The following is a 72,089-nucleotide window of genomic DNA, read 5'->3' on the forward strand; positions in this document are numbered from 1 at the left end:
TGGAGGCCTCTCAGTATCAGGAAGCCTCGTTTGCTCACCATCATGGGCTGGTCCAGACCCACAGGCGATCCTGAACCAATATTTGTTGAGTGAACAAGTGATTCACTGGTTCTAATCATTAAATTCCTTCTTAACCACTGGGTCCAGGGAACACTGCAGATAGTTTTGTAGAGCAGGTTTCCTTTAGTATCTTTGTCTCCTGTCTGTTCAATGTTTTGTTCTTCTACTGCCTTTGCAGTGAAAGGAAACTCCTCCTTTCTTGACATGGGAAAGGCAAACAGTCAGGCAAACCTGGAAGATAGCTGAGTCTATACCGGTAATAAAGGAGGCAGGCCAGTTAGCTATTAACCAGCAGACAAGATAATTCAGCTCCTTATCAAGCTCTAGGCACCTCCCTTTGGAGGCAGTTTCCTGACTTTTTCCAGCCCCAGGTGGAAAAGCAGATTAGGGCCTTGGGCAATCACAGTGTCCATTTGCTCTCCCACCTCTCCCCCAGCTACATCCAGGTGACAGCAGGTCAGAATAAACAGCAGGTAGCTTGAGGTGGATGGAGGACGGCACAGATTGGCAGGAAGTCTGTGGGCTGAAGGGTGAGTGAAGCTGGAAAGGGGCAGACAGACTCAGGAGTTGATGATGGGGATGGGCTTTTTATATTTTCCCGGAACTTCGAATTTACTTTGGCACCATTTAAGTCTTATTCCCCACTGGTGGCCCCTCAAGGCATTGGAATCCTTATATTTTATGATTAAAGCAGAGGTACAAAATGGTGGAAAATGTTAAGCTATGTTTGAGAAAGAAGTAGTGTAAGGATGTATATAGGATAAACTAATATCACAGAAGACTTCAGAGATAAGTATTAGTAGCCATTAAAATAAAATGTTTTCCACCTTATCTCACAAAGTTAATATCATTGTATAAAGTCACAGTTTTAACCTCTTTTTTAAAACTTAGTATCTCACAAGCATTTATCCTATGGTGATGGAGCATTTTTGAACATGAAGACACATGAGTCTGTGAACCAGGAAGTGGCACCTCATCAAATACTGAATCTGCTAGTGCCTTGATCTCTGACTTCCCAGCCTCCCGAATTGTGAGAAGTAAATTTCTCTTGTTTATAAGCCACGCTGTCTATGGTATTCTTTTATAGCAGCCTGAATGGACTAAGACACCACCCTACTCCAGTCAAACACCATGGAAAAAACATGACCCCAGCCCCACGCCTGTCAACACAGGTCAAGTGGGTAGCCTAAACTTCCATCCTTGCTCAAGGTGCCCCCTATCCTCAAAGAAGACCTGTGGGGAGTTGGCACTTCCATCCCTACTCATAAATAATAAAGCTCTCCCGCAAGGGTATCAGTGGAGGCCACGTGGGATGCTGAACTTCCACCCCCACCCAGCAGTAATGAGGCACCCTTCCTCCTTTCTTCCTGGGTGGTGTCAGAGTTGGCCAAATGGGAAGCAGAACTTTCACCATCATTCAATATAACAAGGCATCCTCCACCTCCTGAATGATCATTGCATTTCCTATAAATCTATCATTCTTAAAAAAAAAACCCAAAACTAAAAACTTTGTTTTCTTTCTCATCTTCTCATGGTTATGCTAGGTGATTATATATATTCTAAACATGGGGGGCAGGGTGGAGGGGGCGGATAAAAACAGAGAGAACCACCCAACATGACTGAGCTCATTTCTAATTGTTTCCCAATTGGTAAATAGTGTGAAACACTGTCTCTTTGCAACATTCTGTTATTCTGTCAATACCTGCTGGCAGGGCTGGCATGTATGTAACAGGCATTCAGAGGATAAGCAATTGTGAACTCCTAAGTACTACTGGCCAAAAGCAGGGAGTCGCCAAATGCCAGGGCTACATGAGGATCAGCTGCGGAGCTTTTTAAAAATACAAATTCCTGAGATGCTTCCCTTGGGAGGTTCTGATTGCTTAGATCCTGCAGAAGCATCACTGAGCCAATGCTGCAGTGGTTCCTACTGGCTCCAACTGTTGCTCTGACTCAGCGCTGAGCCTAGGTGTTAAGGGATGTGGGTGATAATCTTTGATCTGTTTCATTCTAAATATATGACCTAGGGCGTGTCATTTTTCTTTTCTCTCATTAGTATATTGGTTTTGATGACAGAGGGGTTTTGCTTCCCCTGTTTTGGGATTAATTATCGGAGTAAAATAAAATGCAAGAAAAACCTGCAGTTAAATAAAACGTGCTGCCCTCACTGCCATCTCCCACTTGTGTGACACCTGGGTTTTTAACTGCCTCCTTCTGGGGGCCTGAGTCCTGCTGGCAGGAAAGCAAGCCAGGGAGGCTTGGAAAGTCTCCCAGGCCCCTCTACAGAAATTGTGCTCAGAACACTATGATTGCCTCTGACAATGAGAACAAACTGATTGCAAAACCTGGAGTGTCATTCAGAGCCACGTCTGCCGGGCCCTGATAAGTGAGGTTCAAGTCTGCCTCAAGGAGCTATCTCCTGAATAGTGGTAGTGGTGAAAACAGAGCTGTGAATCTGGGGTTGCTGCCTCTCATGAGTGAGATGGTGAGTACTGGGCTTGACAGAGCCCAGGTTGATTTACAGGTCTGGGAAAACAACCTGCTCTCAACTCCTCACTTGAGGTGATGCTATTCAGTACCTTGATACATTAAGTGTCTGTCTGGTTCTATTTCACTTTCAGGAAGATCCAAAACTTTTGGCCATCTATTTTACCCGAAGGCATTCCTTAAATGTCGGTTCCAATACCAACAGGTGAACTAACATTGACCAAGGACCTTCCACGTGCCAGGAAGTGTGCAAAGTACTTTTTGTGTGCGTTGTTCTTTCTATTCCTTATAATAACCCTGTGAGGTAGGTGTTATGATCCATATTTTATATATAGTTATAAAAAGTATATGGTTCGTGAAAGCCATACAAGAGGGATACTCTCTGGAGATTAAATCTGTGAAGGTGTATGTGTCTGTGTGTTGGAGGGAGGTTCCCTCTTCTTTAGGAAAAGAAATTGTCACCTATGTCACAGCACAGGAAATCCCCTGGGATCCTTTGAAAACAGCTGGGACAGAGATCTGAGCTCCAGGTGAGACAGTCTGGGACCTGGGACCTGGGACCCTTTGCTACAGTGTTTGCACCTGGACAAATGTATCTGCAAGCAACAAAATACAAAGAAACTATAAGGGACTAAAAATAACTGTGTGCATACGCAGTTGGGGCAAATATGGACAATAAGATACAAAAAGACCAAAAAAAAACCCCAACTGACACTTCTGAAGAGCTGGGAGCAAAAGCAGGGTACTGTGTATGTTCCCTGCACACACACCATCAAAGGGGTGGGCAAATCACCTAAGCCACCCCTCCGGCCTGACCCCTGGACCTGCCCCTACCCTCACCCATATAAGGAACCAGCTCTCCCTTCCTCAGTGAGCCAGAAAGCAAGCGAACATGTTATTTGTTCTCACTACCCCCTGTTGTAGGAGGGGCCCCAATAAAGACTTGCCTGAATTTCTGGTCTGGCCTCTGATAAATTTCTATTGATTAAGGAGGCCAAGAACCCTGTTTGGTAACATGGGTTTTCTGATGGTGAAGTCCATGTATATTCTGTTCCATATATTTGTGAGCTGTGTCCCTTTCACCAGCACTGGGTGGACAAGCAGAGGATATTTTCATTTGTTTTTCAATTTAAATATTGTCTCTTTCCTATTTACCATTTCGTCCTGTGTCTCTTAGGGCTAAATTCATAGGGAATCATTTTTAAGGAAAGATACCATGTTAATTGTTACTAATTAAGCATTTGAAAGTCATAGGTTAAAATTACAAAGTAGGCGTAAGCAGAGATATTGGGGTTGGTGCATGACTTTAGGGCCTTGAGCCATGATAGCAGGACACAGATTCCAGGGCACAGAGTCACTTCTGTGGCCTTGCCTCTGCCAGGGATGCTTGCTGCCCACCTCTGCCCACCCCACTGATACCTGCCCCTACAAGTGCATGCGTCTTTCCAATCAGTTAGTCCCAATGCGCTTGCTAGAGGAACCAAGATGGAAGCATTCTCTCAGTGAAGGATTTTATTGGAGTTGTGAGGAGGTAAGTTTGGAGTGAGACAAGTCCTCATGACTTATTTGAGTTATGCCTGAAGGATATGCCCTGGATTTTTCAGTTAAATGAGCCTGTGATAATAATGGGTAACATTTACTGAGTGTTTACTGTCTACTATTCTCTTTTCTTAGTGTTTTACATGGAATATCTCATTTCATCCACACGACAACCCTACTTATAAGTGAGGAAACTGAGGCACAGATACTTCCAAGTGACATATAAAACTGGGGATTATCCAGCAGGGCAATAAAACTTGAGGGGGAGGGGGTTCAAAACTTTGGAGTTACTTTTTCTGCTGGGTAGAAACAATTTGCATCTCCGCCAGACAAAAATCTATAAGCTAACATAGAGTGTCACAGAGTCTGGGTCCTAACCACATCATTTCATCCATAAAAACCTAAACTATTGATTATTCTTTCTGGTTAGAAAAGTAATGTGTTAACCTTGGAAGGTATTTGGAAGATATTGAAAAGAATAAATCCCAAAGTAGAAATTATCTGTGAAAGGTAATATAATGAACAAGTATATTACCTTTGTATGAAACATGAAGCAAAGCTAAATATAGGTTCATCCTTCTAGAGAATGAAGTAACAATCTGGTGGGCATGTTAGACAATGTTCCAGAATGGAATTGGAAGGGTGTGCATCCTCTTGGGTACATGCAGAGCCTTTCAACTTCTGTCAGGTGATATCATTCTTCAAAGCCCAACACTCTCATTCATTTCACAGATATATAAAGCCTGAGTGAAAAGGCCATTTTCAGAGACTTGGGCTATGAAAATGCTGCATACAGATGAGTGATGAGCCTGAGCCAGAGCCTCCATGACCTGGTAGCCTTTGGAGTCGTTTTCTGTGGAATCCTTTGTCTTCCAAGAATATGGGTAATTCTCCTCCAGGTTGGGGTCCTCTCTCAGGCTATAACCAGCTTCCCAAGAGCTCTCTTCTTTCCTCTGCAAGGCCTCAGGGCCTTGCTTTTCTCTCCTTTTAGTACTAATTCTTGCAGGCTCTTCTTGCCCCTCCACTAGGCTGCAGAGTAGGGCACAATGTTACGTCTTGAGCTACATCCTAGATTCTCAAGGAAACTTGCTCTTTCTTTGTGTCTTGGATTTTCATCTACTACAAAAAAAATAATAAATAAGAAAGTAAACACAGACACACATGTACAGACATACACACACACATATATATATATATACACATATATATGCATACACACATACACATACATATGGAGAAAGAGACAGAGAGAAAACTTTTAAAGATGTTTTCTTGATGAAGACAGAAAGTTATCCTAGAAGAATCAGAGAGTTGTGAGAAAACAGCTTTCCCAGCTATAATTCCAGAAATTCTCAACATGAATCACTCATTTGTGTGAAGACATTGGCGATCTTTGTTAAAATGCAAACGTATAATTTGGGAGGGACTATCTATTAAACTAGGCCATAGTCCTAGAGTATCTAATCCCTAGGAGACAGCATTGCTCCGCTTCTCAAGGCGATGAGAAACTTTGTGATGGAAAGGCTGGCCCAGTGCTGGATAGTATAGGAGAGTGCTGGTTATCTTGGGAAGAGGAAAGGAGTCCCCCTTCAGTAGGAGATGGTCACAGAGTGGGCAAAGGAGTGACACCCAAACCAAGCTGTCTTCTTTATGGTTTTGCTGAGGATCCTTGCTTTTACACTGGGCTTTCTCCTGGAAGGGACATCTGGGCGATGATGGGCCACCCAGATGCCCCTTCAGTGGAGGACGTGCTGACCCCCTCCTACTGGGAGTGCTGTCGGTAGAGAGACTTCAGCTGTCTCCCCGGCCACCATGGCCCTTTTGAGAATTTCCTGGATCCACGATCATGCCCCTCCCAGGGCTGCTCACACGTGGTGATGATGCATGTGGTGGGTATAGAGGCCTGACCATCTTGCCCAGTTCAGGGCAGTTCTGAAGTGCACTGGCCAAGACTGGCATTGGGCCTGCACTGCAGCTGGACCTCTCCCTCTCTGCCCAGTCTTTCTCTCTTCTCTTCCCTTCCATAAGACATGGTCCCCAGGATACTCTTGCACAGGGTATTCAGAGTCTCCTTCCTAGGGGACCAAATTTGCAACAGGGCTCAAGCACGGGGAAAAGAAATTATATTTGGAAACCATTTCTTCTAAAGAAGAGGTCAAAGCTCTTGACATTTCTGTAAGTGTACAATGCAGATGAAACCTCCCCTTCAGAGGTGCTATAACCCTTCAAGGAACTATAACAGGCTTTGAGGAGGGTCCTGTGAGTGCATGTCAGAAAGTTCTTTGTCCTCATTCTTAGGCAAAGGCAGCTGAGCTAGCTGTACCAGTCCCTGCAAGGAGAGAGGGGAAAGGGCCTGCCTTTGCTCACATCAGCCAGTGATGTTAGCTGGTTATTTCTTAAAATTGTGCTGTGTGATTATGTCCCTTTTTGAAGCTGTACTTGAGAGAAAAATAATCCCCAGCCCTTCTCCCAATTTTCCAAAAGCTGAAGCTTTCTCTGAGGCTAAGGGTTTCTGATTTGTGTCTCCCATAAACAAGACCAGGGATACAAGCTCCCTATTCTCAACATTGTTTTATGAAAGGATTAGTGATACTTACAATGGGACCTGAGGGTTTAGGCTGGCTCATCAGCCCCAGAGGCACTAGCTTCTCTTGGCTACAATACAGTTCTAAGTGTACATTTATCACTAGAGATAAAGCAGTCATTTTTCCCTTTAGAGGGTAGTTTTCTTTCCAGGAAGAAGTTGGCAGAATTGGGACTAGATGCAATGTTTTGAATGTCTGGGTCTCCCCAAAATTCATATGTTGAAACCTTAAACTCCAGTGTGATGGTATTAGGAGGTGGGGGCCTTTGGGAAGTGATTAGGTCACAAGGATGATACTCTCATGAATGGGATTAGTGCCCTCATAGAGGGGACTCCAGAGAGCTCTCTCATCCTCTTACTGCCATGTGAGGCTATAAGAACTGGGTGGTGGGGAGACAAGTGGAAGGAAGATTTATTACTATATAAATTTTTGTACCTTTTGAATTTTGATCCATGGGGATAAATAACCTATTTTAAAAATGAATAATGATAAGTCCCATTCAATCCAATTTTAAACTTCAATAGTATACCTAATTCAAAGCTCCTTCCCCCCTTACAGGTCTGGCATGATCTATGGCTCCCCAATCTGCAGCTAAAAGGAGTAAGTTCTCTTTTCTTCTCTTTTTACTCCTCCTCCCCTTTACTCCCTTGCTCTTGGCCTGCAGGGGTGGGGTGATGTTTGGATAAAATCTCTTTGATGGCACTATTTGTGGTTCTATCCTGAGGGTCCACATGCTCTAGGTTTCTGGCTTTTTGTGGATTTTTCAATAGCTCCTCTCCTCCTTCCCTGACTAGGGAACTCCATCTGCATAGTATCCTGATGTGAGTTGTGTGCTCTTTGGCTGACCTCTTGTAACTCCCTCTGTGCCCTCCTGCTCCAGGTGGTGAGGGTCTTCCATGGTCTTTTATTCTAGAGTTCATTGTCTCAGCAGATGATCCTCTTAGGGGGAAGCTCAGCTTTCTTTCCTAACATCCATTTCAGCCACAGGAATATTACACACCTTGCCACACCAAATACTGCCCTGCCTGTCAATGAAGGCTGCTCCACCAGCCTCCTGCCTAGAGTTCTCCAGGCAGGAAGCAGACAATAATCTCTGGGTTAGGTCGGCCATCCAAACTCAAGTTTTTTGAGCATTCTTTGACCTGATCTACTCTAGGGCACAATGGTGGGCTCATAAATTTCTTCAAGGAGTTAGCCTGGGATTTAATGTCTGTTATTTTTGGTTGTTGTGGTTGTTAGGAGCCCTTTCCCACCAACTTGCCTGGAAGTGGGAAAAAAGAATATTAAACTGACAACTCATGACTCAGAAGAACTCCCTTTCGATAACTACCTTAAATGTAAATGGATTAAATGCTCCAACAAAAAGACAGACTATCTGAATGGATAAAAAAACAAGACGTATATATATGCTGTCTACAAGAGACCCACTTCAGACCTAGGGACACGTACAGACTGACAGGGGATGGAAAAACATATTCCATGCAAATGCAAAACATATTCCATGCAAATGCAAATGGAAATCAAAAGAAAGCTGGGGTAGCAATTCTCATATCAGACAAAATAGACTTTAAAACAAAGACTATTACAAGAGACAAAGAAGAACACTATATAATGATCAAGGGATCAATCCAAGAAGAAGATATAAAAATTGTAAATATTTATGCACCCAACATAGGAGCACCTCAATACATAAGGCAACTGCTAACAGCCAAAAAAGAGGAAATCGACAGTAACACAATAATAGTGGGGGGGCTTCCCTGGTGGCACAGTGGTTGAGAGTCCGCCTGCCGATGCAGGGGACATGGGTTCATGCCCCGGTCCGGGAAGATCCCACAGCCATAAAAGGAAAAATCGGCAGTAACACAGTCATAGTAGGGGACTTTAACACCGCACTTTCACCAATGGACAGATCATTCAAAATGAAAATAAATAAGGAAACACAAGCTTTAAATGATACATTAAACAAGATAGACTTAATTGATATTTATAAGACATCCTATGCAAAAACAAACTCATTCTTGAGTACATTCTTCTCAAGTACTCATGGAACATTCTCCAGGATAGATCATATCTTGGGTCACAAATCAAGACTTGGTAAACTTAAGAAAATTGAAATCATACGAAGTATCTTTTCTGACCACAACGTTATGAGACTAGATATCAATTACAGGACAAAATCTGTAAGAAATACAAACACATGGAGGCTAAACAACACACTACTTAATAACCTAGAGATCACTGAAGAAATCAAAGAGGAAATCAAAAAATACCTAGAAACAAATGACAATGAAAACACGACTACCCAAAATCTATGGGATGCAGCAAAAGCCGTTCTAAGAGGGAAGTTTATAGCAATACAATCCTACCTTAAAGAACAAGAAACATCTCAAATAAACAACCTAACCTTACACTTAAAGCAATTAGAGAAAGAAGAACAAAAATACCCCAAAGTTAGCAGAAGGAAAGAAATGATAAAGATCAGATCAGAAATAAATGAAAAAGAAATGAAGGCAATGATAGCAAAGATCAATAAAACTAAAAGCTGGTTCTTTGAGAAGATAAACAAAATTGATAAACCATTAGCCAGAATTATCAAGAAAAAAAGGGAGAAGACTCAAATCAATAGAATTAGAAATGAAAAAGGAGAAGTAACAACGGACACAGCAGAAATACAAAGGATCATGAAAATTTACTACAAGCAACTATATGCCACTAAAATGGACAACCTGGAAGAAATGGACAAATTCTTAGAAATGCACAACCTTCCAAGACTGAACCAGGATGAAATAGAAAATATGAACAAACCAATCACAAACACTGAAATTGAAACTGTGATTAAAAATCTTCCAACAAACAAAAGCCCAGGAACAGATGGCTTCACAGGCGAATTCTATCAAACATTTACAGAAGAGCTAACACCTATCCTTCTCAAACTCTTCCAAAATATAGCAGAGGGAGGAACACTCCCAAACTCATTCTATGAGGCCACCATCACTTTGTGACACAAAGGTATCACAAAGAAAGAAAACTACAGGCCAATAACACTGATGAACATAGATGCAAAAATCCTCAACAAAATACGAGCAAAAAGAATCCAACAGCACATTAAAACGGATCATACACTATGATCAAGTGGGGTTTATGCCAGGAATGCAAGGATTCTTCAATATATGCAAATCAATCAACGTGATACACCATATCAACAGACTGAAGAATAAAAAGCACATGATGATCTCAATAGATGCAGAAAAAGCTTTTGACAACATTTAAGACCCATTTATGAAAAAAACTCTCCAGAAGTGGGCATAGAGGGAACCACCTCAATATATACAACATTTGGCCATATATGACAAACCCACAGCAAACATCATTCTCAATGGTGAAAAACTAAAAGCATTTCCTCTAAGATCAGGAACAAGACAAGGGTGTCCACTGTTGCCATTATTATTCAACATAGTTTTGGAAGTCCTAGCCAAAGCAATCAGAGAAGAAAAAGAAATAAAAGGAATCCAATAGGAAAAAAAGAACTAAAGCAGTCACTGTTTGCAGATGACATGATACTATACGTAGAGAATCCTAAAGATGCTACCAGAAAACTACTAGAGCTAATCAATGAATTTGGTAAAGTAGCAGGATACAAAATTAATGCACAGAAATCTCTGGCATTCCTATACACTAATGCTGAAAAATCTGAAAGTGAAATTAAGAAAACACTCCCATTTACCATTGCAACAAAAAGATTAAAATATCTAGGAATAAACCTACCTAAGAAGACAAAAGACCTCTATACAGAAAATTATAAGACACTGATGAAAGAAATTAAAGATGACACAAATAGATGGAGAGATATACCATGTTCTTGGACTGGAAGAATCAACATTGTGAAAATGACTCTACTACCCAAAGCAATCTACAGATTCAATGCAATCCCTATCAAACTACCACTGAAATTTGTCACAGAACTAGAACAAAAAATTTCACAATTTGTATGGAAACACAAAGGATCCCAAATAGCCAAAGCAATCTTGAGAAAGAAAAACGGAGCTAGAGGAATCAGGCTCCCTGACTTCAGACTATACTACAAAGCTACAATAATCAAGACAGTATGGTACTGGCACAAAAACAGAAAGATAGATCAATGGAACAGGATAGAAAGCCCAGAGATAAACCCACACACATATGGTCGCCTTATCTTTGATAAAGGAGGCAAAAATATACAGTGGAGAAAAGACAGCCTCTTCAATAAGTGGTGCTGGAAAAACTGGACAGCTACACGTAAAAGTATGAAATTAGAACACTCCCTAACACCATACTAAAAAATAAACTCAAAATGGGTTAAAGACCTAAATGTAAGGTCAGACACCATCAAACTCTTAGAGGAAAACATAGGCAGAACACTGTATGACATAAATCACAGCAAGATCCTTTTTGACCCACCTCCTGGAGAAATGGAAATAAAAACAAAAATAAACAAATGGGACCAAATGAAACATAAAAGCTTTTGCACAGCAAAGGAAACCATATAAACAAGATGAAAAGACAACACTCAGAATGGGAGAAAATATTGGCAAATGAAACAAATAACAAAGGATTAATCTCCAAAACATACAAGCAACTCATGCAGCTCAATATCACAAAAACAAACAACCCAATCCAAAAATGGGCAGAAGACCTAAATAGACATCTCTCCAAGGAAGATATACAGATTGCCAACAAACACATGAAAGAATGCTCAACATCATTAGAGAAATGCAAATCAAAACTACAATGAGATATCATCTCACACCGGTTAGAATGGCCATCATCAAAAAATCTACAAACAATAAATGCTGGAGAGGGTGTGAAGAAAAGGGAACCCTCTTGCAATGTTGGTGGGAATGTAAATTGATACAGCCACTATGGAGAACAGTATGGAGGTTCCTTAAAAAACTAAAAATAGAACTACAATATGACCCAGCAATCCCACTACAGGGCATATACCCTGAGAAAGCCATAATTCAAAAAGAGTCATGTACCAAAATATTCATTGCAGCTCTATTTACAATAGCCAGGACATGGAAGCAACCTAGGTGTCCATCAACAGATGAATGGATAAAGAAAATGTGGCACATATATACAATGGAATATTACTCAGCCATAAAAGGAACAAAACTGAGTTATTTGTAGTGAGGTGGATGGACCTAGAGGTTGTCATACAGAGTGAAGTAAGTCAGAAAGGGAAAAACAAATACCGTATGCTAACATATATATGGAATCTAAAAGAAAAAAAAAAAGAAAAAAAAATGTCAGAAGAACCTAGGGGCAAGAGGGGAATAAAGATGCAGACCTACTAGAGAATGGACTTGAGGATATGGGGAGGGGGAAGTGTAAGCTGGGAGAAAGTGGAGCGTGGCATGGACATATATGCAGTACCAAACATAAAATAGATAGCTAGTGGGAAGCAGCCGCATAGCACAGGGAGATCAGCTCGGTGCTTTGTGACCACCTAGAGTGGTGGGATAGGGAGGGTGGGAGGGGGATGCAAGAGGGAGGAGATATGGGGATATATGTATATGTATAGCTGATTCACTTCATTATAAAGCAGAAATTAAGACACCATTGTAAAGCAATTATACTCCAATAAAGATGTTAAAAAAAAAAAAAGAAGTCTCTTATTCAATGAATTCCAGTCTTTTTCTTATTAGAGGTGCCAAGGAGTGAGAATGAGAACCCAAAGAGAAGTCTGGGCACCTCTTAAGGAAATTTGGAGAGAGGTAGCTTCTAGGCTCCTTTTCATAGGATGTGGAGGTAATTATGGCTTGCTGCCAAATGGAAATATCGTATTCCACATCTGGTTACTGACATCAGTAAAAACTTCAAAATATCATCCTGTCATGTGAAGAAGAAAGTTCTTATCTTTAATAGCTACTATTTATTGAATGCTTACAAGGTACTAAAAACTTTACATATTAATGCATTAACTGGTCATGATCCTATTATGAGTTAGAGAGTTTCATCCCTATCTCAGTGAGAAAACCTGAGACCCAGAGGTCACATAGCCAGTGGCAGAGCTGGAATTTGAATCCAGACCTGTCTGACTCCAAAATCAATCTGCATATAAAGATAAATGGTATAGTTAGTGTCTCGTGCAATAGCCTCCCACCAATGAGCTATGGAATTGGGGTGGAGGTGTAGTTATTACAAGGGGTTGAAATATCCTTAGGTCCATCAAACATTGTGTGTAGATTCTATACATAATGTATATGGTATTTCTTTTATATGTCAATTCAGTTCAATTCAATAAATACTGAGTTCTCTCTTTGTACCAGGCATCGTTCTAGGTGCTGATGATACCGTCAGTGTACAAAACAAACTAAAATCCTGGTCCTTGCGGAAGTAAAAATTCATTAAAATCATGCCAAAATTATATATTTTTTGTCATCATGCATTTAATTAATGAAATGAAATAAAAAATATAACTATTATCATGTGAAACTCAGAAGAACACTGCTATTTAAAACAATTCTTCATACTGGACATATCTGGAAACCACTGAGAGTATTTAAATGATAGCAAGGACATGATCCCTTAGATGAGGGAGGGATTTTGTGCGCAGTCAAGTCCAAGCAGGGATGGCAGTATCTGGGTCATAGAGGAAATACTGGGCAATCTCCCTGAGTAATCCCACTCCTACACCACGTATCTCCGTGTAAATTATCATGACTAAAGTGAGTTAGAATCATAACTTCATTGATGATAACGATGAGGACTCTCAGAAGCATGGCTGGAGGCAGGGAGTTAGATTACTTTATCTCTTGTTAACCCTTTGACTCTAGCACTCTCGGAGGCTCCTTCTAAAGCTCTTAGAGAGGAGTGAACGTTTTGTTCAAACAAGGAGCGGTCACGCTTGACCTGTAACTTCAGTCCTCCAGGATCTCCAGGGAAGAGGCACTCACTCACTTAGTGCTAGCCGAAGGCTGCATGATAGCTTGTTTAACCAAAAGATCCATATTCCAAGAAGTTAGGTGCCAGGAAAGTAGCTTTTGGTCTTTCTCTTCACATCCTCATCTTCACTGCGCGAGTTCAGAGTCACTGTTCCCTTTGGTAATTCTTCCCGGTCCTCGCAAGGGTAGGGGGTGAGGAGTATGATCCTCTCTATATGGTAGACGGGGAAATGAAGAAAGGTCGGCACCTTGGCTTTGGAAGGGCCTTGGAAAGTTCTGCATTGCTCTTTGCACCTCGCCTCACTGTTTCCTCACTCCTTTTGACACCGCATCCCCTGGGTTTGACTCTCCCTTTTCTCCTTCTTTTCCCTTCCCGCAGGCCCCCGTTTAAACTACTAACAAATTGAGGCCATCGAACTACATTTCCCACAATACCCCGCGCCGGCCGGCCTCAGTGGGGTTTCCCTTGAGCTGCCGTTGTTATTAATGTTGAATCAAACCCACGTTTCCGGGGAAGAGACGAGCTATTGTCTACTTCTTCGTTAAGATGCCCTTTTTCTCCTCCACCTGCGAGAACCAGTGTTGGGTGAAGACATCTCTGCGGAGGGACATTCATTCCGGCGAACGCTCTGGCTACCCACTTCCTCCTCGCGCCTCGGCTCCTGTCGGGTTTCCAGGGGGCCTGGGAGTGTCATTGGTGGATGACCGCAGCCCTAGCTGCTGCCCCTGCTGCTGCGACCATGACTTCTGGCAGCAGCGGCCTCGCCGCCGCCCGCTTCCTGTCCCGCGCTTTCCTCCGTGAGTCCGGCCGGGGCTCTCTCCTCCAAGCCTCCGCGAGTTCCCGGCCCCCCGGGCCCGGCGTCCTAGTCTAGGACGCGGCTGGGCCCTCCGGGGCCGGACCTCGGCGGGGGTCCCAAGTCGGGGACCCTCTGGGATGGAGGGAGCTTTGCTGGATATGTGGGGCGGGGGCCTGGCTTAGGCAGCTGGCGGGCAGGGACCTTGAGTGGTTGAACCAGGATTCGGGTCTGGAGTCCTGCAGATCCGGGGGCACACCTTTGATCCCACGGTGATGAGTGGCGGCGGGATGGGGGCGGCATCTAGACAGGCTCTTTTGGGGCGTGAGAGGTGAGGTGGTCCAGGATGAACTAAGCTGGGAGGGTGAGTGGGTTGAGAGGTAGGGGGAGGTTATCAGTAGGAAATTGGAGGATGAGGCTGAGCCTTGAACAGGACTGTCGTACACTTTTAATTGTCTTTTCCGTAGACTGTAGGGTGAATCTCCAGAAGGGTGCACAGCCCAGAAAACTCCTAGAAGCTTAGGGTTGGCTGGGACCTTAACCAACTTATTTGTAATGTCTCCATCAGGCGGTGTGAATTCTTCAGTTCCTGAAAACTTAACACCCAAGGTTGCTAGTAACGCTGACTGCTGAAAATTCTTGCTGTGTTCAAAGTCTCTGTGTTTGTTAGGTAGGTTGTGTAGGAAAAGACTTTGGAACCAGCCACATCAGGGTTTGAAGTCTGGCTAGTCCTGTACAGTCTATGTAATAACTCTGGGGGATGTTTCTAAATCTATTTCTCAATTTCTGTTTCACGTACCTTGAAAACATTACCATATTTTAATGAATCTGAGACACCATCACTTGTAAGATGCACTGCTGTTTGGTCTACCACTAAAAGTGGGAAATGATTGCTAATTAAAATTGTGACACACCATTGGTTATCAGTTGCATCCAGATTTAAGAAATGTTTAAAAAAATGAAACAAATGTGCATCCTAGAAATGATGAAGTACAGGATGATCTGGGTTCACCATGCAGAATAAGTGAAACAATTTATATAAAGCACCTGGAATGCGATAGACACTCAACTGAAGTTAGTTTTCTTCTCTCTCCCTTTCTTCTGCTTTGCTTCTAATTCTACTGCTGCTACTGAATATTGGATGAGACTTAGTTCATTTCTTGAGAAGATTACATTTTAAAAGTGTACAATGATGACTGTACACTCTGTAGCTACACTTAGTTACCAGATCACTTGAGGACAAACCTTAGCAAGTAGGAAGAAGTTGGGTTTATTTGGGAAAGTTTTCTGGAGATTTTTATTATATAATTTAAAGGATAATTTAGTATGTTGTAGGCAGAAGGAGAAAAGGGATTTGTTATACCCGTGTCTTTTTCTTCTGGGGTCTTGCTTGTCTGAATTTCTGAAAAATCCTTTGCTGTCTTAGGAGCAGAGTCTAGAGAAGAAAGAGTGTTTAAAAGATCAGGATCTTGAATCCACCCTTAGCGATACTTAACAGTCCTGTTCTCACATAGCTGGAACTTCTTTATTCCTAGACTCTCAGGATCCTGAGGGCTTAAGAGGTTATCTAGTTTAGCTTCTCTTGCTGGAGTGGCCTTGAATTATCCTAGTCACGTGATTACTCCGTCACTAATGGTTTGAGAGGTCTGAGATCTAAACCAAGGTATCTCTTATATTAGAGAGGTTACAAACTCTAGGGTTAATGTTTAAAAACCTTTAATCTCCCAAATCTTTTTCCCTTGCCACATTTCTAAGCCCATTTCCACTCACACTAGAAAAACCGCAGCCACAACAGTATCACATTGCAAACTTCTTTTAAAGGCAGTCACAAATTATTTAGGCTCTGAGGTTAGTAATAGAACTAGAGTTGCTAGGGAGTTTTGTCCCCTTTATTCTCTTAAGTTTTAATTGTTGGTACATTTTGTGCTGAAGGTCTTGAGTGTTGCAATGTTGATTTGAGTTAGGAAAAAACCCCAAACACTTGTAGATGCCTTCCAGAGACCTGTTGGGGGCAGCTTAGAATATTTATCAATAGAAATTACTGAGCCAAAAAAAAAAACAGTTCTTAGGAAAAAAGAGAAAGAACCCAGTTGAAGTGGGGAGAGAAAAAAAAATGAAAAATAAAGATTTCTTCCATGAGAAAGCTTAAGGATTTTATAAGCACCTTTGAAACTGAAATAGTGAAACTTTTCAAGAAGTATGAGGTAGTGCAAGGTTGCTTTAAACATAAGCCAGTAGTTCCTGTAAGTTGGATCTTTGAGAATAAATAGGGAACAAGAGCTAGTATTTTTTTATTTTTATTGAGGTATAATTGATGTAAAACATTATATTAGTTTTAGGTGTACAACCTAATATTTTGATATTTGTATATATTTTAATATCTCTCTGTCTATTGTGATATCTATCACCATACATAATTACACATTTTTATTTCTTGTGATGAGAACTTTTAAGATCTCTCTTTTAGCTACTTTCAAATGTGCAATATAGTATTATTAACTATAGTCACCATGCTGTACATTACATCCTTATGACTTATTTTATAAGTGGAAGTTTGTACCTTTTGACCTCCTTTAGCCACTTGTCCCCTCCCCCTCAACTCTGGCACCACCAATCTGTTTTCTTTACATGTGAGCTCAGGTTTCTGTTTTTCTTTCTTTCTTTTTTTTTTTTTTTTTTTTTTAGATTCCACATATAAGTGAGATCATACAGTATTTGTCTTTCTCTGCCTGACTTATTTTACTTTGGGTAATGCCCCCAAGGTCCATGCGTGTTGTCACAAATGGCAAGATTTTCTCTTTTTATGGCTGAATAATGTTCCATATTGTGTGTCTGTGTGTGCATATTAATAAATATACCACGTTTTCTTTATCCATTCTATTGATGGACACTTAGGTTGTTTCCATATCTTGGCTATTGTAAATAGTGCTGCAATGAACGTGGGGCTTCTTTTCAAGTTAGGGTTTTCATTTCCTTCAGATAAATACTTGGAAGTGGAATTGCTGGATCGTATGACAGTTTTATTTTTAGTATTTTGAGGAACCTCAGTACTGTTTTCCATAGTGACTGCACCAATAACATTCCTACTAAAGGCGTACAGGGGTTTCCTTTCTCCATATCCTCACCAACACTTATTATTTCTTGTCTTTTTGATAATAGCCATTCTAACAGGTGTGAAGTGAAATCTCAGTGTGGTTTTGATTTGTGTTTCCCTGATGATTAGTGATGTTGAGCACCTCTTCATGTACCTGTTGGCCATCTGTATGTATTCTTTGGAAAAATGTCTATTCAAGAGCCAGTATTTTTTTTTTTTTTTTTTTGCGGTACGCGGGCCTCTCACTGTTGTGGACTCTCCCGTTGCGGAGCACAGGCTCCGGACGCGCAGGCTCAGCGGCCATGGCTCACGGGCCTAGCCGCTCTGCGGCATGTGGGATCTTCCCGAACCGGGGCACGAACCCATGTCCCCTGCATCGGCAGGCAGACTCTCAACCACTGCGCCACCAGGGAAGCCCAAGAGCCAGTATTTTTGAACTTCAGAATTACGGTGTTTTGATGCCAAAAAGTGAACCTTGCATGCCAATTGGTCCCATACCTTTGTTTGGCAAAAGTGGCAAAAGGTCCCATACCTTTGTTTGGCAAAAATAAGCCCCAAAAGTTTCCTAGGCAATATCAGAATGGGTACTAGAGCTCAGGTCTTCTGACTCTGTAGTGTCCTTTCTACTAAATACATGCTGGGTGATACTCTGAGCCTTCTTTTTTTTTTTTTTTTTTTTTTTTGCGGTACACGGGCCTCCCACTGTTGTGGCCTCTCCCGTTGCAGAGCACAGGCTCCAGACGCTCAGGCTCAGCGGCCATGGCTCACAGGCCCAGCCGCTCCACGGCATGTGAGATCCTCCCGGACCGGGGCACGAACCCGTGTCCCCTGCGTTGGCAGGCGGACTCTCAACCACTGCGCCACCAGGGAAGCCCTGAGCCTTCTTTTTTTGAAGCTCTGATTTTTCTTTTTCTTTGGCAATCTCACTGGTTCGTTGAGAAGGTTACTACTCCGCTCAAAGGTGTCACCTGCCTTTTCCATGTGTTTGCCAAGTTGTGTAAGACTGTTTTGGGAATCCGGAAGACATTTAGAAGTGTAGCTTGGAAAAGGGGACCCTCAATAGTGATGTTTCTGATACCTAGTGTCTCTTGTCATTGCATCCAAGAACCAAATCTTTATTCCAGAAGTACAAAATGGCCTTGATCTAAATGTATCAATGTAGCCATGAGAAAGTGACTTGATTTTCTGACCTCAAACTTGTTTTTCCATAAAAGCTTAATTGAGGATGTTAAAAATAATTTCTCTAAGTATAGGGGAAGAATCTCATTTCACCAAAGGACAGGCATTTTGTTGCCGTAGACCCACATTTTTGTACATTGTAACATTTCTAAAATTGGGATATATCTTATAATTGATGGTATCTTACAGTAAATTGGCAGCATTTTTTTCATACTGGTGCTTAATAGTGCTTCTTAAAATCAGTGGTGTTTTAGATTTGATGAAATATGGTACTTAGAGCCAGTTACACTTCATTTGTAAGTAAATACTGAATGAATATATAATTTCGCATCTGAACGGTGGATTGTTTGGGGTTTGGAAGTAAGTGGCTGCTGAGCTACTCTGCTATACTTTAAGGTCCTGTAGGTAGGGACCCCAATAGCCTGCAGATTATATATGCATAACACATATGATTAATAAGTATACATTTGTTAAAATCAGGAACACATGCAGGAATAAATGAGTAACAAGGACATAGTTTGAGAGGGGAGTTGGAGGATTATTTTCATCAACAGTCTCGGGTTACTGGTTAGGAGCACAGTACTGGTCACAGAATGCCATCTGCGGTTTGAGTCCCATCTGGGCAGGTGCTTTTTGGTCACAGCTTGCATCCACCCTGCAGCCATCTTGTAAATGATGTGGTTGCTCTCTGCAGGGGAGAGGACTCTGCATGTGGCTGACTGATACAAATTTCTCTCTCAGATTACTCAGCCCCTTTACTTCACAGCCTTTATTACAGTGGGCACTTTTGTGGTTTTGTGTTTCTTTGTTTAATGTTTAGTTGTCTTACAGGGCAGGAAGCTTCACATGGTCCTCAGTCCATCTTATTTACCCCTGAACCCCTTGTGTCTGGCAGACATCCTGGCACAGTGAACATCTCAAAGCAGTTTGGTCTTTTCATTCTATGTCAGTAATAAATAGCTAATAGTGAAATAGCTAATTATTATTCTGCATGCTCTATATATTATTAACTCATCTAATTCTCATATTGCCTGTGAGGTACACAATATTATTATCCCCGTTTTTACAATGAGGATGCACCTTTAAAAATGTTTTAGATGGTAAAAATTTACTAATATATGTGTACCTACTATATGTTATATGTAGACATGGATTAGTATATTTATATATAAACATGTATAGGATATGCATGAGACATAAAACACTTCTGATTGGACTTATGTGATTTTAAAATATGAATTATATATTCTCTCTTTTTAGGAAATGATTGACTTTTGTGCTTAGGTAGGATGTGAACCCAGTTTAGGGAGTGTACCAGACCCTTTGTTACCCAATTGACAGGTGTCATCTCATATCAACATCACAGCCTCCTCGTGAGCAGCTGTTATTCCACTTACTGAAGGGAAGACTAAGGCCAAGGGAGATCACAAGACCTGCCCTGTAAACTCAAGCCCAGGCCTATCTGGTTCCTGGGCTATGCTTTCAGCTGCTTGGGATGCAGTCCCGAGGTTAGGCTAGCTTATTTCTAAGAACCTGAAGAGAAAGCGACTCTACCCACATTCTCTGGAGATGACCCAAGGCCTTCACCACTGGGAAATTCTGCCTGGTGGCCGACTTCAGGCCTCTCTGCTGCCCTAATATTTAATTAACAATACTCATTTTCTTAATATTAGTGAAGTCAGATATCACATCATATGTTGATTTACCATTTATCTGTCACCAATTGTGTTTCTTGTTTATGGCCTTTGTCCATTTTCCTGTTCGGCTTTGGTCCCCTCCATCCTTTTGGCCCCTGGTGTTGCTCAGGTTGCTAAGGTTGTCCTCCTTGCCTGTTACGTGTTGTGAAACCACTCTCCTGGTCTGTCACTGCCTTTACCTGTGACTATATGCTGTGTTTTGCTTTAGGTTCTTTTCTTCTATAGTGAAATAGTCCATTCGTATTACATTACTGCTTCCTAGATTTCATTTGTTAAAAAAAAAAAAAAAAGCTTAGCATGGAATTTGTACTACATTGATACAGCTTTGAGGATTGCTAGTAGCATTTAGGGCTGGACTCTTTGTATGAATTTTTGGGAAACCAATAATCTCTGCATGTACAAAAATAGACGTAGGTTTTGTTCCCCTCTTTCCTGGTAATGGGAGTTCAGGATGGACATTTTTCCAGTTCACACAGAAAGAGATGGAACTTCTGATATTTATATGTGTTTCTTCTCATAGATCCTATCTCGTGTCCTGAAATTCAGTCAAACATTTCCTGTGCACGTACTCCGTAAGGCACTGTACCGTATGCCATGGGGGGCACCAAGGTGTACAAGACATGGTCCTTACACTCATGGAATTTACAGTTAGAAGTTCTGAAAGTATTTAAATGAGACTTAAAATAATCTTGAAAGAAAACTTAGCCTGAAATAATTTTACTTAGAAATAACGCAGTAAAGAGTGTAACAGAATGTGTGCACTCTTCGGTGGGCAGGTGTGGTGCTTGTGATTAGATACCGCATGAAAGTGTTCACAGTTTCCATTCTTCTTAATCTCAGATCCCCTACAAACCCCCCATTATATTCACAAGTCATGAATGTGATGTGAGGATTTAAAGATTCCTCACTGTGCAATGTTTTATTTAAATGTGAACTTATATGAATTAATGCAAGAGAAATTCTCAGGAGATTGAGTACATTGACTCTGATTGAAAGGTGAGAAATATTTATAAGATGGTTTGGCCACTAACGTATGTCCTGTGTTCAAGGCTTTTTTTTAGGAAATAGCTTACTGTAGTTACTTGGTGGTTTTGTCATAGAGATCAGGTTTGTGTTTAAAACCAAAATATGATTGGACTTCTTTAAGCAGTGGACGGACAATTGAAGATTTGTACTTAAACCTCTTTACATTCTTCAGCAGAGGTAGAATAGGCTTTTTGTTCTTTTTGTTTTTTTAAATTAAGGCATTTGATTGATAATTTGGATGGAGAAGAAATCAAACAGGGAAAGAAAATGACCAGACTGACAGATTTAATATTTATAGCAGCTGGTAGTTTGCTAGGTTAGAGAGTGGTGGGATTGTGGGAGGGAAGGTGAAGCGGTGCAGAGGTGGAGATGAGGAGAGGCTGCTTTCGCTGGGGAGCCTCCAACCTGTGATTCTGGGCTTGGATTGTCTGTGGTGGGGAAGAATAAGGAAAATGACATAAGTGACTTAAAATTTGGTGAGTTTTACTTGGAGTATAAACATATTTTGCATTATTTCTGTCTGAATGGAAACAAATGGCAAAAGAGAAAGAATTTCCTTGATTCTCTGATGTCACCAATGGTAAGACTTATCATTGATTTGATAACAGTATTACCTTAAATAGGGCCACCAGTTGTTACCTGTGTCATGGTGGCATGGAGTGGCAGGTGTCTGGGGTCGTCCTCACAGCCATGGCAACTGGGAGAGTGTGCATGGGGTAAAGGGCCATAGATCGGGCAGATTCGTCTTCCAGTGTCTGGAATTAAAAAGGCATTTATGGTGATTAGGGAGCACCATGGCTTGCTGGGTGCCTCAGGTTTTTCTCTGGGTTTCGTAAGTGCTTGACTCTAGCATCCCCTCATTTCAGTACCAGTGTTACCTTGTCTGGCATTGTACAGGTTTCTTATTGGGGCAGAATGTGGTCAGGAATTTCATTTCCTTATCTTTGAACATGTATTTTGGGGTTGGCTCAAAGGTGATGGTAGTCTATTAGTTCTAGCTTACCTGAAGCCTAGGTATGGGCTCATACAGTAGATGGGAAGAGCACATGCACACACATATGCATGATAAATCTCCCAAGATCCATTTCACTAGATGCTGTAGAATGGCAGGGTCATTGCACAAGTTGACAAAAGGCCACAAGGCTGTCTGGTAGGTGAGCTGCTCTTCATCATACTTGGTGGATGTAGTTTTTATGAGCACCAGAGTTCTGGTGCTGTGAAGTCTTGAGCTCCATAGAGTTGATCCAGGACGTCTGGAGTAGGGGAGGGAATAGGAGAAGGTAGTGATAGGAGTTGTTCGGGTATTGAGACCATGCTTTATGAATGTAGACAGACCTGTGCTTTCTCAGGGTGACAGGGCCACTTCTGCCCCATGGAAGGAGACTTGAACTGTCTGATGTCTCCTTTGTTAAGGTAGAGTGTAAGAGTACTTGTGGAGGACTAAACTTTACCTTCAAAAAGCAAGTATTTCCTTTTATCAAGTATGGGCTCCAGATGTCCTGATCTTATTTGCTCTTGTAATCATATCTTGTACCTTTCCTGTCTGGAAACTCCTGATAGATGGACTATTTATTGAATATTCCAGGAGTGGGAGGGACTGTTGGGCAAGTCCTGCCAAGAATAGCAGAGGGGAGTAAAGCTCTTCCATAGGTATCGTGGTTCTGTGTCTCCAGCTGGGAGAACTGGGAACCAAGGGCAAGCCCTGGCTAGGGTGGGCTCTCAGGCCACAATTCCTGTCGTAGTGTTCACTGGCCCAGGTTAAGGTGCTTAGCTACGCACAGTAGGCCGGGACCTGACCCTCAGTGCCCCCTCAGGGCCCCTTGTTCAGCATAGTCTAGGCCAAGAATGCATCTGATCTGTGTACACACAGAATACTTCTCTCCTGGTTGGTCAGGGCAGATCCCGGGCCTGTCTCTTCCTTAGAGGTACAGGGGACTACAGAATTCAAAGTTGTTGGAAGCTGAGGTCAGTACATGAGTTGAAGATGAATCAAGGGATGTTCAAAGGGCCAGAAGCAGATCAGTTACAGAATCTGAGATCTGAGGATTTAGGAGGATATGAGCAGTGATTCAGGAGAAAAAGCATTGAGTGGACCCTGGACAAATTTATGATGAGGTATTCTTTTCTGGGCCTAGGTTTCATGGGCTACCTTAGTGATAGATGCTGGCACTTTGAAAGGGCCAGGAATGGACCACAGAGACAGCAGGTTGGGGTTCTAATGGGGGTTTAGAAGGTAGCCCACGTAAATCATCTGTGCTCTACTTTCTACTGATGTTTGAAATATGGGGAGCTGGCTTTAGGAGCTACTTAAGATTTCTCAGTTTCCACTGAGGTAGTTTGCTGACAGTAACTTAGATATTTTTTACATGTTTCTCCCTCATCTACTTTTCCTATTTATTTTATTTTCCCTACTTCCTTTATATGTGAGGTCTTGAGACCTACATCAGAAGAGACCAAATTAAGTAATTTTGGATTATACTTTAGATAAGTTTTATTCTATGACTTAACATTTAATGTTAATATTATTACTGGGGAATGAGTTGCAAAGTAGTTCTTAGTAATTCTGACAAAGTTTGCCTCTTAGCTCGTCTTTTGCTTATTGATGTTGGGCTTAAAAATGTTGGGTCAAATGGGGAAAGCATGTGGCTGTTTAGTAAACATTATTAGTAAGAGTGATACCTAGTTTTTAGTTCCTGGATTTAATTTGAGCTGTTTACGTGAGCCCCTGGTTTCTTTCTGAGGAATAAAAATTATAAACGTAACCTTTTCTTTCTCAGTTCAGAAAAAGCAACAAAATTGTGGTTCTCAGTAAAGAGGGGATTCTGGAGAATAGTAGTGTCTTTTCTTGTTTGTTTCTTTAATCAGTTTTTGTATTTAATACATCTTATTTAAAAAATGACATTTAAAGTTGCCATTATCACAAGATAGCTCCTGAATTAGAGGATTTTTTTTTTTTTTTCCGGTACGTGGGCCTCTCACTGCTGTGGCCTCTCCCGCTGTGGAGCACAGGCTCCGGACGCGCAGGCTCAGCGGCCATGGCTCACAGGCCCAGCCGCTCTGCGGCATGTGGGATCTTCCCGGACCGGGGCACGAACCCTTGTTCCCTGCATCGGCAGGCGGACTCTCGACCACTGCGCCACCAGGGAAGCCCGTTTTTTTGTTTTTTTGTTTTTTTTGTCACCAAGTTAAATTCATAGTCCAAAAGTTTGGAAAAATTATAATGTGTCATATTTTCTTTACTTTTCAGTGCAACAGAATGGAATTCGGCATTGCTCCTATACAGCTTCCAGGAAGCATCTCTATGTTGATAAAGATACGAAGGTTATTTGCCAGGGTTTCACTGGTAAGCAGGTATGTGTTTCAAGACTTTTTAAAAGATGTATATTAGAGATACAAAAACATTGAATTATTTTCTATTGTTTTAAAGTCACAAAAGTTATAATACAGTTTGTAGCACAAGAGTATACAGTACAGCAGTGGAGTTGTATCTCAGGAGGGGGTTAGGTGCTATAGTCAGCCTCTAAGATGAAAACTGTATTTAATGTTACCTTGAAAATTCCTCCCTAGGAGTACAGTATTATGTTGGAAACCCACATATTTTCTTTCAGCAAGTATAACACAACTGGCTTTTCTCCAACATTGGAACAGATCACTGTTTCTTTAATTAAGCACTAGGTAAGGCAGATGGCTTGTGTTTAGGCCTTGTACAAAAAAAATTCTCAGCTAAGCACAGATCAGTGTGGGGAAATGCTCAAACCCAGAGAGGCTCATGGGAACTGTGATGGGCAGAGGAAGTAGTACATTGATTTTTCCCGTCTTGTACTCTCTGGGCAAATGGTCTTCAGGGGAATAGTGGGCAAAATAGCCTGAAGTATTTCGTTTATATTCGTTCTCTCTCCCTATCCTCTGCCTACATCATAGAACTTATGTAAGTTTAAATATAGCTGTGACGTGATTCCACAAAAAAATGCAACATAAGAATCTCCTTTCCTTCCTGCCTACCATTCTGCTGCTCTGGAATTCCTTCTGATAACAAGTTGACATGTATCCTTCCAGATATTTTTCTTGCTCATACAAACATATGTACACTTATATAATGGGCATTCTACAGAGTTTGTTCTACAGAACACTCTCTCTTTCATTCTCTCTGTGTGTGTTTGTGTGTGTGTGTGTATATACACACACACACACACACACACATATAAACAAATTATACAGTATATAATATATATCATACATATATGTCGTTAAATTGATTCCTGAAAGTAAAAATGGGTGTCAAAGGCTCTGTGTATTTAAAATTTTAACAGCTATTGCTAAGTTGCCCTTTAAAACATTTGTACACATTTATGGTTTCACCATAGTAGATGCACAGATTTTTTTGTTTTAAACGAGGGAATACTACCAAATCAATTAGAAGATAGCCATCAGCCTTAACCCCAAGTATCCCTTCCTTCCTTATTAAAGGAGATATGGCAAAATAAAAGCGATTAATGATTTTTGTGTAATTTAAAAGTTAATGATTTTTCTATGATTAAAAGAATTATCACGTCCATTCTGCAGGATTTTGGTGATCTGGAGCAAGAGTTGGCAAGCATATTCTGTAAAGACAAGATTGTAAGCATTTTAGGCTTAATAGGCCATGCAGTCTCTGTTACAGCTACTTGGTAGTATTGGAACAGCAAAAGCAGCCATAGGTAATATGTCAGTGAATGGGTATGCCAGTAAAACTTAATTCACGAAACCAGTGGCAAGTCAAGTCCTTCAGGCCATACTTTACTAACCCCTGATCTAGAGGATGGTACCTAAATATCCAGAATTCTATAACTTTTGTTTTTAAAGTACTTAGGAATTGCTTTAAAATTTTGTAGTTCTTTTTTTAAAAATGAATTAGATTAGAAGGTTGTTCATGTGAAGTGTCCTTTTGCTTTCTGACTTTTTTTTTGAAATAACTGGGCACAAAAATGTGAATTGCAGTGGACCTTTCTTCTTTTTCTCCCATTCCTCTACTGTCTTAAAAAAAACAACCCACTGTCAACGAAAAAAGAAACACCCCAAACGTTGAAATTTTGTTCATAGGTAAAATTGGTTTACTTATTCTGATAGCCGTATGTTTTATGAATATCATTTCCACATATATACATTCTAAAGAAAGTTGATGCTCATCTAAGATTATGAAGTACATTTTATCATTCCTCTGCCAATTAAAATCATATTTAGTCCCTTTTTGGATAGATGTTAATTTTATTAGCATATAATCAAATGTTTGATTAACCCAAATTCTCCACATAAGTTTACTATGTATGATTTTGTTTTTCTGTTTACTAAGCTTTATACAATCCTACAACATTTTAACCTCTGACCTTTTTTTTAAGAACTATTGTCCATGCTATAAGCACTATTTGGAACTGTCTCTGATTCATAAATTAGATGATGATTTGCCTAAATATTGAAATCCAAGGTTGGTTTCAGAGTCTCTGGGTTACTGGCAAATACACTGTTTCTTATTCACTTTTTTTTTAGAGTAATTGGGAGCCTTAAGATTTGTTGGTTTTAAGTTTCTATTTATAGAGGTAACGATGAGGTCTGAAATTTAGAGGTTATCTCTGTAGAGAATCTGCGTTTTGTCTCATTATTTCTTTTTTCAGTGTACACATTGTTCCACATTGTCCACGTATGAGTGAGGAATATTTGTATTTCAGAGCAAATCCCCAAAGTGCAGATTTCCAGTGGGTGGTATTTCTTGAACTGGCTGTTATGAGCTGCTAAAAACTATTACTATTCTTAACTCTGCACTGGATGGTGATAATGGGAAAATTACGGGAAAGAAGCTTATTAACGGGAAATGTTATCCCTGTTTAGCACTACATTAGGACTAAAAATTTGTCCATTGGAATTTGTGTAACAGTGTGATAGTCTGGGGTAGTGCTTCTCTGACTATCTGGAATGAAAGACCGGTTTGGGCGTGTCTTTGTTTTATCACCAATCTAATGCAGATGAATATTTTTTACAAAATACTGTAAAAGTCATGGCAGTATTGTATTGCTATAAAAGTCTGCAAACATTCTCACTTATTTTTGTTTTCTTTATTAGATTTTTCTTTGTCATTTTTGTCATTCTTTTTTCGTTTTGTGTTTATCTCACTGTAGACCGTTAGCATATACAGATGACACTTTGAATGGCATTTCTCTAAAGAGAGAGCACTGGTCTGAGGTCCTTTCCAAAACTCCATCACTGATTTAAGTCAGTTAACACGCTCGGGACTAAGTTTCCTGTTTTGAAAAATGAAGACGTTGAATTAAGAAATAGAACTTGAGTAGTTGAGTCATCATTTTCTGGTCCCTGTAGAATGACCGCATAGATCCACTCAGTTTTCAACAACTACTTACTGAGTGCCTACTGTATGGAATGTGTTGCTTTAGGTTCCATCTCTCAGTGAACAAAGTAGATAGAAATCATTGCCTTCATGGAGTGGCGGGGGAGAGAAACAAAATCAATGAGTAAATTATGTGGTACGTTAGAAAGTATAAGTGCCGTGGAAAAACTAAACCAGAGAAAGGAGGTGTCTGTATGTGTGTGGGGTTGTGGTGGCAGTTGTGGTGGGTGCTCAGGGGAAGCCTGACCTCTGAGTCAAGTTCTAAAGCAGCTTTGGGGGTGAGTCAAGTGGATGTCTAGGGGAAGGGTGTTCCAGCCAGAGGGGACAGTGAGGCCAGGAGGGGGGAACGTGCCTGCTGTGTGTGGCAGCCCCAAGGCCGGCATGACTGGAGTAGAATGAGTGATGGGAGAACAGTGGGTGAAGCGAGGTCGGGCAGTTGAGGGGTTCTGATGTGAGGAGGCAGCTTGAATACTGACTTGGTGGCCAGTGTGATGCTTTTGCTTTGGCTTTTGCTGTGAATGAGGTGGAAAACTATTGCAGAGTTTGATCAGAGAAGTGACATGTAACAGGATCAGTCTGGCTGCCGTGTTGAGAATAGGTTGAAAGGGAGCAAGGGCAGTACTGTCAAGAGTTGATGGTGACTTAGACCAAGACGGTAGCAGTAGAAGGGGTGAGATGTTGTCAGTTACATTCTGAAGGCAGGGCAGTAAGATTTACTAATGTATCCTGATTTGAGATATAAGAGAAAGAGAGAAATCAAGAATGACTTCAGTAGTTTTGGTCTGAACATCTGTTAGGAGTGGAGTTCTCATTAATTGTGATGGGGTAAACCATGGAGGGGAGTGATCAGGAACTCGGTTTTGGGCACATTAAGTTTGGGATGCCTACTGGTTCTCCAAGTGGAGATGTCAGGTAGGCAGTTGGCAGTGTGAGCATGGAGTTCAAGGCAAAGGTCTCGGCTAGGTATGTGGGAGGTGTGTGTGTCTGTGTGTTTGGGAGAGGTCACCATATGGATGATATTTATTGCCATGGTAAGGGGTGAACTCACCAAGGGCACACATTTAAATGAAAAAGAGAAGTCTAGGAAGGGGAAGAAAGAGAAGAGGAAAAACAGGGAGGCGGAGCGCCAGAAGCTTAGTGAAAAAGAATCTTTCAATCCCTGGAGGTGTTTTTGGTCATCACAGCTGATGGGGGTAGGGAGGAGGGCATTGTACTGGCATCTACTGAGTAGAGGTAAACATTGTACAAATCACAGGACAGCCTCTCATAACAGGGAATCAGTGTGTCCAGAGTATCAGTAGTGCCGAGGTGGAGGTGGGAGAGTAAATGGATAGGGACATCCAGGATGCTGGCTGGGCAGCGTTAAAGGCTCACTTAAGGTTTGGGATCATTAATTTAAAGTGAGACTAGTTAGCATGGTTTTATTTTATTTTTCCTCCAGCTACTGTTCAGTGGCACATGTGCAGTCTCAGAGTAGGTGGAGAATTGGATTTAACCAAGATTGTGATTTTGCCAGATGTGTAAATTGAAGTGAGAGAGAGCCAAGGTGGTGTGTGACTGTAGTGACTGGCCATGGATTTTACACTGAGTAGAAGAGGGATGTGAGGACACCAGGAGTCGAGGAACAGTGAAAAAGAGGTGTTCTTTTCAGGTAAACACCATCAGCCAAATTTGAAAACAGAGGGAAAAGAGACCGCCCCCCGCCTTAAAAAAAACAGTTATTTTGGCCCCGCAGAGGCCCGCTTTGCTTCAAGGGTGAAAGCTGTGTTCAGTAAGGTGATGAGAATGCTTGGATATGTGTTACAGCTGTTTGCTGGGAAATACTTAACCTATTTGTTTTTCTTTTCCAAGTTGCTGAAGATTGCCTTTAGGCTCCCCAGCCTGCCTTTTCTCATTAGTCTTTCACGTTTTCCCCTCAGGGCACCTTTCATAGTCAGCAGGCACTGGAATACGGCACCAAATTAGTTGGAGGAACCACTCCAGGAAAAGGAGGCGAGACGCATCTGGGCTTACCGGTCTTCAGTACTGTGAAGGAGGTAACTAATGGCACCTGAGTTTGGCAAGAAAAGAAAAGCAGGGGAAGAGCTAGTACACCTTGGTTTAAGATCTTAATTGTGCCCCTTTGGGGAGAGTCAGTTGCTTTTTAAAATTCCAGTAACCTAGAGAAATTTGAATTGCGGTAAAAACCAGTGTGTTCACTTTAGTCAGGTAGGCTCAGGATGTTTTCTCCGCAGCCTGGGTCATTTTTATTTATTTATTTATTTTTGCGGTGCGCGGGCCTCTCACCATTGTGGCCTCTCCCGCCGTGGAGCACAGGCTCCGGACGCACAGGCTCAGCGGCCATGGCTCACAGGCCCAGCCGCTCCGCGGCATGTGGGATCTTCCCGGACCGGGGCACGAACCCGCATCCCCTGCACCGGCAGGCAGACTCTCAACCACAGCGCCACCAGGGAAGCCCCCCGGGTCATTTTTGTCTGTAGGTATATATCAGCTCTTTAGGGAAGAAGTGCTGTGGCTTGGCTTCTGTTTGGCTTATTTTCCTTCCTTACCATTTCTTCTTCTGGGGTGTTAGAAGTGCCCATGTCAGCATCCACCCCCTACCCTAATACTTCGAGTGGGTGCTTTGCCAGGCACTGTGCCAGGTGCTTCATATTCATGGCCTCATTCAGGCCGAACCACAAGCCCGAGGTAGGTGCTGTTATCATCCCCATTTTAAAGACAAGGATGCTCTTACAAAGAGCTTTCTGAGTCAGTAGGATGGATACCTTTCATGCAGTATTATTTGCCAGCACAGACCCTGTTGTCACAGTCCAGCTGCTGGCAGAGCAGAGAGGTTGAGGGTCCTGCACATAGTGTCATGGCTGATAAGTGGCAGACTTAGCCTGGCTCAGAGTAAGTAAGTAGTATGTGGTATTCCTGTGTGGAGAAACCTAGCTGTGGAGTCTGATGGACAAATCACAGAGTTCTAGTCTCTTCCCCAATTTGCTGATTTCTTAATACTTTTTAAAATGATTTTAAACTAAACTTTAATTCTTCGCTACAAAGCTAATTGCTTATTGTAAAAATTCAGATGATATAAAAGTATGTAAAGTTAAGTTTTATATAGTGTTTTCCATTTCTCAGATTTTGCTTTTATAGAGAGCTAATTTAAGCTCAATGTGTATTCTTTCACTCTCTTTCTACACTTAAATGAATATATACAAAACTAGTAGTATTATAAAAGAAACCATAGTACAAATTCTTGGCTGTTTAATTTAAAAAATCTAGGAAATAAACTTAGTACTTGCGATTGATGTATTGATGTTAAAAACTGTACCTCTCCTCTTTATAAACATACTTCTAAGGCATGTTTTAAAGAATTGCACTTTTTACAGTACACATTTATAGATGTACTCTCTTTATGGAATACTAACTTCTTTTTTTTTTTTTGCGGTACACGGGCCTCTCACTGTTGTGGCCTCTCCCGTTGCGGAGCACAGGCTCCGGACGCGCGGGCTCAGCGGCCATGGCTCACGGGCCCAGCCGCTCCGCGGCATGTGGGATCTTCCCGGACCGGGGCACGAACTTGTGTCCCCTGCATCGGCAGGCGGACTCTCAACCACTGAGCCACCAGGGAAGGCCCTGGAATACTAACTTCTAATTGAAGTTAATTTGTATTCTTAATCCTAAAATGTAGAAAAAAAGAAATATTCAAATTTGGAATTTTCACTTTACTTTAAACTTGAAAATAGGGTGTACTGTATACGTGTATGTGTGTTTTGAGTGTATTGTATTTTAAAGAGTAAAGTCATATATTCTGTAGAATAATCATTTAGTTTTTTTTTTTTTTTGATTTGCATTTTTAGAAAAAAATCTCTCTAGGCAGATTTCTTTTGTCATGAGCCGTTTTTGCTTTCTTTTGAAAACAGTTTTCATTGCTAAGCAATTCATTTATTATTAATTTTGATACAAATAGATATGACATTTGGAATATAATGTAAGTTCTTTGACAGATACTGTCTCTCACCCATTCTGCTCTTTCAAAGAGCTTTCTGAGTGAGTAGGACGGACACCTTTCATGCAGTATTATTTGCCAGCACAGACCCTGTTGTCACAGTCCAGCTGCTGAAAATGTTTGTAGCCTTAAGGGGTAGGAACCCATGGGATATATTGATATTTTCCATAAAATTCCTATACTTGGTTCCAACCTAGCTCTTTTCCTTTGGTTCCCGCTTCTCTGTTATCATCTTGAACATAGTTTTTAAAAACATTGTTTTGAATTATTTTTAACCCCTGGCAAGTCAGCATCCTTTGACTTGTTCTTCTGTCACTGTCAAGATACGTCTTTTTATTCGGGTTGCCGTAGAGAAAGCCCCTAAGTTGCTGGGAACGTGGGGAGTCATTTGGGGATGATTCTCAAAGACAGTGTCTTTTACTTCTGTCCCTTCTAGTTGTACCTGTATGTTCCGTAACTTGGTTTTTGTATCCATTATGAATCCCATGGCACAGCCTTCTAAAAAGCTTTGATTTACATCTTGGTTAAGTTACATTTTAACATTTATAGGGAGGCAGCCTGCTGTAGCTGAAAAGAGCTGATGCTTTGGAATCAGATATACTTTTGCCTTGTTGAATCTTGCCTGTACCACTTCCTAGCTATGTGACCTTGTGCAAGTTATTTAATATTTCTTGGCCTCAGCATCTTGATTTGTAGCTGGGGATGCTAAGCATGCAGGGTTGTGGTGAAGCCTTATCCGAGGCCTGTACAGAGTATCTCTCAGGGCCTCTCACGGAATAGATGCTGCCACTCTTGGAGAGCCAGAGATCACTGACAGTCTCTGTCTTCAAGGAGCTTCCTTTCAGGAGAAGAGACATGGCCACACGTGGAGGTGGGTAGAAAGCTACATGTGTATTGATACATGTAGAGAGTATGTAAAAACCACTGAGAGAGAACCGTGGTCAGATTGATGGTCTTTCAGTGCTTTGCATCGTGAGGGGTGATGTAGAGTAAACTCTAACCTTATTTGACCCATTCTTATTCCGTGGCCATTTATGCATGTGTATTTTAGTTTATTTCTAACCAGCATGCATTTAGAGTAAAAATTGACAGCTAGGAAAAAAACCACTTCATTTTGCTGCCTCTTGATATTATTTATTAAGTTGGATGTATTTTTAAACAGATGGTTGAGAGCTGGGTTCTGGAGCTTGGGGCTCACTAGTCCTTTTCTCCTGGGGAGGTGCGGGGTCCTTGGTACTGAATAGGTGGTAAGTGCCTTGTAGAACAACAGAAATAAACATGGCCCAGGAATGAGGGGACACAGATGCAAATCAGGCAGTGCTTGCAGGTGTACTGACATGCTGTCACCTGAGGGAATGGGAGGTCACAGAAACTTTCAATGCAGAAGGGTGTCCCAAGGGGGCAGAAAGGAGGCGGTGCTTACTCTGCTCTTTTCTGACAGCAAAGTGAACTTGTTAATGGGAAGAATGAAGACATCCGATGTCTCCTGGTGGTGTCCTTTCCTGACCCCAAGACATCATTAAAATCATGGTATTGAATTTCTTTTACAATGTTTCTGACTTAACCAATAATAAAGTGCTTCGTGGTTAATGTTTCAGGCCAAAGAACAGACCGGAGCAACAGCGTCTGTCATTTATGTCCCTCCTCCTTTTGCTGCTGCTGCCATTAATGAAGCTATCGAGGCGGAAGTGTCCTTGGTCGTGTGCATCACTGAAGGTATCCCACAGCAGGACATGGTGCGGGTCAAGCACAAACTGCTGCGCCAGGAAAAGACCAGGCTGATTGGGCCAAACTGCCCTGGAGTCATCAATGTGAGTGTACAGAACAAAAATAAGCCCGCTGAAGGCGAACTAGCTTTGAATCAGTCCAAGTATATTTGTGTGTATGACCTAGGAAGTTACAATTTTTTTTTTCGCTTTTCTGAAACCATGAATTCCTTTCCTTCAGCCTGGAGAATGCAAAATTGGCATCATGCCTGGCCATATTCACAAGAAAGGAAGAATTGGTGAGTATATATTTCTTATAGATTAAAAACAAAATTCCTTGCCCTGAGCTCAAAACTCACAAAGAGAATTTGACTCTGCAAATCAAATTCATTTTAATTAATTCAACTTTAAGAGAATTTACCAGGGAAGTTTTATAGTGAATTGATTCTATGTCCTGAATTGATGCTTGAGAAACACTAATTCTCTAGAATCAGTGAAGATGTTTTTGGGGTTTTTTTAAAGATTCTTTTCCTGCTCAGCACACTATGGATTCTTCCATGTGTTTGCGTGTATCAATAGTTTATTTTATCGGTAAGTAATATTTTATTGAATACCACAATTTGTCCATTCTCCCACTGGCAAACGTTTCTGTTGTTTTCAGGTTTGATTCATTATGAATAAGGTTAAGGTGAACTTTTGTGTACAGGTCTTTTTGTGGGTATTTCTCTTGGGTTAAATGCCTACGAATGGAATTGCTAAGTCATAGAGTCAAAGCACGTTCAACTTTTTAAGAAGTTGCCAAATAGTTCTGTAAAGTGACTGTGCGTTCTTTACTCTCACCCTCGGTGTATGAATGTTCCAGTCATTCCACATCTTCACAGACATTTAGTACTGTTAGTCTGTAATTTTAGCCATTCTACCGGGAGTAAAATGATGTCTCATTATGGTTTTGAGTTTCCCCCGTGACTAATGATGTCATGTCCTTATTGGCCATTTATAAATCTTCTGTTGTGAATTACCTATTCAAGTTTGTGTTCAAGTGTGTTTAATGATTCATCTGTTGAAAGATATTGGGATTGTTTCCAGTTTGGGGCTGTTACAAGTAAGGCTGCTGTAAACATTTGTGTACTCGTTTTTATATAATCCAAGTCTTCGTTTCTTTGGGATGAATGCCCAGGAGGGCAGTTGCTAGGTTGGATGATAGTTGCATGTTTTTTAAGAAATTGCCAAATTGTTATCCATTTTACATTTCCGTCACCAACGTATGTGTGATCCGGTTTTTCTGCATCCTTGCCAGCATTGGTGGTATCACAGTTTTTTATGTTAGCCATTCTGATAAGTGTACAGTGATATCTCATTGTAATCGTTTTAATTTACATTCCCCTAATGGCTAATGATATTGAACGTCTTTTCAGGTGCTTGTCCGTCATCTGTATATCTTCTTCAGTGAAGTGTTTCTTCATGTTTTTTTGCCCATGGTCTAATTGGGTTGTTTGCTTTTTTACTGTTGAGTTTTGAGAGTTCTTTATATATTCTAGATACTAGTACGTTGTTGGATATGTGGCTTACAAATATTTTCTCCCGCTCTGTAGCTGTGTTTTCATGCTCTTAACAGGATCTTTCAGAGAGCAAGAGTTTTGCATTTTGATGAAGTCTAACTTACTAATTTTTTTCTCCTGTGAAGTATGCTTTGGACCTCAAGTCTAATAAGTCTTTGCCTAGCCTTAAATACCTTTCTTTCTCCTGAAAGTTTTGTAGTTTTACATTTAAATCCCATGATCCAATTTCAGTTAATTTTTCTAGGTGTAAGACGTAGATCAAAGTTCTTTTCCATCTACTTGTGTTCGGTTGCTTCAGCACCATTTATTGAAAAGATCATCTTTCTTCCATTGAGTTGCTTTTGCATTTTTGTCAGGAAAACAGTTGGCATATTTGTGTTGGTCTATTTCTGGATTTCACCAGTACCACACAATCTTGATACTATAGCTAAGTGATAAGTCTTGAAATTTTAGGTAGATCGCTTCCTTGCACTTTATTCTTTTTTAAATTATTTTAGTTCTTCTAGTTCCTTCATATAATTTTTAAGATGATCTTGTCTCTATCTACAGAAACTCTTGCTGGGATTTTGATGGGAATTGTGTTAAATCTTTATGTCAGTCTGGGGGGAATAGACGTGTTGACTATTCCAATCCATGAATGCAGTATATTTTCATTTATTTAGATTGTCTTTGATTTCTTTCACAAGCATTTTGTAGTTTTTAGCATATAAGTCCTGTATATGTTTTGTTAGATTTACACCTAAGTATTTCTTTTTTTTAAGAAAGCAATTGTAAATTTTATTGTATTTTAATTTTGGTGTCCATGTGCTCATGGCTAATGTATAGAAATACAATTGATTTTTGTTTATCTTGTATCTTGCAACGTTGCTGTAATCTAATGGGTTTTCTTGGTAGATTCCTTAGCATTTTCTTTGTAGACAAACATGTTATCTACAAATAGGGACAGTTTTATTTCTTCCTTTTAGGACACTCAAGAGAAAGTCTTTCTATCTATCCATGTTTTGCTTATTGCTGTGTTCTTCCTTCTTGGTATCATTTACCTTCTTTTTAGAGAACTTCCATTAGCCATTCTTTTATGATGGAACTGTTGGTGACAGATTATTTTTCCGTCATCTGAGAATGTCTTTATTTCCCCTTCATCCCTAAAGGATAATTTCACTGGGTATAGGATTTAGGGTTGACAGTTCTTTTAGCACTTAAAAAATGTTCTTCCACTTCTTGCTTCCATGGGTTCTGATGAGAAAGCCGATGTCATTTGAGTTGTTTTTCCTGTTTAGGTAAGGTGTTATTTTTCTCTTGCTGCTTTCAAGATTTTTTTTTTTTTTTGTCTTTGGTTTTCTGAAGTTTATTTATTAGGAGTTTGGGTGGGAATTTCTTTGGATTTATCCTCTTTGTGGTTTGTTCACCATTGTGTCACTGCTTGAGTCTCGAGGTCCCTAGTGACTCTGTCTTCTCTCCATCTTTCAGAGATTTCTTTTTTTTTTTTTTTTTTTTTTTTTTTTGCGGTACGCGGGCCTCTCACTGTTGTGGCCTCTCCCTTTGCGGAGCACAGGCTCCGGACGTGCAGGCTCAGCGGCCATGGCTCACAGGCCCAGCCACTCTGCGGCACGTGGGATCTTCCCGGACCGAGGCACGAACCCACATCCCCTGCATCGGCAGGCAGACTCTCAACCACTGCGCCACCAGGGAAGCCCCTCAGAGATTTCTTATATTTGTTTTATATACGATGTCCAGGGTTTTTACTTGTACTTAGCAGGAAGAATACAGGAAAATACCTCTGCTTTTTGGAAGCAGAAGTATCCTTATGATAGATTTTTTTTTTTTTTTTTGCGGTACATGGGCCTCTCACTGTTGTGGCCGCTCCCGTTGCGGAGAACAGGCTCCGGACGCGCAGGCTCAGCGGCCATGGCTCACGGGCCCAGCCGCTCCGCGGCATGTGGGATCTTCCCGGACCGGGGCACAAACCCGTGTCCCCTGCATTTGCAGGCAGACTCTCAGCCACTGCGCCACCAGGGAAGCCCTATGATAGATATTTTTAAGTGATAGTCTCTTTTACTATATATATACTTTAAGGATGGCAGGAGTAATTTACCCTAAAAACATTGCTTTCATTACCTTAAATGTATGCAGTTTGCATTTATATAAATTGTATATGATTTATATAATTAGATGAAAGCCCCTTAAAAGAATGACAAAATGACAGAATCCTAGTGCTACTGTTCACTATTATACTGATCCATTAAAGGACTAGAATAAATAAAACAGTTGTGCTGCCCAGTAATCTAGGGTGTTGCCTGAACAAGAACATAATTCTATCATAAAAATCAATTAATCAATCATAATTCTATTCATAAGAATCCGGAGTGGAAAGGAGACTAGGTAATTCACACAAAGATATACAATTAAGTTACTGATTGTACTTTATTTAAAAGCTAAATGCATCAAATGCATATGTACATAGGCATGACCTACCTAACCTTCTCAGTTATGAAAGGTCCCACAGAGGAGGGACTGTGTTAAGGAGAGAGGATGTAGATAGAAAGAAAGGTCTAAGAATAGGGAAAAACTGACGGATGAGACAGATGGGGGTTGGTGTTAGTGGTTGTCATTTGTCGTGAAATAGGATCCAGTTAGTGAATGGTCTTAAAACTCTTGGAATTAGATTTTGTTTGAGAGGGTGGTTGTTCTCCATTGATTTTCAGTATTGACCCATTTGGTACATATTTACTGAGCTCCTTCTGTGCCTGAACTGTGCTTGATACTGGGAACGCAGGTGTGGGGAAAACAGTCTTGTTTACTGACCCCCTGGAGGTTCCAGTCCAGCAAGAAATACAGTCACTGCAGAATCTCCAACAGCATTGGCAGTCTCTTACCGAACCAGCGTAGGAGAACAAGGCTCTGTCTTGAGGAATCTGTGTGGTCAGGAGACAGCAAGCCTAACTATGAATTTATATTCCTAAATCAGGGTTATTAGCCAAAGATTAATACTTGAAACTTTTGCCTTCTTTTTTTTTCTTTATGGACCTTTTTATAGATTTATTGTTCCATTTTACTGCATGTCTGCAGTCGTTTTACGTGGAAGACTTTAGGTCTCTCTTAACTGCTTTTATGGTCATAAAACAACCCTAACTAATAACACACTTTCTTCTCTATATAACTTTTAAAACCTCCCTGCTATAATTTAGGCCTTTTCTTCTTATTTCATGACCTGACGTTACCGTTTATTTGGTTGACAAATTGTGAAATGGGTTTTATATATACCTGTGTTTGTAATTTATTTTACTGTATGATAGTCGTATGAACACAACCTAATATTATTGACTTCCCTTTCTTTAAGGTATCGTGTCCAGATCTGGCACCCTGACTTATGAAGCAGTTCATCAAACAACACAAGTTGGATTGGGGCAGTCTTTGTGCATTGGTGAGGGATTTTTTTGCTAAACTCATTTTATTGGAGTTCAGTATCTTCACTGAATAAGTATAATGATAATTATTGATTTGATTATTTGTGAGAGATTTTAATGCCATTTTATTAAAAAGACGTTGTGATCTTGAATTTAATTTGCTTATACGTGAAGCTGACTGTTATATTTTCAAGATTCATGGTCTGGGATTTGATTTCTGAGCTTCAGAACAAACATCCTGGGATGTGTGTCTCCTGGAGAGCCTTGGGCCTTGAAAACAGCTGTTACTTAGCTTGCTGGGAAGAAATGGTCCTTCAAAAATAGGACTTTCATTACTGTAATTCGCATTTTGTTATCGTTACCAGCTGTCACTCAGTGCTTCACAGTCACTGAATTCTTTGCCAATCATTATCTCACTCTTAAGGCAACCCTCCGAGGCACCGTTGAGCTGGCGTGTAGTCCTGTGGCAGCGTTATTGGTGGAGGAGGGTTGAGCTCCCTGGAACCTCTCTCTTTGCCACATCATACTGCCTCCCACTTACAAATATAAAAAAGTTTTTACATTTTGAAATAATCTTGGTATTTGTTTTCAGAAGCCAGGCAAAGTTCTCATTTTATTAATATTCCTTCAAACTTTTAGAATATCTTTTAGAGGCTTATCAAAGGCAGCATTTTATGATAAATTATAAAATATAACCCTGTAGTATTTTTATTAAGACTCAAATTCGTGGGCTTCCCTGGTGGCACAGTGATTCAGAGTCCGCCTGCTGATGCAGGGGACACGGGTTCGTGCCCCGGTCCGGGAGGATCCCCTATGCCGCAGAGCGGCTGGGCCCGTGAGCCATGGCCGCTGAGCCTGCGCGTCCGGAGCCTGTGCTCCGCAACGGGAGGGGCCACAACAGTGAGAGGCCCGCGTACCGCAAAAAATAAAAAAGACTCAAATTTGTAAAATCACTGTGAAACATTAATTGAGCTTTTCTATGTGCAGAAGCACAATCTATGATACAAGATAGCGTGATGGAAAATAAAAAGATTTTGAAATAGAGTTGGCAATTCTGTCTTCTGTAGCCTCTGTTTTTAATTTGTGAACGAAGAGCAATAATTGCCATGTCCCAGAGAGTTTGGAGGGATGAGGAAATGGCAGGCCCGACGTGCTAAGGCACAGTACATGACACGTGGCTGGCACTCAGTGGCTGCCGCTTCTCTTCCTCAGTTTCATTCTTGAGTGGTGTGTTGAAGAGTAGGGAGCCAGTCCTGCGTATTTATCTATTATAAAATACATGTTTATAACTTAAAAATTTAAGAGTGTCAGCCAGTCTGTAGGGAACATTGCCTTGAGTCCTATCCAAGTACTTGTGCTAAAAAGCCATGTGCTTATAGTGGAGCCCCTGTGTGTGGTCTCTTGTCATCTCCCACTTTGGGTCAGAGGTAAGAGGGGTCAAGACACCCCCCTCCCCTCACTGGGACTCGTGTCTTAACTTGCAAGTGGTTCCTCTGCAATGTCCCTCATGAAATAGTTACTTTGTGCAAAGAAATGGGTTAAATGTTTAATCAGAGAAGATATTCTCACCAATACACATTTTCTTAAATGTTCATTTTTTTTTTTACTGTAGAAGAAATACAAATGTCCAATATTTATTTCCAATGTGATATTAAGTCTCCAATATGGTAATAAGGTTTGCAGTTCATGTGACAATAACAAATCACAGCGAACTACCACAGTGAAGGTAATGTTAACACGCAGACACACACAGACAGACCCCAGATTAGCTAATCCAGGTTATTTTTAATTTCAGAATTTATTGTCTGTTATATTCTATACAAGGTACTGATAATGAACTACTCACCAGAAGCCAACAAAGTTAAAAGTTATAACATAGAAAACAGTAATTCACGTCCCTGAAAAAGCTAATGTGTTTTCAGAAGTAAAGTTCTCCTAATTAGGGAAACTATATAGAATGCTCATTTTTAAAGAACTATCTAGGAATAATTTTGTGGGAGGGAGGAGTCTTGATAAGGAGTTAAACCAAAAGAGGGCTGTTTTTGTGACTAACAGGAACCCACCACCGTTTAGCATTCATGTGATATTATAAGCAGAAATAAATGTAGCATTTTGTGATTTTTTAAATGTTAAATGCAAGAGTGATGACACATTTAAAAATATTGGTAAGAATGGGGGTAGGCAAAATAAGAAACCAGGTAAAACAGCATTTCCTGACCTGAATTATATTATTCGTCCAATTTTCAGCTGGAGATATTCTTTGACTTTTCCAGGCATTGGAGGTGATCCTTTCAATGGAACAGATTTTACTGACTGCCTTGAAATCTTTCTGAATGATCCAGCCACAGAAGGTATCATATTGATCGGCGAAATTGGTGGTAATGCAGAAGAAAACGCTGCAGAATTTTTGAGGCAGCATAATTCAGTAAGTTTGGGTTTGGAAAAATACAGCTCTTTGCCCTTGAATAATATCACCGGTTTGTTTTAGAAGTTATTTTGTTGTTTTCAAAGATAAATTTTTAAAGCAAACGTGAAAGATAAAGTTAAACCTTGTTGAGCTGCACCTGGAGTACTGGCCACTCAGGGAACTTGGGACCCTTTCTGGGTGGATTCTCCTCCCCGTTTCCCCTGGGACCTGTTCTCTGCTTCTCGAATGAATCCTCCCCCCAGGCATCTCCTCACACTTCGTGGTAGGTCATTTGGCCTCCTGCTGAAGGGAGAGCTTCCAGGCCATCAGCCTGAAAGCTGTCATTTGACCTGCGTATTTCCATTTGCACCTGTCATTGGTGTCCTTTCTCCTCATCTCAGGGGATGTGTGTTCTTTCTCTGTCAAGGCTGACCTTCTAAAGATCCTGTCCTTTATACCCTTTTCCAGGAGCTTGCCTCCCTCTAGCTTCAGTCTTTCCTTGTGGAGTAGCACTTTGCTTCAAAGGTCAAGTAGAAAAGCTTTATTAACTATGTCCTATGAAGGCTTTCCTTGTTGCCTCTCCCTTTGAATTAAAAAGAATAGTGTGGCGTTGTATCATAATTTCACTTAACTTAAGGGAATTAAGCTCTGTGCCTGGGGTGAAGGAGGGTGGTGGGAAGAGAAAGAGAGACAGTAACGACGGAAGCAGCCTGGTGCCTGCCAGCCCCCAGTCAGTGAACGTGTGCTCTGGACCACTGCGGCAAAGACCTGGGGAGAGCATTCGCATGGTTTCCAGGATGTCCCTGACACTGACGAATGAGTGAAGATACATCTTCAGGAGGCCGCGCAGGAGGGCGGGAGATAACTTGTGTCTACACTTGTAAAAGAGATTGAGAGTGAATGCATCAAAATTAAATGCCGCTGAAAAATAATGAGTAACGGAGAGTTAAAGGAACCGATAATATCACCTGCAGGGTAGTGTATACAGAATGATGCATATGTAATTGAAGGAATTTTCAAGGGCTATTTTGAGTCTACTTGATTTTCTTCTGTGGTAATTTTAAAAGTTCCCTTTACTCTCTGGATCTCTTACTTTTTCTTTTTTCCTTTTTATTCACTCCCTGATCCTCAGCAGTTTGGCTTCTGTCTGCCACTTAGAAACTGTGTGACCTTGGGCATGTTCCTTAACTTCACTGTGCCTCAGTTTCCTCATTGGCAAAAGAGGGATACAGTAGTGCCTTGCTCCCAGCATCCTTGTAGGACTCTATGTTACGGCTCAGTAACATAGAGGAGAGCTGCCCTGGGCACGTGGTAAGCACTCTTAGTAAGCAGCTGTTGGCTGCTGCTACTGCTGCTGTCGGATCTGCTGTCCACCCTGGCGTTGCTCTCGCACTAGTCACCAGGGCCTCCATTCATCCTCCTGGCTCTTCTCATCTTTATCCTTCCCCAGATAGTGCCTATTCCCTAAGTGCGAATGGTCGTTGCATATAATCAGCATCACACTTCGTGCAGTTCCCAAAGCAGAAACCTCAGAACCATCTTTTTTTTTTTTTTTAAATAAATTTATTTATTTTATTTTATTTTTGGCTGCGTTGGGTCTTCGTTGCTGCACGCGGGCTTTTCTCTGGTTGTGGCGAGCGGGGGCTACTCTTCGTTGCGGTGCGCAGGCTTCTCATTGCGGTGGCTTCTCTTGTTGGGAGCGCGGGCTCTAGAGTGCAGGCTAAGTAGTTGCGGCACACGGGCTCAGTAGTTGTGGCTCGCGGGCTCTAGAGTGCAGGCTCGGTAGTTGTGGTGCACGGGCTTAGTTGCTCCGCGGCATGTGGGATCTTCCCGGACCAGGGCTCGAACCCGTGTCCCCTGCATTGGCAGGCGGATTCTTAACCACTGCGCCACCAGGGAAACCCCAGAACCATCTTTTATTTCTCCCTCAGCTCTTGCTTCCACTCAGTTACCGAGATCTGTCTCTGAGATCTTAGCAGTTTGTGGAGATTGAGAGCATTGTCATCTGTAATTAGTCCCTCTGCTCTGGTGCAGGCTCTCATCTTATCTCACCTGGACCACTTCGGTAATTTTTTTCCTGATATCTCTGCTCCTCTTTCCCTCCACCTCCCCACCCCCCACCCCCACCCCCCCCACCAGCCTGCTTATTGCCATCCATGGAGGACAAAGGGCAGACTCAGCGTGGTATTCCAGCCCCTCGCACACCACCCTGACCCTCCTTTTCAGATCTGTGTCCCATCTGATGTGCCGGTGTTTTCATCCTCACTTGCCTTTGCTTGTTCCTTCTGCAAGGCGTGCTTAGCTAGCACCTGACTGCCGCTCTAGACTGTACTACGGAGAGCAAGGAGCTGGTATACTTAGTGCCCAGTGCAGTCCTCTGGCATGTTAGGAACCAGTAAATGGCAAATAGTGAAAGAATAAAGTAAATTGTTAGGAGATTGGAGTGAAATGTTATTAGAGTCTCTTGAGCTCAGAAAGGTTGTGAAGTTTAAAATTTAGGTAAAAACTGACTTCTTTTTACAAAAAAAAAGTTTAGGTTATATGATATTATAGTCATCCCTTGGTATCTACATGGGTTTGGTTCCGGTACCCCTGCAGAAATCCATGGATGCTCAAGTGCCTTATATGAAATGGCATAGTATTTGCATATAACCTACGTACATCCTCTCATATACTTTATCTCTAGATTACTTATAATACCTAATAGAGTGTAAATGCTTTGTTAATAGTTGCTAGCATGGTAGGTTTAAGTTTTACTTTTTGGAACTTTCTGGAATCTTTGTCCCACATACATTTTCTGTTCTCTGATGCAGACCCTGTGGGTGTGGAGGGCCAGCTGTACACCGTAATTTAAAAACGTATATAGAATACATGAATACCTCGAGTAGCTTAGAATTTAGTGGGAAAAACCAAGCTTTACATTTTGTTTCATTTGGCACATGTATTCCTATTCCTGGTTGGCCTCATGGAACTAAGTTTTATTGAGGGCCTACTGTCTACGAGATTCTAGGTTGAACATTTCAGGTGACATATTCATCACTTAGCACAGTAACTGACGCAGAGCGAACACTCAGTAATGTCGCCTCCTGCTACAACTACTATTATTATCATCATGATGACAGTAATTATTTGCAGGAGTGGTGTTGTTTAATCTTGACCCTCGGATTAGGTGTTTTTGTCCTTTTATGAGTAAGGAAACTGGCAGCTTGCCGATGGCAGGCACACAGCAAACCACCCAGGGCTGAGGTTCCTACCCAGGTCTGCCTGATGTCTGCATTACACTGTGAGGGGTCAGGAGTCAGGTCGCTGGGCTCAAGGACAAGAGTCCACAGTCCTGGGCATCTGCTCGGACTCTAGTCATGCCATCCTAACTTGTCTTCCTGTTTTTAGGCTTCCACGCTTCTCATTTCTGTATCCTGTTCTCAGACTACACTTTTTTTTTTTTTTTTTTTTTTTTTTTGGTACGCGGGCCTCTCACTGTTGTGGCCTCTCCCGTTGTGGAGCACAGGCTCCGGACGCGCAGGCTCAGGGGCCATGGCTCACGGGCCCAGCCGCTCCGCGGCATGTGGGATCTTCCCGGACCGGGGCACGAACCCATGTCCCCTGCATTGGCAGGCGGACTCTCAACCACTGCGCCCCAGGGAAGCCCCAGACTACACTTTTTCACAGTCTTTTCAATTCTAGTTTTCGCTCCTTAAAAAATCTCAAGTGACTCTTCTTCGTCAATAGGACAGAGTGTACATTTGTTTGACATTCTAGGTTCATCCGAATCTCGTTTCTTTCTAGTGTAGTGTTCCCACCATTTGAGTATAGGGACAGAGGGATCCAGTGGAAACTGGTGCCGCTCGAATACCAGATGCTCACATCCTTTGCAGAGCCTACAAGTGGATAAATAAATGACTTACAGAGTCTTTTCGTCTCAGTTCTCTACTATGGTAGATGCTGGGCATACAGAAACAAGGGAAAACGTAGTCCCGGCGTTCAGAGATTCATGGTTTAGGAGGGGAGCACGTGGGGAATAAGCCACAGCCAGTGTGCTGTGGGTAACGGCAGAAATGTGTCAGAGGCACAGCGGAGTCTCTGAACAGGAGATGAGCAGCTAACCAGCACTGGTGGAGAGAGCGGGAGGGGGGAGTTGGAAAGCTTAGGGGTGAAGAAGGGGCTTGAGCCAGGCCTTAAAAATTAAGTCAGAATTTGCCAGGTATCCAAGGAGGATGGAGAACTTTCTCAGCAGAGAGGGGCCCAGAGGCAGAGCCGTCTGGCATTCCTGGAGGGTAAAGAGCAGGGAGGAATGGTGGGGGCAGGACTGGAGTAAAGAGCGTCAGACACGCGGAGCCTGGCGTGCTGGTGCCTTCACGTGAGTCAGCTTAGCCCAAGCGAACTGTGCCAGTGACCTTGCGCTGCCATGCACTTGCACTTGAAAAAAAGCCAGTTTTCTTCAAGAATGTCCTTAATGAAGCAGTAAGAATTATTAATTTTATTAAGTCTCGACCCTGGAGTCAGTATTTTGTGATGAAGTGGGAAGTAAAGCACTTTGCCAGTTGAGTTGTGAGCTGAACTAGCTGCTTTTTTCATGCAACACCAGTTTTATTTGAAAGAATGTCTGGCAGGCAGACTGGTTGTTCAGACCTTGGTATTTATTTGGCGGATCTTTTCTCAAAAATGAACAAAGCAATCCTGCTGTATCAAGGAAAACAACTCCTCGTATTCGTTGACGGTGATAAAGTTTGAACTTGCAAATGTATATTTTTGGAAAACTTGTTTCTGCCACCATGAACTTCACCCTTCTAAAGACTTTTCTAAGGAGATTGGCGGTGATACTGAAGAGTGATTTGATGATGTTGAATGAGGAAGTGTATCAGCACTTGGGAGAGCTACATAACTCAGTGAATCTGTATTTTCCTTCTGACCAACGGATGTTACAAAATCATTGTAGGCAAAAGATCCAGAATGGTGAATGGATTTTGAGGTTAACAAAGGACTATGGTTTCAGCTTACCATTTGAAGAGGTTCGTGTAGTGCCAAGGAATATCCTGTTATCTGACAGATATTAAAATACTTCTCCCTTTTCCAAGTACATATGTGTGTGAGGCCAGATTTTCTCTTGTACTTCAGCCAAACTAACATATTTGCAGTAGATTTAATGCAAAAGCATTAAGACAGAGTTATGTTGAACTAAAACAACCTGATCTGTGTCTTAATTTGTTATCACAAATCACATAACTTATGTATTTTCAAGTGTGCTTTTTTGTTTTTCAAACGAAAGAGTGACATATGTATTTGTAAAACAGCTTGTGGGGGTGAATTTGAAGTTTAAATATCTTAACAGGTAACAGTTCTGCTTCAGGATTATTTTTTTGAGTTTGTAGGAAGAGTCAGGTCATCTCAAAGGAGAATGCAGTGGTTTCAGTCATAGCTCAATATTTGTGTTGTTTTCTTTTTTTATTATTATTTATTTATTTATTTTCTGTACGCGGGCCTCACTGCTGTGGCCTCTCCTGTTGCGGAGCGCAGGCTCCGGACGCACAGGCTCAGCGGCCATGGCTCACGGGCCCAGCCACTCCGCGGCATGTGGGATCTTCCCAGACCGGGGCACGAGCCCGTGTCCCCTGCATCGGCAGGAGGACTCTCAACCACTGCGCCACCAGGGAAGCCCGTGTTGTTTTCTTATTGAAGATGAGTGAAGGGCCCCAGCCATTTGCCATTTTCTGGCAGAGTCATGAGTCGGAGGTCCAGTTTCCATCAACTTCTTCATCAGAGTTTCTAAAATCCCGTTTTCCAGGGTCCCAAGGCCAAGCCTGTGGTGTCCTTCATTGCTGGTTTAACTGCTCCTCCCGGCAGAAGAATGGGTCACGCAGGGGCAATTATTGCTGGAGGAAAAGGTGGAGCTAAAGAGAAGATCGCAGCCCTGCAGAGTGCGGGAGTTGTGGTCAGCATGTCCCCTGCACAGCTGGGAACCACCATCTACAAGGTGAGCTGGAACAGTGGCCTGAGTGCTCGGAAGTTACTGGCCTTAAAGTGGGAGGCCACACAGGGTGCCTGGAAACCATGGTGTTTTCTTCTGGGTCTCTTCTGTTTCTTTCTTTCCGGTGTGCAGCTTAACAGTCTCCAGCAACTCCGCCTTTTAGTCCTAATGTTCTAATCGGGCATGACAAGGAATAGTGTTCTGATTCAAAAACTTTATTCTTCAAACATCTAGATTTGCTCTTTTGTGGGTAGTAAGGTATGATATACAAAAAAGCGCTTCAGAGTCCATAAGTGTCCTGAATTCCATTTTGGGGGTTGTGCAGAGAATTGCCTTGTGTTTTGTTTTCTTCCATCGAGGGCCTTCGGGATATAGCTATGCTAACTCCATAGGGTTTTTTCCCAGGGAGAGAGATTGAAGACCGACTAAGAAGAAATGAAAACTGGGAGTCAGGATGGAGGGAGATCTAAAGAGGCTGGGGGTTTTCAGTTTTTAGTTGGTGTCTTCCATAATCTCTTTGCAACGATTTTTGGCCTATCTCTTTGAGTGATCATTTAGGGCTCTCTCTCTCTCTCTCTCTTTACTGTTTTGATGATTATGGACTTTACAAAAAAACCCCACAAAAACCAAAGCTTTTTGCACGTGATGAAAACAGGCCCCGATTGTCTTCCCAGGAGGGAACAATGTTTTGGCATAATCTTCTTTGGCATTTTCTTAGGGATAATAAAATTAACGCCTTGTTTTATTGACTCCTTGCATGATCGTGTCTTGTGGAATGTGACACAGTGTGCCATAGTGTTTAAAAGAAATCTGGGTGGTTAGGGAGTGTGTGAAGAATTTTGTTTAAAAGAGGGGAAGGAAGGGAAAAAGCAAATAAATGCTTGAATTCACATCAGAGATATGTGTTACCATTTTACTCCAGTAGGTGGCAGCAGGCACCTACACATTTTGCTGCATTCTAATGGTTACAATCTAGAGAAATGTGGTTTTCAGTATTGTTTCCTTTTCATATATTTCTGAGGTTCTTGACGTTTGGTTTAAATCTGAACTGAATCTGTGTTCAGTTTTATTCTCTGAGAAACTAAACAAATCCATTGCCTTATTAAAAGGGCTGGTGTGTGTCACGTGTAGCGTTAAAGGTTTGGATAAGCACAGTCAGGTTTGTCAGCTCCTAATGATAACACTGCCATAGAAAACAAGAGTAATTCAAAGCCTCTCAGCACCTGCGTTTAGGAGACGAAGTTGAAGCTCTGCATCTAGCTTAGTGAAATTCAGACTGACACGCGCTTGTTTGAAAGCTGTCATTTTGTGTTCAGTAACCTCATCCTGGTACATTTTACTTCTATAATGTTTGGTTGCTCAAAGGATCCTAAAAACAAGAGGTTTTAAGAATCATTTTGACCGTGAATGTAATTTGGATTTTTAATCTTTAATCCCCTCTCTCTTCTCCCTCTCTCCTGTTCCTGAAGGAGTTTGAAAAGAGGAAGATGCTATGAAAGAAAAACAAACGAAATGTTCCCTAAACCTGTGGACGAATCACTGTAGCAATGTGAGCCGGCGGCCGTTTGCTTCTGTCATCCGCTGACTGTCCACCCGCGCACCTGTTGCTGGTCTTGCAGCACAACGGGAAGCCAAAGCGAGGTTTAGAGTGTCCTACACTTGAGACGTTTTAACCTCACTGAATAACAGGGACAGCCAATAAATCTACCACTTGATTTGAAAGTGGTTTTGGAGGCTTTTTATTATTCCACCGTGGGGCTGGGGGGAGTGGGAGAAATGGAGGGGTGTGTGTGTGTGTTTGTGCACAAGTGTGTGTGTGCACGAGCGTGTGTGCACATGCGTGTGCATATATGTGTGTTTCAGTGGGCTCTGTAGGGGACATCGTAACTAAAACTTTTGAGAGAATGGGTGTAAACATTTCAGTTGGGCTTTTATCAGAGTGATTTTACATCTCTTTGAGTTACATTTTTCTCATGTGTACATAGAATCGTCCCTATCTTGTAGGATAGTTTTGAGGATTCGAGATAAATATATTAAGTCCCTGGCACGTGATAAGGCAAACTAATTGTTGTCAGTGCCACCATTATCATCACCATCACCATCACTAGGATTTAGGCAGGAGCTCATCCATGTTTCAGTTTTTGCCTAATTGGGAAATGGAAGGTCTTCAACGATGCTTTGTTTTTCTGTGGTTCTGCGGAGGGTTCTCCCCTTCCCCACCCAGAGCCTCCATTTCTTTGAGGTTTAAGACATTCGCTGCAAGAAAGCAGGAGAACTATTATCCATCCTTTTGTTTAAAAGGGAGCTTGTTAACAGGAAGCAATTCCAGTGGAGAGACAAAATATTCTCACATTGTGTAACTGCCCTGGAAGAAACAAGAGCTTCAAAAAATATTAGGAGAAGCACCTCAAGAAGGCTGTTTGGGGAGCCCTTCCTGGGGAAGGGAGATGAGTAGGTACCTGAGGGCTGGGGAGGTACCAGCCATGCAAAAAGGAGGACTCACACCCAGGCAAAGGCAGGGAGCCAGGAAGAGCTCGTTTTGAGGAGGTGCCTGGGCACAGTGACCCTGGGAGGGGCTGGAGGAGGTCTTGGGGGGCTGGGAGACAGGTGTCTTGGGAGCTCGCATAACCATGCACAGGCTGCTGAGACACAAAGAGCAGGTGTCGGGAGATGTATTTCACAGCCCAAGGTTTCTGCCTGGGCCAAGGGCCACGTCATGATCGGCTTTGGGTCAAGTAGACTTTAGTTCCTGCTCGTAGCTGTTTCCTTGTCTTGAAAGTGGGGGTCGTGAACCCCCATCCCACAGGGTACCTGGGTAGAATATACATGATGCGTGTGTGACAGTGGACTCGGCCAGGGCTTGGTGTCACTCCATAAAGTCTTGAACTTGCCTTCTGCTTGTGCTCAGGGCAACCCAGGTGACATGATGGCCGAGGAGGAAGGCACTTCCGGTCTCTCTGGTTGGCACCTCCAACCCAAGTTTCCTCCAGGGCAAACATATCCTCCTTTTGTCTAACTGAGGCTTTGTGACAGGGACACAATCCAGATAAGGGGCAGGTGACCCTAACAGATCCTTTTGAGGGTGCACCCCTGATTCCAGGCTGCTCCAAGCCTGGCCCAGCCCCTAGTTCTGTCCCCTAAACACCCATCCCAAGACAACCCCTCCCTCCTCACGCCTCAGGTCCTAACTAGGAAGCTCAGCGCCCTCTTGATTCTTTTTCCCACTTGCCATCCCCTTTCATCTTCCCTCCCCCACCTTCCCTCTCCACCCCTCCCAGCGTCTTGAGAAGCCACTCACTCATGTCACTTCTCTCCCTTCCTGCAACCACTGCCGCCTCTGGTCTGAGCAGCTCAAACATATCTGAGCAGGATATTCAGTTCTGGTTTTTCTGATTTCATTTCTACAAATGAAAGGTGAAAGTTCAACTCACGACCCCAGTGCATTTTAAAATCTTTTATTACAGAAACTTTCAAACATTTACAAAATGGTTATGATATTATAATAAACTCCCATGTACCCATCACCCAACTTTGATAATTATCAACATTTTGCTATCATTGTATGATCTGTACCTCCATCCATTCCCCCCAGTGTTTTTGTTGTGATAGCTATTTTGTCGAGGTAAAATTTACATTCGCTGAAATGCATGTCTTAACTGTGAATACTTGACAAATGGAGGAAGGTATGTAACCACACCCTCTTGAGGATATAGAACATTTCCTTCATCTCAGGAAGTTCCGTCTTATCCCCCCAATAGGTAACCTGTATTTTTATTCATCTTAGACGAGTTTTTGTCTGTTTTAGAAATTTATGTGAAGGTAATGAGACAGTATGTAGTCTTTTATGTTTGGCTTCTTCCACTCAGCATGATTTCTGTGATGTTCATCCAAGTCAGTGCTTGCATCGGTAGTTCATTTCTTTTTATTGCTGAATTCTAGTCCGTTGTGTGGACATAGCACAATGTGTTTACCGATTCTCTGGTTGTTGGCCCTTTTGAGTGGTTTCCAGCTTTTGGCTGTGGTAGATTACGGTGCTATCATCTTTTATGTGCAAGTCTTTTGTGAACATAAACTGTTTTTTCTTAGATACTAGGAGTGCAATTGCTGGATGAAAATTTCTCCCCAGCAAAATATGAGAGTCTGGTGTTCTACATATCAACATTTGGTGTTTTTTATCTTTTAAATTTTAGCCATTCTAGTAAGGGGTGTGAGGGGTATTAATTAACATTTCCCTGGAGAAAAATGATGTTGGAACATTTTTCAATGTGTTTATGTTTTTGGTGTTTCTTCCCTTGTGAAGTGTCTTTTCAAGTCTTCTGTCTATTTTCTATTTCTTTGGGTTTTTGTTTCTGGGTTCTGACAATTCTTTATATATTCTAGATACAAGACCTTTCTCAGATAGTTTATGAATATTTTCTCACACTCTCTGTCTTGCTCACTCATTTTCTTATTGGTGTCTTGATGAAAAGTTTTTAATTTTGATAATGAGCAACATACCTGTTTTTCTTTTCTGTTTACTGCGTTCTGATCCTAGGACATGTTTGTCTACCTCAAATTCATGATGATATTCTGTTTTCCTATAAAAGCTTTATTATATTGGGTTATACATTTAGTTCATAGATCAACCTCGAATCAATTTTTGTTCATGGTGTGGGGGAGGTAGAGTCAAGACTGAATTTTTTTCCTTATGGATATTCAAGTGGGTCTATCAGTATTGTTGAAAAATCCTTTTTTTCTTTTTTTTTCCTATTAACTTACTTTCATGCCTATGTAGAAGATCAATCGGCCATAAACGTATGGGTCTATTTCTGGACTCTCTACTAGGCCTTTCGTAACACCGTATAAATTTTAGAATAAACTTGTTCATTTCTATAGGATGATGATTGAGATTAAGTTTTATAGCGTATTTTGAAAATGGTTGCTGGTTAACAGTATTGAGTCTTTCATATTCCAAGTTTTTTCTTGCAAAAATGTATAAGCGTAAATTGAGTTTTGTACATTGACCCTCTACCCTAAGACCCTGCCAAAGGAATTTATTAGACCTAGTATTTTTTAAAAATAGATTTCTTAGTTTTTTTAACATAAAATTTATGTTAACTATGAATAGAGTTTTACTTCTGTTCCAGTCTTCATGCCCTTTTTCTCTTTTCCTTGCTGTATTGTACTTACTCAGCTACAGTGTTGAATAGGTGTGAGAACAGATATCTTTGCCTAGTTTTCAATCTTGAGGATTTTTTTTTTTGTTTTACCATTAAAGATGATGCTAGCTCGAGGATGTTCATAGATGTCCTTCCTTTATCACATAGGGGAAAATTTCCCTTTATTCTAAGTTAGCCGAATGATTTTGTTGTTTGTTTTTTAATTGTGAATAGGTGATGAATTTTGTCTACTGATTCTTCTGAATCTATTGAAATGTCTATATGATTTTTCCCGCCTTTATTTGGTCAATTTAAATGTTTGATTTTTAAACGTTAACTTGTATTTCTGTTCACAAATGCCGCTTGGTTATGATTTTACCCTTGCCACATGTTGCTGGAATATTTTGCTGGTATTTTGTTAAGGATATTTGTCAAAACTTTATTTCCTTGTAATGTCTTTGCCAGGTTTGGTATCAGGATAATATCGGCTTTATACAGTAATTGGGAAGTTTTCCTTTTTCCTCAATTTTCTGAAAGAGTTGGTGTAAGATTGCTATTGTTTCTTCCTTAGACTTAACAGGTTTCCTCTTGAACGCGTCACACCCCCTTCAGGAAGCTGTGGTGAGGGATAGGCTCTTTCTGAGAGGAAGAGCAGGGTACTGTCAGCCCAGGAGTAAGAATCAGTCACCCCCTTTTCACTTGAGGGTTGTAAGGAGGGCATGGGAGCTCGTCGTCACCAAGCAGTTTAGAGGTGATGGGAGGTGCTTGGAATAGATAGCTTTTTCAGGGATATTGAAGGCACAGAAAACAGTTATTCAAACAATTACCACTGTGATCCACTGCCCCCCCCCCACCCTGAATTTTACAAACAAGAGGGATAGGCTTGCCCTGGCAGGGGGCATGGTCAGAGTAAGATCTATGGCCATGAGACAGGAAAGCTGGAGGGCCGGGCACCAGTTAGAACCTTGTTTTTGGCTTCTGTGGCACAGAGCTTGACTCTTCTCACTCATGCGCTGACTACAGACAGTTGAGATGGATGGTTCAAGGTGGCCTCTGCAGCCTGGAAAAGGAACTGTGGTTCCTTATCATTTTCTTTATCAGGAATTCCATCAAAGCTCTATCAGGCTGGGCATCTGTTATCAGCTCTATCAGATCTGGAATTGCTCAAGATCAAAAGCCTGGTTAGGTATGCTGTAATTCGAGAGAAATTTGATCTGACAGTGTGGAGGTCAGCATTCATGGCTTTTACTCCAATAAATGCGTTCTATCTTTGAATAACTTTTTAGCTCATTAGGATTCTGATCTGGAAAGGCACATATCTCAGCTGCTGAGTTAACGATGATTCACTATGCGAGAACTTTAATTTTGACACCGGCGTGGGTAGGGAGGCCTCTGCTGTGTGATCTGGTTGGTCTTTGGTGAGTCCCAACAGCTGGAGAAAGAATAAGCAGTAATCCAGAGAAGAGTGTGTCACTTCAGCAAGGCACCTGCAGGTGACAGGTTTCCAGGGATGGGGTGAAGAGGAGGAGATGCTGAGCCCAGAAAAGTCCCCTGGGGAACAAGAGTCATCCTCAAACATCATCCCAGACTGGACAGCGCACAGTCAGTGTATGATGGTGTTGGCCAAGTAAGAACTTTTCTGCTCTCCTGTTCCAACCCCAGAAGGGTTATAACAGCAGCTGTTAAGTGAGGAAAATGGGGATGGCGAGGCCAACTCCGCCTCCTCCGTGACAGTGGACTTCCTGCCTGGAGCAGGCCCTGGGCCTGGTGGGGGAGGGGGTGGGGATGGTGAAGATCCGAGTGGTCAGCAGCCTTACCTCTGAGTGGAAATGATTGATTATTACTTGGAATTACTAAATTCTGGAGCAATTCCGTGATTTAAATTAGTATTAGGGTTCTGAACCTTTTAATTGGGAACAAAAAAGTCATTGGGGCAGCATAAAAAAAATAACCCCCTGTTAGTTTTCTGCCATAACCAACTACCACAAACTGGGTAATAAAACAACAGGAGTTTATTCTTTCACAGTTCTGGAGGCCAGAGTCTGAAATCAAGAGGTCGGCATATCTTCTCTCCCTGCGGAGGCTCTGGGGGAAGATCGCCAGCTTCTGGCACTGTTGGAATTCCTTGGAGTTCCTCGGCTTGTAGCTGCATCACTCTGATCTCTGCCTCTGTCTTCACATCTTCTCCTCTCCTGTCTCGTGTCCCCTGGGTCTCTTATAAACATACTTATCCTTGGACTTAGGCCCCCGGATAATCCAGGTTGATCTCTTCATCTCAAGAGACTTAATTACATCTGCAAGACCCTTTTTCTAAATAGCATTCACATATTCCTGGAACTAGGCTGCTGAGCTCTTTGTTTTTTTTGGTGGGGGGAGTACCATTCAGTCCATGACACTTTTAAAGTCATCTTGTGAGTGCATCCTGTGAGTCATGCTTATTCAATCCAATGGGGCTTGGGAATAGATAGAGGAGCAGGGCCTGATGTTGTTCCCAAACCAAACTTGGGTCCCCTCGCCTGCATACAGTAAAGCCAATCTACTGATACTGAGTTGTGGTGAAGGAAAGTGCAGCCTTTATTGCAGGCACCAAGCAAGGAGTCCAGGTAGCTAGTGTTCAAAAGACCCAAATTCCCCTATGGCTTTCAGGGAAAGGTTTTCAAAGATAGGGTAAGGGAGGGAGGTTGTGGGGTGTATGACCAACTCGTGGCCATTCTTCTGATTGATTGGTGGTGAGATAATTGGGAGTCAAGATCACCCACCTCTGGCTCCTTCCATCTGGGGTCTGGGTGCTTGTGGGCAGCAGACAGTTAACTTCTTCCACCTGGTGGGGGTTTCAGTATCTGCAAAACAGCTCAAAGAACACGGCTCAGAATATTATCTATGGTCCTTGAGGAGGAACTAAAGGTCCTTGACATCGTTTAATGGCTAAACTATTATTATTTTCTCTTGCTGGACTGTTCTCCTTTATTTCTGCATGTTCTCGCTTCTCTGATTAAATTTCTCTGATTTATTCTTTGGAAATTGGGGAAGGCCTAGGAGGCTAAATTTTTTCTACAAATAAGAGGCAGGTGGAGGACTCTGTCCCAGGAAGGCCCCATAGGTTCCTGCTTGCTTACAAGGTCTGGGTTTGCACCTTATTCTGAAAGCCTCAGGGAGGCACTGCAGGTCAGGTATCTTTTCAGTGTAGCAGAAGGGGGACAAAACTCTGGGTCAATGGACTCCACGTGGGAGGATGAGGGAGTTGTTGTTTCTTTGCTTCATCTTCCTTTTTAATATTTCTCAGTGAAATGCAGATAAGGTCATCAGCTGAAAGTGAAAGTGGGGGAGGGTTAAGAGGAAGGAAAATGTGAAAATGTCCTTAGGAGAACAGAGAAGGGAACCAGGTCATGTCTGTATTGGTCACACCTCCACTAAGTACTCACAATTGTTTCCCTGACCCAATCTCTCTTCTGTCTTGATCTTCACACCTCTCCCCATTCTCTGTTCTTGCTCAAGAACCTTCAATGAGTCCCTGTTAAGAGAGTGAAGGGCTTCCCTGGTGGCTCAGTGGTTAAGAATCCTTCTGCCAGTGCAGGGGACATGGGTTTGAGCCCTGGTCCCGGAAGATCCCACATGCTGCGGAGCAACTAAGCCCATGCACCACAACTACCGAGCCTGCACTCTAGAGCCCGCAAGCCATAACTACTGAGCCTGCATGCCACAACTACTGAAGCCCATGAACCTAGAGCCCGTGCTCCACAGCAAGAGAAGCCAGAGCAATGAGAAGCTAGCACACCGCAACGAAGAGTAGCCCCTGCTCACCACAACCAGAGAAAAGCCCGCACGCAGCAACGAAGACCCAACACAGCCAAAAATAAAATAAATAAAATTTATTTAAAGAAAAAAAAAAAAAGAGAGAGTGACGTTGACACTCCAAAGCCTAATAAGACTCACCAGGATCTGGGCCCCGATAGTTCCCCTGCCTTTTGGTCTGTTCAAGTGATTGCTCGTCAGAGAAACAAGGGGTGGCATAGATAAAGAACCAGATAATAAATATTTTAGGCTTTGCCAGTTGTAACTCTCTGTGGTGACCACTTAATTCTGGTGCTGTAGTGAGAAAGCTGCCAGGGACCATTTTCAACAAGTAGGCATGGCTGTGCTCCCGTCAAACTTGGTCTGCTCAGAAGTTTGAACGTCCTGTAATTTTCACGTGTCACAAAATATTTTTTGATGGTTTTCAACCATGAAAAAATGTAAAAACCATTCTGAGCTTGCAGGCTTTACAAACGCATGGCAGGCTGGATGCGGCCCTTGAGCCATCATTGTCTGAACCCTGAGACAAACCACATGTGTTTCACTCTGACCACCCTGCCTGCCTAAGATCCATCTTCTTGTAAGTTAAATCTGTCCTATACTTTAACCTAAATCCTTGCTCCTCCTTTTCATCAATATTCTCAATCCCCCATCTGCCCGAAATCTCATGGGTTCTATGCTGGCATTTGACTTCCTGTAGCCCAAATTGTCTGTACTTGTCTTTCTGTTCAGCTGGGCCTCTTCTTTTTTTTTTTTTTTTCAGTCTTTTCTATCTTGTGCCTCCTGAGCAGACTGTCTATTCTGAAGAGGAGAGCTTGCATTTTATGTCTCTGTGTGTCTCCTGCAGTCATGCCCCACACTTACTTGGTGCTCAATAAATATTCAAGAAAAAAAAAAGTACTTCTAAGACCCTATTCTGCAAGGCTCAAAGGGATTATTTTATGTGCAAAGTTCAGAAATAAAAAAGCCAAACCCCAGCAAAACTGCTTCCTTCTGCATTTTGATGGTGTCTCTAAGGTGTGGTTTTCTATATTCTTTATGCTCCCAATATACTCCGAATTACCTTACATTTCTGTTGTATCTAATAGAAAGGAGGTGACATGTAAGGGTACAAGGCCCCCAGTCACCTAGACTCATACACCGAAACCTGTCTGAGTGATCTCCAAAAGAGACCATGCCAGACATTTTATTAAAGGCTTTTACCTTGTACTAGACAATTAGGCACCATAAAGTTAATTCACACCGGAAGGAAGCAACAGGAATTTTGAGTGTGTTGAATGTAATTCAGCCAACTGGTACAGTGGTGATTAGGACTACTGCGGGTAAAACTACAGTATGTTATTCCGATCCAGGCACTGTTTGGAGGTCATTGAAGGGATGTTATTTGAGATACTGTTGTACTCTGGGAAGGAAGGAAATGGAGGAAAGAGAGAAAATAGCGATGATTTTGAATGTTCTAAATTCTGTGCCGAAGGTATTTAAACCTATAACCTCTCCACCCCACATCCACGTCAGAGACATCCAAAGTCAATCTGTTGAAACTTCAACTTGAATTAGCCTATGCACTATTTTTGCACAGTAGATAATAATACTAGTTGAGGATGTGTCTCTCTCTAAAAGCATTTTTTTAAAAAAATGAGTGCTGACCCAATATTTTCCCTTTTCTCTCAGAGTCATTATTGCCTGAGCTACTTCAGGGCAGTGGCTTACTCAGGATCAGCCCATGGGAATCCAGCCTTCAATGCCACAGCCGAATCCTGCTCTTAGTCTTCTGCTGGAAAAGACAAACATCACACACCCGGAAACCCACGTGCAGAAATTCTGCCCCTCTTTTCTCACCAGGCTTTATCTGCCTTCAAAATCTAAATAGTTGCTAAGTACTAAAATGTCTTACACAGAGGAGCAATATATATATATGCATAATACATACTACATAATAAACTATAATGTATAATAAACTATATAATATATTTATATATATTATCTGCAAAGATGCAGCAAGTAGCAGAATGCTGGAGATCACACCATTTCTCTCACAAGGCAGTCTTTCTATGAGATTGCTGAACAGTCTTTGAGACTGTTCTGCTTTTATAGGATTCTTGAGCAGTCTTCAAGATTGTTCTACTTTTATAGGACTTCATCCTCTCTGGGAGGTCATTAATTGTGGTGACCAGGTCACTGGCCTAGACTTGCTAAGGGGACCTAAAACCTTCTCATACTTGAAAATTGCTAAGGCAAATGTAAGATGCTCAATCCATGAGGCGAACAAGTGTATCTATCTAATTCACAGCTGTAGCCCTGGAGTCTAGTATAGTACCTGGCACACACTAGATGTGAAATACATATGTCTCTTTGGGTCATGCTCATAGCCTACTAAGTACTCTATAATTTTCAATGAAAAATAATACATTTTAGACTTAACCTAGCAAATACATGCACATTTGTTCAATGGGCAAACGAATCCTGATATTAGTGCTTTCTTTGGGATGCTGGCTTGAATGGGAATGCATATGGCTAGAAAGGGGTGTAAGTCTTAATTAGGCAGCTGCATGGCAGGCTCCCCCCGCACCGTGCTGCACCCCACCCCACCTTCCAACTTCAGGCAACAGGAGAAGCAGAATTGGAGCAAGGTTGTGGACAGATTTACCACAAAACCAGCCAAGCTTAAGCCTCAAGCCTCTTATTTGCCCCTGCCCTTCCAAGGCTCTTCCAGGGCCCCTGGCAAGTTTATGTTCCCCATCCTGCATTCTTTTCATAAACTTCAGGTCCCACCAAACTCAGTCCTGCCCGGGGAGCTTCTCATTAGCAACCCTCTTTGATTTCTACCACATCTGTTTTGATCAACATGTATTTCAAGCCTCAGTTCAAAAGGCCCTACATGTGTGACCATTTCCTGGACTCCTCTACCTACCCCCTCTCCCACCTCCACCCACCTCACTCATAGCCACCATGCCCTCCTTCCTCTGTGTTTTGTAACACGCCAACCTCTTTCCCAGCTCTGGGACGCCCCCATCTTATTCTCTCTGCACCTCTGGCCCACAGGCACATTCGTAGCCTGACGTGGTCCTTCCCGGCTATTCTTTAGGTCTATCTTCTCGCATCTCTTACGGTAGGTTTCAACCCCTCCTTGCCCTTGTTAATTCTTTCAGAGAAGTGGTCTGCGTGTTTCCACCCTTGAAATGAGCATATGCACATTCGGCTTAGAGTTATTTGCATGATGCTCTGTTAATGTCCATCTTCCCTATAGACGGCAAGGTTGATGAAAGTAGAGATAACTTGCTTTGTTCACCCACATTTGTCATTTTAGACTTGGTGTCTGGCACACAAGGTGCCCACATTGAATATTTGATGAATAAATGAACAGGTGCTCCCATCTGTGAGTAAAAATCACACTGTGTTATGGCTTAATTTTTAAAAAAATTTATTTTATTGACATATAGTTGATTTACAATGTTGTGTTAATTTTTGCTGTCCAGCAAAGTGATTCAGTTGTACGTATATATACATTCTTTTCCATATTCTTTTCCATTATGATTTATCACAGGATATTGATTCTAGTTTTTTGTGCTATACAATAGGACCTTGTTGTTTATCCATCCTCTGTATAATACTTTTCATCTGCCAATCCCAAACTCCTAATCCCACCCCTCCCCTACCTCCTCCCCCTTGGCAACCACAAGTCTGTTCTCTATGTCTGTGAGTCTGTTTCTGTTTCCGAGATAAGTTCATTTGTGTCATATTTTAGATTCCACATATAAGTGATATCATGTGGCATTTGTCTTTCTCCTTTTGACTTACTTCCCTTAGTATGATAGTCTCTATGTCCATCCATGTTGCTGCAAATGGCATTATTTCATTCTTTTTTATGGCTGAGTAGCATTCCATTGTATATATATACCACATATCCTTTACCCATTCTTCTGTTGATGGACATTTAGGTTGTTTCCATGTCTGAGTTATTGTGAATAGTGCTGCTGTGAATATAGGGGTGAATGTATCTTTTTGTATTATAGTTTTGTCCGGATATATGCCCAGGAGTGGGATTGCTGGATCATATGGCAACTCTACTTTTAGTTTTTTGAGGAATCTCTAATACTGTTTTCCATAGTGGCTACACCTATTTACATTCCCACACCCTCTCTAGCATTTGTTATTTGTAGATTTTTTAATGATGGCCCTTCTGACCAGTGTGAGGTGATACCTTCTTGTAGTTTTGATTTGCATTTCTCTAATAATTTAGCGATGTTGAGCATCTTTTCATGTGTCTCGCTTAATTTTTATTTGTTTATTTTGTTTGTTACATTATGATTTCACTGCACATTCCTGCTTTTAGAGAACAGAGACCACATATTTTTATCATTTGTATCAGGCGCATAGATAAGTGCTTAAAAACATAACATTTTAAAAACTAGTGCAGGCCATGCAGTCCATATGTAGTGACTGTTTGCTCTGAGCTATCTGGAGCCTCCACAGTGTGCTTGGTTTGATTTCTGCTGGAGAAGAAACAGCGAGCAGGGGAGATACTCGGAGCCCGTGCTCTCCTGCTTTCTGCTCCTGTCCTTACGGGTGATGGGCTTTAGAAGTAGGAGGCAAGAAATCCTGTTCCCTTTGTTGGCAGCTCTAAAGAGCGTCTGAAATACTGGAGCAGCGATGCTCAAATTGGGCACAGGAGGATTTCTGGGGAAGCTTTGAAATAGCACTGCTGCTTGCATCTCGCACCAGATCAATTACAGCAGAAACTCTGAGGTGGGGCCCACCGCTGAGATGTTTCAAAAACTCCCAGGTGAGAGAGAAAGACAAATATTGCGCGATATCACTAGCATGTGGAATCTAAAAACAAAGTCGAACTCAGAAACAGAGAGCAGAATGGTGGTTGCCAGGGGCTAGGGGTGAGGAAGGGGAGATGGTGGTCAAGGGGTATAAACTTCCAGTTAGAAGATGAGTAATTTCTGAGGATCTAACGTACAACATGGTGACTGTAGTTAATGTACTGTATCGTATACTTGAAATTTACGAAGAGAGTAGATCTTAAGTGTTCTCACAACACACGCCCATACACACACATATCCAAAGGTAAATAAATTATGCAAGGTGATGGATGTGTGAATTAACCTGATTGTGGGAAATATTTTACAATGTATGTGTGTATCATCACATTCTACATTTTAAATATGCACAATCAACTATAGCGATGACCACTTTAAGTTTTCTGTGACAAACAAGGAGAGAAGATTTGCTCCCAGGCTATGATCCATTTCTTTCTTCACACAAGTATGGAAGGAATGACCCTAAAGAACCCCTGTGACCTGGAAAGCTCTGGAAGAGAAATAGGGCTTTGGGACCTGGAGTTTCTCATTTGATTCCCTAAACTCTTCCTCTTGGTGGGACAAGCAGGATTTATGAGGTCTGTAGGCAGCAGAGCCATGGTGCTTTGAGACTTGATTATTTGGGGTGTCAGGATATTCAAGAGAGACATGTCACTGGGAGAAACAGACAGAGATGTTAGGATTTTAGGTGCTCATTCAATTTGCAGTCAGGAGGCCTGGGTTTGCTTCTCAACTTGGCTACTTACTGTGTGTGATTCTGGGCAAGTCACTCAGTGGTCTGAGCCTCAAAATCCTCCTTTACTAAATGGGGATAATGATACATATCTCACAGGGTTCTTGTGAGGATTAAACAGATACTATTTGTAAAATACTTAGCATAGCAGCAAATGCCTGGAATATACCCAGCAAATGGTACCTGTTGGTAAATGTAAAAGCAGATGCAAGCTCTCTGAGCTCTATGTGGCCAGGCTTAGTAAGGTCCTTGACAGTAGGAATTATTTCACTGGTATTTCTCTCTCCAGCTCCTATTGTGGGTCCTAATCATGCATGTGGAACTGAAAGGAGTGGGTTGCAGTTCTGCTTGTGGTGAGGCTGGGGAGGAAGTGAGAAGTGAGACTCTTTAGGAAGATCCCACTTAGCAGAGACTTGTTTCTAGCCTAGACCAGTGATCTTCAACTTCAGTGTGTGTCTGAATCACCAGCAGAGCTGTTATAACAGATGTCTGGACCCCACCCCAGACCTGCTGATTCAGTGGGTCTGGTGGGTAACCTCTGAGATACCTGCCTAAAGGTTCCCCCTCCTGGTGTTCATACCTTTGTGTGATCCCTTCCCCTTGAGTGTGGACTGGGCTTAAGACTCACTTCTAATGAACAGAATACAGCAAAAGTGGTCTAATATCACTTCTGTGATTAAGAGACTGTGGTTTCCATGATGCTCTACCTGTTGTGAACTGCCCAGTGGAGAGGACTCAGGTGGCAAGAAACTGACATCTCTAACAGCCAATGAGGACAAGAAGCCAGCCACTAGCCATGTGAGTGAACTTGGAAACACATCCTCCCTATGTCGAGCTGTGGGATGACTGCAGGCCTGGTCAGCATTTTGACTGCCTGTGAGAGACCCTGAGGCAGAGGCACCTGGCTAAGCCACGCCCAGATTCCTGACCCATAGAAGCCGTGAGATAATAGATATTTGCTGTTTTAAGCCACCAAAATTTAGGGTAATTTGTACAAAGCAATAGGTAACTAATATAGTAGATCTAGAGTGAAGCCCAAGAACTGCATTTTTAACAAGTTCTTAGATGACGTTGATGCCACTGATCTGGTATTCACATCTGGAAACCACTGGCTTATTATCCTAGGATCATTCTGTCTTTGGCTTCCCAATGACTGATCATTTCAGGGTAACTGAAGCATCATTTGAATGTATTTCTCAGAGGATAGGGCAGGTGAACAGGATGAGCAGGATGAATCCTGCTCTCTCTGCTTTGCTTTATCCTCTCCACCAGTTGCATCTACCAACTCAAAAGTTGCTTTCTTGGACCAGCCTTCCCTGGTTATTAAATTCAAGCACAGGACCAACTAGGGCTCTTGATGTGTGCTTTGGCCTGTAATTTTATTTCAGTAGATTTAAAAAATCTTCTCCCATCCAATATCTCATATAACTCTTTAGGAAATCAGGTGGGACAGATGATGTTATTCTCATTCTAGAGATAAGAAAGTGTAGTCACCAAGAGGTAAAGTGAGTTGTTTAATTACACAAGGAGATGGAGTCAGAGCTAGGATTAGAACTCATGTTTCCTGATTCCATGCAAACACTCTTTTCTAACTTTACCCTTCACTCAACCGCTATCCTTCTTATATTCAATGGCTATTTGCTATATTATGATCTCTAATCAGAGATCAGTGGTTGCAAGGAACAGAAACTCCTTAACTTTAGTTAAGTATTATGGAAAGTTATTAAAAGTTAGGAAGGCAATCTTCTCTTGATTTGTAATTTTAAAGGATGTATAGTTTGGAAACATGGGCACTGAAACCAGACATGACAGGGAGAGACAAAACTTACTTAAGTTACATAATAAATTCCAGGCTCATCGGGAAGAAAGTGCCTACTAGAACCGTGGCTACTGGGATAGCAATAGAAGGACTATGGGGATGGGCTTTCTTCTTCCAACAGTATTTAAAAACAAACAAAAAATAACACCTTGAATTTCTAATATTTCATTTCCAGCCTCAGTCAGAGAACTAGTGAGTTTCTTCTGCCCTGAGAGAATCTCTTATCTCTTGTTGCCAAGAGTTGATATAATCAAAGTCAGCTCCAGATTCTGATGTGGGCTCACAACACAGGTTGAGCTCATAGCCTCACTAGATCACATGCAAAAGTTGGAGCATTTGTGGGAAGAAGTGGGAACTTAAAATTGGGAATGACCACATTTGGGGGGATTTTAACGATTCAGAGAACCAAGAGAGAACTTCCAAATACTACAGAGCTTCTCTTGCACCCAGAGCCTACATTTCCCAGCCTTCCTTTATCTTGGGCTCTGCAAATGTCCTATCTTCCACCAAGCAACACACACCCTCATGAGACTTGGAAGACAGAGTGGACATAGAGGGGCAGATGCTTCCATTCTGGACATGCTTATCAGGTTAGAGGCAGTGTGGTCCTGGAGCCAGGAGATGTGATGGCAGCTTCCTGTTTCCTCAGCTTTCTTTCTGGCACGGCAGAGGCTCCCTCAGAGGGTGAGTTCTGCTCTGTTGTTCTGTGAGTTGCTCCCAAAATCTCAGCCTTGAGCCTGCCCTCCAGGTATTTCTGCCAGCCACCTAACAACACATAGTAAATTCTTTTCTGCTTAAAGTAGCCAGAGTGAATTCTGTCCTCTGCAACCGAACCTAGATACAGAGGGGTAATAAATGCATCGCCCATAACAACTGTAAGAGGAAGACATATAGGCTCTGCTTGAATTCCTCCAGGGACAAGTTTCTTAGGCGTATTGGTATGTTTTGAACAAATTCCAATTATCAAAAAAAATTTTAAAGTTGTCTGCAATCTATCTATTTGTAACCTGAGCTCATTGATCTAGTTTCCTGTTAGCACGTTGGTTGGATTTCCTGTTAGTTACTTGGACAAGAAAAGTCCTATCCAAGCTAGAAACTCAAATTCCTCTACATGTTCCCTCTGTAACATGGTTCCTAGATTCCTTACCACTGTCTACAACTAGTTGAGAAAGAGAGAGAGAAGAAAGGAGAGGAGAGGAGGAAGGTTAGTTAGTCTTGGAGGGGACTGTTGAAATATCTGAATGTGGCAGAATGTGCTGGTATAAATCTTTATGTGGAAAAGAAAGTCAAAAAGGGAGTTGGATGAAGTATATGTGATTAAAAACCTTCTTACTTAATGAGTCCTGGTGCCAGCTCATGTTTATTTTGTTAGCCTCACTGGAATATTTTATTTTTGCAGTAATTTATCTTTCATCTATTAGTCCATCTTTCCTTTGATAAATTAGTAATCCTTGGGTCATCCACTTGATAGAATGAATTTTATTATTTTACCCAAAGGGTAGTTACCCATATTGAAAAAGAAATAAGAAAGGGGAATAGAAATTAAAAACAAATATAAAATTAGAGAGAATTAAATAACATGTCCCTGGTTATTTTTATTTCTCAAACCACTTTTCAAAAAATAGTTGTTTTTATGCTTATTGTCTGTCTTCCTTCACCAGAATGTACACTCCAGGAGAGCAAAGTCTGATTGATCCTTGCTGTATCTTGGGAGTCTGGTCCAGGTCATTAAACAGAGTAGATTCTCAAAAAATATATATATTAATTTAATGAATAAATGAATGTTTGCAGACACAATGATAGAAAGAAAAGGGGGAGGTGGAGGAGCAAGAGAGAGACTGTTAGCTTCCTATCACTGCATAACAAATTATCACAAATATAGCCACTTAAAACAATACACATTTATTATCTCACAGTGTACAAGAGTCAGGAATCTGGGGGGCAATGCATGACTGGGTCCTTTGCTTAGGGTATCACCAGACTGCAGTAAAGATGTTAATTGGGCTGCATTCTCATCTGGAGGCTCATCTGGGAAAATATCCACTTTTGAGCTTCAGGTTGTTGGCAGAATTTATTTCCTTACAGTATAACTGAGGAGCCCAGGGTCTTACAGGTTATTGGCTGGAGGCTGCTCTCAGGTTTTTGAGGCTGCCCTGTGGTCCCCTGCAATGTGGTTCTCCCATAGGCAATTTAGAACATGGCTGTTTGCTTCTTCAAGGCCAGCAGAGAACGTCACTTTCCAGTCTGCTGAGACAGGGTCTTATAAAATGTAATACCATCATGGGAATGACATCACCTCTGTCATATTCTATTGGTTAGAAGCAAATCACAGGCTCTGCCCACACTCAAGGGGAGCGGATTATACAAGGATGTGGCTCATTGGGGATCACCTTAGGGTATGTCCATCACAGGAAACCAGGAGCCCAGAAACGGTCAAGGACAGAGAAAGTTGGCTTTTGTTTTTTCAAACATTTTTTCTTCTTGTGAAATTCACCCTCCATCTCACAATCAGAATATCATACAGCTCAAAGATTCAGCTTCAGTGGCTCTCAGTTTTATACATTTTAGAAACTTTCAGAGTCTGGAATTTTGGGCTTGGTTAACGATTCACACTATTTCGAGTTCTTCCCTGGATTTTAATTTCTCTCTGGTGAAGAGGAAATTTCAAGACAGAGAAATTTAGATTGCACCTGGGTCTATGGCTACAGTACTTAAGAAGTAGAAGTGTCTTTGTTAACAAGATGGCTAAAATCCCAAGATGAGAATTTGGGAGTACCCAGCATGTACAAATATCTACCAGTGATTTAATAGGAGGTGTTTTATGGTTGTGGGACTGAACTTTTCCCTCTGAGTGGCTTCATTTAGTAACCAACGAGTCTGGACTGGACAGACAAGTTACTTAATGCAGCTCTGCAAAAAGACGTCTCTAAATGCTGTGAAATATCTTTTCATTACTTGTTTTGCTTCCATGTAGTTGAGTAATCAAAACATTAGTCCTTGCCCTATCAAATGGGAGAGGGGCTTGCCTGCAAAGCCTGTGGGTATATATTTAAGAGTGTTGATTATATATATTCGGAAATCACAAGAAAAACAAAAGAACACATTGACTATGAATACATCAGAGGAGCCTGAAAAAGGCCTAACATATTTAATTGAATCAAAGATGTCATCAATCGTAAGGCACACCATTATTTTATGGGCCACTAAGGAAGAAAAAGCAAAGCACTGGCAATTAAACAATGACAAGCTATTGATTGAAAGACTCATAACTCTTTCAGAGATATTAGTATGTGCAAAAAAATGTGTCTTAAGATTGATGAATACAGTTGGTTTCCCAAGAGCAGACATACCTGAAATTAGCATTACCTACAGGAATCCCTGGTTCTCAGCAAAGCTGGGGTCTTCAAGACCTGGGAATACGATGCTGACTACTCTGCTGTTACTAGGAAAATAAAACATTAGAGTTGGAAATGTCCTTAGGTGTCATGTAACCCAGCCTCCCCCCAGTGGAAGGAAAAGCTGTCCCCCGACTTCTAACAGATGGTTTTCCACTCTCTGCCCATATGTTTTGAGTACTGAGTAATTCACTACTTCACATAGCATCTTGTTGCATTTTCGGTGTAATTGATCAGGTAAAGGGGTCCCAATTTAAAGCTAACCATGGTTACCCAAATTCGACCATGTGTTAGAAAGTCTGGATGGTTAGTAGGGTGGGCGTCACCTGTGAAAGAGAAAATGAGGCTCCTGTAGAGAAAGCTCATCCCGAGGGAAGAGGGACTGAGGCTGACACGGTGTGCCAATGACAGTGCCTTGGTTCATTCCTTCCTTCCTTCATTCAGTGAGAATACCTACCATGTGCCAAAGTCTTAATCAATGACAGACACAGTTCCCAGTTTCCAGTCCTTCCAACTCGAGTCTGGAAAATACAGGAGAAGAACTCTGATTGGATGTGTTTGGCTCAGGTACCTGCATGTGGTCCAGTCTACCACCTCCAGGGATGCTATGATGTAGCACAGACAGGTCACTGGTCTTTCCCTCTTGTGTAACGGTCACACAGGGCGTGGTTTGGGTGCCACTGGGCACAGCATTGGGGGGTGTCAGCTGGAGATGAAGATGCACCATGACACATTGTTTTGCCTGAGACCTTAAAGAACCAGATTGACAGTGAGAGCAGAGGAGGTGAAAATGACACCACATGGTATCAGAAGGGCCTGTATTAATCACATCAGGGGAGACACCTTAATAGCCTCTCTGAAGTAGTTGGGGATGTTTGCAGTGGACCAGGACCTTGAGATTTCCATCATAGAAAATTGAAGGGCCTTTTGCACATTATTAGTCAGTGATAAGAAACCCTGCTTTCACCACCAGCAAAGAAATCTGTTGAGAAGAAGGATTATATTTTTATCAGCTGTGCTCATTATAACCTACACCATTCTAGTGGATCTTAATTGTCATTAATAAAGTATTAACGTTTTACTAAAACTTTAATAACATATTAATAAAGTACTATTGTATTTTATTTATTCATATTTGATTGTACATCATCTCACTCTTCTCTGATGTAATTAATGAGTCTAATATTCAAACTCTTAAGAGAGCTGTTAGTAGCTGTCTATATCTAATTTCCATTTTAGCAAAGTATAACTAGACTTTCAAAAATCTGTGCCAATGACTTGTTAATGGTCATGGAAAAAGCTAAATGAAAAGAAAATTGTTTTCTTTTGACTCTAAAGGCACATTTGCTTTTTCTCATGAGGAAGTTAGAGATATGAATAGGATGAGAACGATATCCAAGTTGATTGCAGTGCTTACTGTTGTAATATATTTCTAAGTTATGTGCTTCAGGATGATTTATATTTATTGATTCTTGGCATTCCACAACTTTATTCATCTTAAAACATTTTACTCTTCTTATTTCCAATTTTTCTACTCTTCCTTCATCATTCTCTGTCTTGGTAATGTAGCATTTCATTTTGGGGAAATAGTCTATTTTATTTATTCAGCATTGTTATGTTATTATTTCTTCTTTTTGTTCTTAGAATTCTTATATACAGTTGAGCCCCCTTTAAAAATGTCTTAAAAATTTATACTCTTTATTAAATAAAAGAAAGCTCAAAAAGCATCAATAACTTTGCATAAGAAAATGAAAACACGGAAAACCAAAATTCTTATATTTTAATTTTAGCTTTAATTTATGATAAGTATTTCAGATATTCAAAAGATATACATAGTAATATAATGAATACTGGGATACCTGATTCCCACCTTAAAAAGTAAAACATAATCAACACTATTGAAGCCCTGTGTATGCTTCCTCAAATGCGATTCCCATCCTCCCATCCCACGTAAGCATCACCCTGAATTTGTTGTTTATTATTCCCATGCATGTCTTTTTGATTTAAGTTACATATTTACGATGCCTTGAATAATATCTACTGTTCTGCATATTTTACAGTTTTATATAAATTGTGTCATTCTGCATGAATTTTTGCAATTTGCTTTTTCCACTCAAAAATACATATTTATGATTTTTACCCATGTCAGCATATATAACTACACTTCATTTTAACAGTAGTATGTTATTCCAAAATATCTCAATTTATTATCACTCTCCTGATGATGGACATTTATATTCCAATATTTCCCATTTTTTTTGTCTTTTTATATGTTATTATAGCAGGTACAGTAAAAGTTGCTTACACATGTTTCTTTGTGCCACAAGAGAGAGTTTCTCCAAGGAAGCTCTTTGTTTGAACTGAGTTGTGCCTGTCCAAAGTTCATAAATTGAAGTCTTAATGCCCAGTACTTCAGAATGTGACTATTTTTGGAGACAGGGCCTTGAAAGAAGTAATTAAGTTAAAAGTGAGGCTGTTAGGGTGGGAAATAATCGAATCTGATTGGTTTCCTTAAAGAAGAGGAGATTAGGTCACACAGAGAGACACAAGGTGTGCCCTGAGGGACAACCACGTGAAGAAGTAACAAGAGGATGACCATCTGAAGCCAAGAGGAGAAGTCTTGGAACATTGACCGCGGACTTTCTATGGCACTTTGATCTTGACCTTGGACTTCCAGCTTCCAGAACTGGGAGAATATAAATTTCTGTTCTTTAAGCCACCCAGTCTGTGTTTTATTATGGCAGTCTGAGCAGACTAACACACTCCCTTAGGAGTGAAGTTGCTGATGGAGGGATGTTTGCAGGGTCAACTTCAGGCAATAATGCCACACCACCCTCCAGAATGGTGGAAAAAAATTAAGCTCCCACCACTGGGCCTCTTCTGGTGTCACATCCTCACCAATGTCAAAGTAGTGCTGACATGGCATCTCATTATGATTTTAATTTGCACTTGATTTTTAATGAGGTTGAACATCTCTTCTTATGTTTATCAGTCATTTATGCTTTCTATTTTTCTGTAAATGCCCTATACATATGTCTTGCCCATTTTTATGTTGGATTGACTTTTCCAACAACTGTTAAATGCAGTGTTTTGTTAATATCATTAATTTACTTTATTAATTTTGTGCCTCAAAATTTTTTATGTTCTCACTGATTTTTCATTTGCTTTATTTTTTAGTTACTGAGAGAGGTATGTTAAGATTCCATAGTTCAATAGTGATTTGCTAGATTTTCTTTGTTTTTAAATATTGCTTTATAAATTTTGAGGCTGTTATCAGAAACATATGAATTTAGAATTGTTATATCTTCCTGGTCATTTAAATCCTTAGTGACCTTTTTTATCTCTCATTTCTCTCAAATGCTATTTGCCTTAGTGTTTGTTTTGTCTGATATTAATATTGCTATGTTTACCTTCTTTGGTTTTGATTTCCTTACTATAATTTTTCTATTTCTGTACTTTCAAATTTTCTGACTACTGATGCTTTGAGGCATTTCTCTGTGAATGACATTTAGTTGGATTTTTAAAATCCAACCTGAAAATATTTGTCTTTCTACTTCAGAATTTAGTTCAGTTATATTTATCATAATTATTAACATATTTGGATTCATTTTGCTAATCTTAGCTTTTGCTTTTTTTCACACTTTTTCTTCTCTTTGTTTTCTTTTGGATTAAGTTTTTTCCTTATTTAATTATTTTTTCCTTTACGTGTATCAAAGGTTTTCTCTCAATGCTGTTGTTTTGTACTTCTCCCTCTCCTTCATGAGCTATGTTTAGAGAGGCCTCGAGTGCCAAGTCTATATTCTTAATTAGCTCTATAATTCGCCACCTTCTCCCTCCTCCTCTCTGAATTCAGACCCTCATCATCTTATGCATCAATTATTGTAGTATTCTCTCTCTCTTCCTTTCCATTCTCTATTCTCTCAGAGAGTACTCTCTAAAATATGACATTTGCTTATAGCTGTTCAATGGCTTTCATTTTGTTTGGGGTAAAAGTCTAATCTCCTTTCTGTGGCATGCAAAGGCCATCAGGCTGACAGGTGACTGCCTATCCTGCAACTCCCTTGTATGGCACCTGCTCTGGCTGCATGATCTCTCTGGAAGTCTTGGAATCTGCCTTGCTTGTGAGACCTCCATGCGTCTGTGGGATGCAGAATCCTCTCTAGTGTACAACTTGTATACTTGACAATTTCCCACTCACCTTTCATGCTTCGGCTCAGGATCACCTTCTCTATGAGACTTTTAAGACCCTCTGAGCCTAGGAAGATGAGCCACATCTTCCTTTCTGTTTTAATAACAACCTGTGCATGTTTCTGTTACTAGTTAATGGTCTGATCACATTTGTTTGGTAAATGCATGTTTAAGTGTCTTTCTTCCACAGACTATGAACTTCTTAATGGCAAGAAGCATGCCTTTATTTCTACTCCCATGGTCCAACATGGTACTTGTCCCAACTCATATTTGCTGAATGAATAGATAAAATAATAGTATATGTTACTAAAAAGAAAAAGTATTGTTTTATAAATCATAAATAACATTACTCTCACTTCTGATTTTGTTTGCTTTTTTCTGTTTCAGTGAGAGTTACTTGACTTCCCAGCTGCGTTGTGAGTTTTATGTGGGCAGAGGCCATGTTTTATACTTGGTTGGTGCCACTTTGGTCCTTAGCACAGTGTTAAGCATATAACGCAATCACAGAAAATATTGTTTGATTGATGAGAAACTAAATGTAGCATACATTCTGACCATTTATATTGTACCTATGCAATATATCTTTTTACTAAAACAAGGATGACAACTAGTCATAATAATGTACTAGTTACTTGAACAAGGTGACATATGGGGACATATGTAAAAAGATTCAAATTCATAGGGACATGTTCACTCTCCCTTCAGTGGAGCCAATGCCATGTGGACACCAGGTGCTGTCAGTTCTCACCTTTTTCTGCAACACAGGCTCCTGGAGAGGCCCGTCTTACCAATCTTAGGGGTTCTGAAACTTCCTTCTGGTTTAGTCACTAATTTTAATCTTTTTTTTTCTTCTCAGAAACAGAAAAACTAAGAAAACCATGTATCTTCACCCTCAGTCTTCACACAATCTCAAGAGTATTCTTTGGTTCTTCTTTTTCTCTTCAGGAGAGATTGTCCTTCTTCCCAATGATATAAAAATGACTTAGGATGAACTCCTTTAATAGCCAAAATTTTACTAGCCTGATGTTTCTCAAGGGTTAAAAATAATGCTTTAGACCAGTGGTTCTCAAAGTGTGGTCCCCAGAGCATCAGCATCAATGTCACCCAAGAACTTGATCAGAGATGTACGTTCTTGGGCCCCACTCAGACGTACTGACTCAGAAACTCTAGGGGTGCAGAGATCTGTGTCTTAACCAGCTCTCCAAGGGGTTCTGACATATGCCAACGTTTGGGAACCACTGCTTTCAACCTTTGCCTAAAGGTCTAAAAGAAATAATACCACCCTCCCGCATATATCCCTCATGTTCATTTTAAAGAACTTTAAATAGCACAGACCTGTTTGTAAGCAGTCATACAAGAGTGATAGAGCAAGACGTGATCGGGTCACAGAGTAGTTAGAAAGGAAG

At 41.4% G+C, this 72,089-nt stretch overlaps 1 protein-coding gene across 1 annotated transcript; it reads left to right on the plus strand.

The window, feature by feature from the left end:
• Positions 1-14,211: 14,211 nt before the first annotated feature.
• Positions 14,212-48,514, plus strand: SUCLG1 (succinate-CoA ligase alpha subunit). Its single transcript, XM_029232487.1, has 9 exons — positions 14,212-14,389; positions 24,629-24,732; positions 29,677-29,793; positions 33,350-33,562; positions 33,699-33,756; positions 38,354-38,437; positions 40,694-40,845; positions 46,610-46,798; positions 48,262-48,514. Exons 1-9 carry the CDS (start codon positions 14,293-14,295, stop codon positions 48,286-48,288), a joined length of 1,041 nt encoding a protein of 346 aa, XP_029088320.1. The 5' UTR covers positions 14,212-14,292; the 3' UTR covers positions 48,289-48,514.
• Positions 48,515-72,089: the final 23,575 nt, after the last annotated feature.

Source organism: Monodon monoceros, unplaced genomic scaffold (assembly GCF_005190385.1).
Source record: "Monodon monoceros isolate NGI ecotype Baffin Bay Population unplaced genomic scaffold, NGI_Narwhal_1 Super_Scaffold_19, whole genome shotgun sequence".
In the NCBI taxonomy this organism is placed as follows: domain Eukaryota; kingdom Metazoa; phylum Chordata; class Mammalia; order Artiodactyla; family Monodontidae; genus Monodon; species Monodon monoceros.

What these genes read in the sequence shown, in the direction of transcription:
- SUCLG1 (XM_029232487.1), top strand. Translation starts at nt 14,293, where the DNA reads ATGACCGCAGCCCTAGCTGCTGCCCCTGCTGCTGCGACCATGACTTCT. An exon ending in TCTTCAGTACTGTGAAGGAG is followed by an intron (nt 29,794 to 33,349) that starts GTAACTAATGGC and finishes TTAATGTTTCAG; the next exon opens with GCCAAAGAACAGACCGGAGC. An exon ending in GGGGCAGTCTTTGTGCATTG is followed by an intron (nt 38,438 to 40,693) that starts GTGAGGGATTTT and finishes TGACTTTTCCAG; the next exon opens with GCATTGGAGGTGATCCTTTC.